Source organism: Heloderma suspectum, chromosome 6 (genome assembly GCF_057233095.1).
Source record: "Heloderma suspectum isolate Gila_16-S chromosome 6, 16-S_ref, whole genome shotgun sequence".
Taxonomy (NCBI): Eukaryota; Metazoa; Chordata; class Lepidosauria; order Squamata; family Helodermatidae; genus Heloderma; species Heloderma suspectum.
Window position 1 is genome coordinate 85,819,126 of NC_139463.1, and position 72,089 is coordinate 85,891,214.

General features: G+C 43.2%; 2 protein-coding genes across 2 annotated transcripts; both read left to right on the forward strand.

Annotated features, from left to right (window-relative positions):
• The first annotated feature begins 9,393 nt into the window (after positions 1-9,393).
• On the forward strand, positions 9,394-15,097 carry LOC146341678 (vomeronasal type-2 receptor 26-like). Its single transcript, XM_084807605.1, has 3 exons — positions 9,394-9,615; positions 11,574-11,700; positions 14,187-15,097. Exons 1-3 carry the CDS (start codon positions 9,538-9,540, stop codon positions 15,095-15,097), a joined length of 1,116 nt encoding a protein of 371 aa, XP_084663731.1. The 5' UTR covers positions 9,394-9,537.
• Positions 15,098-24,101: 9,004 nt separating this feature from the next.
• LOC146341679 (vomeronasal type-2 receptor 26-like) lies at positions 24,102-56,973 on the forward strand. The gene is made up of 7 exons (XM_084807606.1): positions 24,102-24,207; positions 37,937-38,108; positions 44,175-44,466; positions 48,397-49,038; positions 50,878-51,105; positions 52,455-52,581; positions 56,063-56,973. The coding sequence occupies exons 1-7, from the start codon at positions 24,102-24,104 to the stop codon at positions 56,971-56,973; spliced, it is 2,478 nt and encodes an 825-aa protein (XP_084663732.1).
• Positions 56,974-72,089: the final 15,116 nt, after the last annotated feature.

The window sequence follows — 72,089 nt, forward strand, 5'->3', positions numbered from 1 at the left end:
ATCTCTAATTGTTCACATGATCTGAGTCCAAATCAAGGAGCAAAATGCAACTTGAGTCCTACTTAGAGTAGACCCATTGATATGAATGGGTTTACTCTAGGTAGGGCCTATGCTGGATTTTATTCAAGGTTCTAAATTTCTGATGTTCCTCTATTTTAGGAGTCATTCCAAGGCTGCACATACCTGGCTGTCCCAGCAGGAAGCAGCTAAGACTCTTTGGGAAGTGACAAACATGTTTTCTTCAGCAATGGCACAAAGAACTCACAACCAAGAGAGTACATCCTTTCTCATTATCAAAATCACTGTGATTAGTGTTAATGCATGCATTTATGAAGTTCCAGTGGTCACAAGCTTAGCTTGAAATTATTCCATTCTGAGGTCGGTCTCCAGGGACTAAGCAGGACATCCATCAGATTTCTGCAATGTCACATTTTATAACTGAGGACTCAAGGATCAGACCATTGATATCAAGCTTTTGCAATGCAACAACAAGGCCATTTCCACCAAGGGGAAAGAGTTGTCCTCATCATGGTGATACTGGTAGTGGTGGCAGTGATGCTGCTTCCTCATGCAGTATGCACGGCTCACCCTGCTAAATGCATTGCCAGTGATCCCCTCCCTATTCTTTACAAGTATTATCAGCCAGGTGACTTCATCATTGGTGGCATTACTTCTCATATCCTCATGGTTTCCGAGGAGAACAATTTCATCCAACAGCCCATGCAGGAACAAAGTCAAGAGCCCATGTAAGGAAGTTTCTTTGTTTGTTCTTTGATTTTGAATAAGAAAAACAGACGAACTCTAGGCAACATTTGCATAATCCTACAAGTGGGAACTGCAACAAATGTGGCAGCATCGAGAACCCCTATTAGAGTTCCAGTTAGCCAGCGATGTTCTCTTCCAGGATACTGCTTTCCATTCCCTCTCCCCTTATATTCATTTTGATCACCCAATAGAAACTCGGCATTCTGTAGCCTCTGAGCATGCTTCATCCTCATTGCCTTTGGGGATGTGTGTTTTGTTTTTGTGCTTCTGCAAATCTTGGGGTTCTCCCAGGCATGTTGATGTTTCTCAGTTTGGGCCACATAGCTGTCAGCACTCAGCACCTAAGTTCACTATTAGAGGGAATTTACCTCTAATTTGCTTTGAGCTCCAGCTTGGGAGGAATTATTTGCACCTTCAGCTACATCCTAATTTCCCATGTCCATTCCCCTCCCATAAGATGGTGATCCCTGAGAAAAGAGGTAACCATAACTTTTTCTTTCCCTAACCCCAACCTTGCAATATAATGACATTTGTAAGAAACCAGTATGCACACCAAGAGTAAGAGATGTACCTAAATGGAACTGCTGCTGCTCTTCCAACAATTCGCTTAGGAAGCGAGGCCTAGAATTAGGAAAATACCTGGAAAAGTTTCACAACACCCTGTTTTCCCAACAAGAATTAATCCCGTGATGCATTTCAGATTTTATGTCAATGGCCTTCTGTGTGAGCTTATTCTTTATTTTCAGATTTGTATACAGAAGAAGTTAGTAATAAAGGGCAATGTTGCTTAACAAAAATCCATTTGGAGAACGTGGCAAGAAACCATACTGAACATACATTTCTTTGCTTTTAGTTGACTAAGAGCACTGCCACTCTTCCTGACGCATGTGCTTGAACATGTACAGAGGGGATTCCTTTTTATTTTCTGAATAGCAACTCAGCCCCATCAAGGCCACATCTCAAACGTTTTTATTGATGTGTTTAATAGCACGTTTTGATGCAATGTAATCATGTTGGAAGTAGAAAGTGTCATGCAGAAAATGATCTGTCTGCATTCTTCTTTGGTGGTCAAACTGTCCATTTTAATACCATTCTATTTTTTAAATATTTGTAATGGAGAGAGGGTGGAGATATGCCAATAATTTTACCAAGGCTAGATCTATACTACTGCTTTATAGTGGTACTGAAGTGCACTGATAATTTTTGGGGCACATTACACATTCGATATACTACTTGTGTAGTGTTATTTCCTGCTTTTTATTCCACATTATCCAATATACCGCAACAAATGTCATTGTGTGTCCTACGAGGTATAAATGTGCAAGAGGGATATAGCGTTACCATGATGGGATTGTAATGATATGACACAGGGCTTCTTCACATGGAGTTTTTATCCTGCTATTGAGATTGGTAACTCATGGAAGTTTGCATGTCCTTTAGATGACGTCATTAACCTCCGGGGCATCTTCCACACTAAATGACCTTTATTCCATTTCTTAAAAGATCGGATAATGAGCTATCAAATTACAGTGTTTGCATTCTGCTTGAGTTCCCTCATGAAAAAGGAAAACTTGCAAGAAGAGGAGCTAGACCACAGCGCCATCTAGCAGCTGTATAATGAAACATATGGAAGACTTGGAAAAGGGGGGGAAGAAGGGGAAAGGGGCGGGGAGGAAGCGTGTGTAAAGGGAGTCCACGGTGATCCTGCATTTAAAATGGAAGCAGAACCCGTTTTAAATGAGGGATTTTCTGCTGGTGTAGAGGTGCTCACAAGGTGTAGATGTGGCCTACATGTCATATATCCCTGTGAAACAGCCTGTCACTGTGATTGCAGTTTACTGACTAAGTATTACCAGCATGTCTTGGCTTTGGCATTTGCTGTAAAGGAGATCAATGCAAACTCCCAAATCTTACCGAATATCACCCTGGGATTCTGCATCTGTGACAGCTATTTCAATGCAATGTGGACCTATCATGCAACCATGGGACTTCTTTCCACATGGGATGGATTTAACCCCAATTACAAATGTGACACCCAGAGCAACCTGGTAGCTGTTGTCGGGGGACTGAGTTCAGAAACATCTCTCCACATTGCAACCATCTTGGGCAGCTACAAGATTTCACAGGTAGGAAGGTGGGGTTGTGAAGAATAACACTTTAACAAATATTTCAGTTTTCTTGTCTTTGGGGATTTTGGTTTTGTGTTTGCAAAAAGTGAGTGATGTCATGTGACTGAAATAAGCAGGCAAACCTTGTCTACTGCTTGTTGAAGATCAACAATGAAAAGCAATAACTCTCATTCATTCATGGCTGGGAAAACACATTTTGTCTACTGTTGTGACATGGGTAGCTACCAACCCCAGAATGGAGAGCTTCTCTGCAGTTTCTCAAGCTAAACTCACATTAAATTAATCTGTTCTTATAATAAACTTGTTGTGGTGAATGGTTACAGTCTTGGGTGGATAGCATGTGCTCACCTTATGGTTTCATTGGATTTACAATAGGGTACACTCTTACAAGCACAGCAGAACATATATCTGCATTTTATTTTTATTTTCCTGGACAAAACATAGAAAACAAATAACATATAATATGATGTCATAATTGCAAACAGTGACAGTGTTGTTTTGACTAAAATTATAACAGTAACCCAAACTGAGCTGTTTTTTGTAAGTAAAGATAAGCCAATTAGTTGGCTACAATGTTAACAGTTTTTACATTGTCAGAAGCATTTATTTTATATCAACTTATTAAATACACAACTCCATCTTTAATAGTAATTGGGCTGGAACCCCCCTTCATCCATGGTACAGTAAGTCCCAGTCACACTCAGGCTGGAATAATAAGACCTTAAGGAAAGGGGGCAATTTGCTCCACAGTATCGTGTCCTTCCCCATTAATGTCTATGAAATACCTAGCCAGCCAATGCCCACAGTTTGAGGAGGTTGGTGCATCCTCCAGCACGATCCAACTCAATTCTAACTTAGTGCAAAACATTTTGAAATAGTCTTATTAATGCAAATTCCAAACAATGCAAGTCATCGTCCTCAAATTGACAGCTGGAAGGGGCAGTGTCTGGAAGAGAGTGGCTTATGGCAGCCCTGCAGTGTAGTTCACAATTAACACTGCAGGTCAGGTTCTGAGTGGTTTACAGCAACTGTCCAGTGTTGTCCCAAGGTGTTAGAACCTGGATGTAGGTTGGAACTGGGCTCAAAGTGAGAGAGTAGCTTACAACAACCCTGCAGTGTTATCCAGTGCTTTTATCCCCATGTTGCAGGTGGGGCTGAGAGAGCAGAATACAACGACCTTACAGTTTATATCACATTTATATCCCTATTCAAGTTTGGGAGACTTTGCTGAGAGAGAATAGCTCATGGAAGCCTTGCACTGTCATCCACTTTAATATTGCAGATCAGAGGTGGGGCTGCAGCTGGTTGTCATGTCCCTCACATTGCCACCTATATTATTCTACTTAAATTGCCACCTCGGACATCATTCTGGATCAAAACCAGCACTCAGCCGCATACAGACGTTTCCTGCTATTTGCACTTTCAAATGTTGAAAAAAGTAAGAAAATAAATTAAGACACATGAATTAAGACCCAAATTGGCGCAAGAATTCCTGTCTTAGATATCCCAGGAGTCTTTGGGGGTCGTGTTGTTCCTGTTTCCTGTGTGCCAGTATTATCTTTCTTCTTGGCAATTTCTGGGGAACTGTAAAATCCTTGCTCATATCAGATTACTTGGTTTATGGAAGATTCAGTTCAGCACAAGCTTTTCAGGAGGCAACATCTCTCAGAAACAGTCCTGGACTGAGACAAGGTCACAGTTGGGCCCAGCAGATGGTGAACACTTAGCTAAGCTAAAAGGTACAAGGCTTCCAGACAAACTGAAGGATAGTCAAGTACATTGATATAATTTTATGACCTGTAACTCCTTCCAGAAAGTGTTGTAAATAATTCACAAATTCCTTGTGAATTAGAACACTAATACAAATATATTTCCCTGTAGTTTAACAGGTGCCTTTCTGTATTGCTTTTCTAATTAGGACAATGGGTGCCTTCAGATGGAGGGCTCCTAGCATTACCAATCAAAACACATCATGCAGCTATTCCATATTTCCTCCCTTAATGGCAAGTTATTCTGCTAAGAAAAAGGAAGGGTGACGTAGCAGGAAAACACAGGATTCTACAAATTGAAGACAACATTGTCTGGACCCCTTGTAAAATTCCACATTTGAGGCTGAGTAATTGCACAATGAAAGCCTCATCTGGAAGTACCTTATATAATAGTTTTGGTATTACCCCCTCTTAACTAAGGCTTTCATATTTTTCTGAATAAATGCTGGCATTCAGGAACAGTTTTTCAACTACTGATTGTGCTTTAGTATGAATGTTATGCCCTGTCACCATAAGAACAATAACTGGGACGACTAATTGGGGAAGTACTTCCTCTAGCTGAAGGAGCAGTACCAAAAGGATTGTTATTTAAAAACAAACAAACGGGGGCCATTTTGCCCTCGTGGTTCTCCAAAAAAGGCCTAAAACCTTTACCACAATCCAACAAAGACATGAACCAGCTTAAGCCCATTTAAGCATGAATCATCTTACAATGCCCGGCTCACAGCAGCCCTCTTCAGGGGTTTGACAAGTGTGTTGGGTTTACACATGAGGAGTGGGAGCAAGGAGGAGTGTGCTAAAAGTGCTCCCCTCCATCACACTTCTCATTGCCATCCACATGTAGTGGGTGACTATATGCAGAGGAGAACCTCCTCTATCAATTAAAGCTCTCCCTGTAATTTAGAACCCCAATTTCCACAGGTAGGGTGAGGAGGGTGACTACAGAGTAGAAGCTAGTATGCTCATCCTAACTCCCACTACGTGTGTAGACTCTACACGCTTGTCAAATGCTTGAAGAGGGCTTACATGTCACTGATAGCAGACCTAGTATGTTGATGAAAACAGCCTAGGGCTGTTTTCAAGGGTATATCTGAGTATCAAGAATGTTTCTTATTCCTGCCTAATTCTTATATTTTCTTCTGCAACTCCAAAGAAAAGAATAAACCATACTATGCAAAATTTTTCAGTGAGTATGGTAGTTGAAAAAGAAAATAGGGCCTGGCTACCATACCATAAGGACTTTGTAATTTCACCAAGTACCCAGCAATAGACGGATGTTTGAATACATGTGGAAAATTAAATCTAGCTGGGATCTCAGCTAATGAGTTGGGGGGAAAATGTTACTATTATCAAGTTAATCAGTACATCTACACTAGGGAGGTATGAAGCAACAAAACTAATGCTCTTTAAAATTCTTCAAATTCCACCTTGAAGCTTATAGTGGCCCATGTCTGTATCAGATTGTGATCTTGGCTTTTCTTTTCACATGAAAATTTGTGTGTATTTTTGTGCACATTTTTCAAAATATATGCATCAGTTTTGTGCATTTTTGAAATGTATGTATTCTTCTCCCATTTCTTAAAGCACATTTGAACTCATTTTTCAAATGCATTGTTTGGTCTGCAAATTACAACCACAATTGATTTGGGTTTGCATACAATCCGAGGAGATGTGAATTGGGGAAATCCTGGTCAAAAATGGACAGAAACAAATACTCATACATAGCTAATCCATACACAGTATGAAAATCCTTATTTTGCTTTGAAAACTTTTCTGATTTTCACTACCTGTGTATGTCCTGCTTTTTTACTTTTATCTTTAGCTCATGTATGGCTCCACTTCAGAAATGAGTGATAAAACACAAGCCTTTCCCACTTTCAGGATGGTTCCAAAAGAAACACATCAGCATATGGGGATTCTCCAGTTACTTCTGCATTTCAGGTGGATTTGGATTAGCATCCTTGCTGTGGATGATGATGATGGAGAAAGATTAGTGCAGGCTGCACTTCCCATATTTTTCCTGAATGGTATCTGTTTTGACTTCATAGAGAGAATCCCTAGATTCAGTTTTGTCAATGAAGCTTATGAAGTGGCAATACTGGTTCAGAAAATATATGGTCTGATCATGGAGAGTAAGTCCAATGTTTTGGTTTTTTATGGTGAAATACATGCCATGATCACCTGGGGAACATTTCTATATATACCTGAAACAGTTAACCCTAAGGGTAAAGTATGGATTATATCAGCACAAATAGATATTGTAGCACTGGGCTTTCAAAGGAACGTGGATTTCCAAGTCTTTCAGGGTGCCCTATCCTTCACAAGTCATTCAAACAGACTACCAGGATTTAACAAATTCCTTCAGATAAGAAAACCATCTTGGTCTAAAGAAGATGGTTTTATCAAGGACTTCTGGCAGCAGGTATTCAACTGTAAGATCCAACATGTCTTTGTGGATGAAATTGTAGGAGAAATCTGCACTGGAGAGGAAAAGCTGGAGAGCCTTCCTGGGCCTATTTTTGAAATGAGCATGACTGGCCATAGCTACAGCATCTACAATGCTGTCTATGCTGTGGCACATGCTCTACAAGCCATGCATTCCTCCACATCCAAACACAAACGGCTGGTGGATGGAGGGGGCCTGAAGTTTCAGAATCCACAGCCATGGCAGGTAACTTCCTGAGCAGACTGGTATCTATGAAATGCAAATAGCAGACTAGAATCTGCATACAGTATTCACAGTTGGTTTATACACTGCTTCCTTCATCTTCCCAAAAGCTGGGCTTGCCACAATAGATCATGTCTTGATGACTATTGCCTCCTTTCTCCAATTTGGCCACAAGCTTCTAGTCACAATATACACTGATGACATATTGCTGATTCATCTAGTTTATGCTACGGCTAAAGAGCTATCTTTCCTTTAGGATTTTGTCTTAATCCCATCCCCTTGGTCACTGTTGCTTCCGCCACAAGTTAGAATTATGTATCTGAAACCTCTCAGAGTGGCCCTGCCCAGCATGTTCCTCTGTACCTTTCCTTGGGATTGAGGAGCAACTGAGTACAATCTAACTCTACTAGAAGTTACCTCTACTACTTATTTAATTGAATGTATGAGCCAGTCTCCAAACTGCTGGGATTGTTGCTAGGTGCAGGTACTGTTGTATTGTACTTCTGCATGAAGTACTATGATGATGTCATTCACATAATAAGAAAGGAAGGGGTGTGTTACAAGTTACATGCCAACAAACCAGGGGTTTCCATTTAGCATGTGTTTAATATAGAGCTGTAGCCAATCCCAAAGTTTTCATGAAAGTAACCTAGGTAATACATACATATTCAAAATTATGTTTGTCATATTCACACTTTGCATAAACTATGTGACTGTAACTTTATTGAATAGGATTTCTACAACCAAACCCAGTTTGATTTATCGAATAGGAGTTGTTTCAAGCCCAGCAATATTATGCAAGCCAGTTCACTATCTCCCCCACCTTTTCCTTCATCCAAATAGTGGCTTCCAAAGGCCATCTACTCAGTTTACAGCTGTGATGACATTCAAATCAGAGACTTCTTGGATCATGGCCATACTCAAATTACAGATGGGCATCCTTAACTACCATTTTCAAAGTTTCTGGGGCGGAACGACTGAACCCCAAGTTCTGTGCAAGGGCAGAGATGGGTGATCAATTCACTCCACTGAGTTTTTAAAATGGATTTACCCATTTGATAACTCCCAAAACAAAATGCCAACGCAAATACAGTTTGTGGCCAGAAATCTGTACGTTTCTGAATTTACAATAAGTTCTGCAACATACACATCCCAAATTTGTTTGACAAAATACACACATTTAAAAAATGTGCAGAGAAAACTACATGCATTTCTAAAATGTGCACAAACAAGCATTTGTCAATAGGTGCTTGCATACGACATGCGTACATTTGAAAAAGTGTGCACAAAAATATGTATGAATTTATGTGCAGGGGGCCGTGGGGCGGGGGGACTCATACAGAACCAGAGCCGAATCACCTGCCGGTGGAAATACAAGGACCTTGATGAGATCAAACTTGACAGGTTTGCCTATCCCTATTGAAGGGCCCTGCCCATATATGTCTACCACATTTATCTTCTGGCCCTTCTTTATTCAGGCTGACTATTCAAATCCATTAATTTTATGTCCCCCAACCAGATCTTTCTTTAGTTAGCTGTCTGCCTGCTTGCCCCCTCTCCCCGTCTACATGTGGTTATGGAGGGGGTGATACTTTTCAGTTCACATTTTAAAGCAAACTTCCTTAATTTCAAATTTTGGAACCACTATATGATCTGAAATTCAGTTATCCACTGAAATTAACATTTTTTTAATGCAGTTGAATGGAGATCGCTATTTTTTTAAAAAAAGTATACAAAATGCATATATTAGGGGAAATAATTATTTCAAAATGTTTTATATTCAGCAAATTGCTTATAAAACGTGTATATTCAGAGATATGCATATAAAATGCATTTACTAGGAGGAATGTGCTAAAAAATGCTTATGAATTTTCACGTGAACTGTTAAAACAGAATTCTCAATGTCTGGGACAAAGTGAAGTTAAGACTGGAAATTTTTTCAAAGATCAAGGCCTGCTGCAGTAAAGATGAGAAGAATGAGAAATTGTGAGAAATTGAAGTTGACAGATTCATCCATTCCTGTGCTTAATCTGTTCTGTTTCCCTTTTCAATCAAGCTGCACCATTTTCTGAGAAGTGTCTCATTTAATAACAGTGCTGGGGACAAGATTTCCTTTGACCACAATGGAGAATTAGTAGGTGGCTTTGATATCATAAATTGGGTCTTCTTCCCAAACCATTCCTTTCATAAAGTGAAAGTCGGAAGGATGAATGCCATGGTTCCACCAGAGCAAGCAGTCACCATTAAGGAGGGTGCCATCATGTGGCACAGATGGTTTAACCAGGTAGGATCTCAGTAGAGATGGTTTAGGACATGTTCCTAGTTATAACTGAACTCTCAGGGCAAACTGACATAAAATACCTCTTTACATCTAATATGCAGGGTTTTCGAAAAATAAAAATCCATCCCCTTGCCTCCATCTTTTCTCTGCCTCCAGTTATAGCCTCTAGATTGTATCAAATGGTTTGTATCCAACAGGTTAACTTCAATCCCACTCATTTCAAAGGGTGTCCTCTGGGTAGGACTAACTTTGGATACAACCCACTGAAACCCGCTTGAAGATTTAAAAAATTGACTGGATGAAGTTACTTTCATCTCTGTGAGAAGTCTAGTTTATCCCCAGGTTCAATTGTTCCTGAGTCCAATTGTTGATGTCTAAACTGAACTTCATGGAGCAATACTGCCTGAGACCATTTCAAAATACAGATTTCACAATTTAAAATAGTGCAAGGGATCAGCTACTGTAGCAAATGGGGTCTCTTAATGCTTTGTCCTGGATCCCATGGAGCTGAAGATTGGGAAGAGGGAAAAGAAGGTCCTAGATCCATCACTATTGCTGGAAGCCCAAGTGGCCTCTCCCCCTCGGAGTGCCTTTTTCCAGCTTTGGTTGGTTCGCCAGCTTGGTCACAGTGGTTCAGGCATCAGTAACCACAAAACTGAATTACTGTAACACACTTTACGTGGGGCTGCCATTGAGGCTGGTCAAGAAGCTGGAGCTAGTGCAGAATGCAGCAGTCCGGCTGTTGTCAGGAGCTGCCCTTTTCAGCATGTAACTCCTTTGCTGAGGGAACTGCACGGGTTGCCTATTTGCTACTGGGACAAGTTTAAGGTATTAATACCAGTGTACAAAGCCCTAAACAACTTGGGACCAGGATATGTGAGAGAGCACCTTCTTCTTTACTAACCTGCCCTGTCGGTGAGGTCATCAGAAGGCTTGCTCATAGTGATTCCACATGGACCTGTGGCCCGGTTGGAGTCCACCAGGAAAAGAGCTTTCAGCATGGTGGCCCCCTTCCTGTGGAATTCCCTGGCTTTGGAGGTCAGGCAGGATCCAACGCTGTGTTGCTTTCAGCACCTCCTGAAGACATTGTTATTTTGAGAGGCCTCCACTGAGTGACCACCTGCAGTTTATTAAGTTCAGGGTCTGTTCATTTAAAATGTTTTGTTTTAATTATGGGGTTTTATTCTTTTATCTTGTTGTTCATCATTCCAAAATATTTGATGTGGAGTGGTATATAAATATTGTAAACAAACAAACAAATAACAAAAGAAAAAAGAAAAAAGAAAGCCCATCTGTGAAATGTGCAAGCACCTCTAAAGGTGAGGATGTAAGTGAGCACTTTGGGGGTGGAAAGAACTATGAATTCTAATTTATCTACTATCTAGGCAGGGGTGGGAAACCTGAGGCCCTTGCTGTAACTTCACGTGGCTCTCAGAATGATTTCAAAAGCCCTCTGCAAGCAATCAGTTCAGACCTCTGGCAAGAGCAGTCTATCCCATCCCTAGTAGCTGGCTTGATAAGGAAGAGAAATAAGGAGCAAGAGGAAGAGAGAGGGGTGGAGGGAGAGAGGGGCGGAGGGAGGGAGGGAGGGAGGGGGAGAAAATGGGCTACAGAAGGAGAGAGAGAAATTTGTGGCCCCATACACTTTGGCTCGGACCCTACCCACTACTAGCTTCAACCACACCCACCACTAGCATTAGACACAACAGATTATCCCCAAGAGAATGCAGCCCTTGACAGAAAAAATGTTGCTATGCCTGCTGTAGGGAATATTAATAATCATTTCATATGTTTCATTGGAAAAGGCAGTAGGTCAAACCAACAGTCACCTCAGGCATTTATAAAAAGTGGACAAAACACCATATTCATGATGTTGAACAAGATTAGAGCAGAACCAAACTTTCTTGAGTCAAGTTCCCGAGGCACATTTCCTGGTATTGTCCTCTTTCATTCTTGGATAGGTGCTGCCCTTGTCCGTGTGTAATGAGAATTGTCACCCTGGTTACAGCAAGCAAAAGAAGGAAGGGCAGCCATTTTGTTGCTATGATTGTACTCCATGTCCAGAAGGAAAGATTGCCAATCAGCAAGGTAAGAGATTTTATTTATTTATTTATTTATTTATTTATTTATTTATTATTTCATTTCTATACCGCCCAATAGCCGAAGCTCTCTGGGCAGTTCACAAAAATTAAAACCAAAGAGCGCACAATAAAACAATATAAAATATATAGAACATTAAAACCACAATATAACAATACAACCACAATAAAACGTAGCAGCAGTGCAGGAATTTAAAATACAGATTTAAAACAGCAAAGCTAAAAGTCTAGAAAGTGAAAATGCTAAAATGCCTGGGAAAATAAAAACCTGGCACTGAAAGGAATACAGTGTAGGTGCCAGGCGAACCTCACTAGGGAGCTCATTCCAGAGCTGGGGTGCCACAGCAGAAAAAGCCCTCCTCTAGCCACCCGCCTCACTTCCTTTGGCAGGGGCTCACGGAGAAGGGCCGCTGAGGATGATCTTAAGGTCTGGGCAGGCACATATGGAAGGAGGCGATCCTTCAGATAACCTGGCCCCAAGCCATTTAGGGCTTTGAATGTTAATACCAGCACTTTCAATCGGGCCCGGAAATGGACTGGCAGCCAGTGCAGCTGAAAAAGTACTGGCATAAAATGAGCTCGCTGGCCAGTCCCTGTTAACAATCTTGCTGCTCTATTTTGGATCAGCTGAAGTTTCCGGACCATTTTCAAAGGCAGCCCCACGTATAACGCATTGCAGTAATCCAGACGAGAAGTTATCAGAGCATGGATAACTGTAACTAGGCTATCTCTGTCCAGATAAGGGCATAGTTGGTATACCAGCCTAAGCTGATAAAAAGTGCTCCATGCCACTGAGTTCACCTGTGCCTCAAATGACAGTTCTGGATCCAAGAGCACCCCGAAACTACGAACATGATCCTTTAGGGGGAGTGCAACCCCCTCCAGAACAGGTTGAATATCACCTGTTGATATTCCTGTCATGTGCAGATATTTCCTGTGTGGGGGTGGATGTGTTTCGTCTAAGGGCTTCTCTAAACAAGGCTTTTATTGTGCACTGGTGATTGGTCAATCACTTTTTTTGGAGATCCTTTATAGGACATCAACCTCCAGGGCTTCTCTCGTGCTTTCTGGCCTGTATAACAGCTTTATTCTCAGTGCGGACAATGCATTGAAATGGTATTGCGCTTTGAAGCGCTCCAATGCCTGGTAAATCTCTCAAATAAATCCCGCTATTTCGCAGCTATACCACAGCACCATCTCATGGTTGTATAATGAAACTTATAAAACTTGGCCAGAAAGAAAAATCCTAGAAAAAAACACATATAAAGTTGCTGATCTAAATCCCACAGGGAATCTGGAAGCCAAAGACAAAGTAAGGGTGTAGGATTTAGCCTCGTGTAGAGAAGCCCTAAATTAGATCACCTCATATTAATACAATTAGCAAACTGACTTTATGCAGCAGGGGAGCACAAAAAGAGGCATTCTCAGTTATCTGTATAACAGGGATGGGGCAGCTCAGGTCTGGGAGGGCCAAATCCAGGCCTCTTGGGGTCCCAATCTGACCCTCCAGAATTCCCCAGAAGGCCATGCCCCTTTCCTCCTTTCACAGATTGTTTGGTGCTTTCTCAGCTCTTGTGCATTTGCCCCATTCTAAAAGTTTGAAATACCTGTCCTAAGGCTTTGTTAGTGATAGTAAGGATTTTAAGCCATACTGTGATGGCATGTTTTGCATTTCTGTCTCAGCCCTTTTGCCTTTAGCCATGCCCCCTTTGATTTCACAGCCCCCACCCACCACTTGAATGGGGCACTCAAGAGCATCTCCAAAACTGAATTTGTTCCTTGGTCTGAAACAGCTTCTGCAGCCCCGGTAGATACGAAACATGCTTCTCACAGCTTCACAAAAGCCCGGAGAAGAAGGGGAAAAGCAGCTGTCCCATTTGTTGTTTTTTTAAAAAAGAAATCACTGAATTCTATTCCATATAGTTTAATCATACGTTTAGTATAATATTGTTACTTATTGCAAACCAAGGAAACAAGATCACATATTGACCTTTACATTACCTATAAACTCTTTTACTTCATTATCCTATTTGCTAGTTAGAAGAGAAGAGGATTTTCCAGCTGCTCAGGAGGGCTTTCATTTGTTCTTCCTTTATACCAGGGGTGCAAAATCTCAGGTCTGGGGCCCAAATCTGGCCCTCCTGGTGTCCCTATCTAGCCCTCCTGGATTTCCCAGAAGACCCTAATAGCCCCTTTTGAAAAAGGATGTTGCCTATATTCCTCCCTCTACTCTCTTTATCAGGGAATTCATGGATAAAAAATACAGCATGGGCCTTTCACTGCTCCCTGGTAGATGCTCAACCATCGTGTCACTACCCATAACTTGCTTTCTGAATTTCTCTGAGCTCTTTTTTTTTTTTTTTACAGGCTGTGTGGGTATTTCCCAGAACTTGATTACTGTATTATATTAATCTTCTAAAGATAAGGTATTAAATAAAAATTAGAAACATGGAAACCACATATTTTCTTTTTCAGACATGGTTGACTGCATTCAATGCCGAGAAGATCATTATGCAAGCAAAAACCACGATTCGTGCATTCCTAAAGTTATAAGCTTTTTGTCTTATGGAGAACCTTTGGGGATCAATTTAGCCATTTTTGATGTTTGCTTTGCTTTTATCTCAGCTGTTGTGTTAGGAACATTTGTGAAGCACCAGGACACTCCCATAGTCAAAGCCAACAACCAGAACCTCTCCTACACACTCCTCATTTCCCTTCTGCTCTGCTTCCTCTGTGCTTTGCTATTCATTGGTCCGCCTGAGAAGACCATATGCCTTCTTCGACAAACTGCTTTTGGTATCATCTTCTCAATGGCAGTGTCTTGTGTGCTAGCCAAAACCATCACTGTGGTTCTAGCTTTTATGGCCACAAAGCCAGGAAGTGGTATGAGGAAATGGGTGGGGAAGGGACTCTCCAATTCCATTATTCTTTCCTGCTCGCTTATCCAAACATCCATTTGTGCTGTCTGGCTAGCAACCTCCCCACCATTCCCAGATGTTGACATGCACTCAGTGAGTGAAGAAATTGTGCTGGAATGCAACGAGGGTTCAGCTACCCTATTTTATTGTGTTCTGGGCTATCTCGGTTTCCTGGCTATTGTCAGTTTGATTGTAGCTTTCCTAGCCAGGAAGTTACCTGACAGTTTCAATGAAGCCAAGTTCATCACTTTCAGCATGTTGGTGTTTTGCAGTGTTTGGTTGTCCTTTGTTCCATCCTACTTGAGCACCAAAGGAAAACACATGGTGGCTGTGGAGATCTTTTCTATCTTAGCCTCCGGTGCAGGGCTGCTGGGTTGCATCTTCTTCCCCAAATGCTACATTATTGTACTGAGGCCAGAGCTGAATAACAAGGAACAGTTAATGAGGAGAAAGAGTGAAAGGAAATAAGTGTCTGGGTCTTCTACCTTATGCTGCAATATGCAGATGCGTGTGAGCATATATTGATATTTTTCAGTGCCCTGGGCTTTCTAATTTCTGTAACATTCGTTTAGTAGTTCAGTGAACAGCTGTTTAAACAGAAATAGCTATGCACATCGACATACCTTTCATTGTTGACTTTGTCTTTTAGAAACTTTATTTTTGCAGTTTATAAGAAAAACCTTTGTAAACATTATTGGTGTGTTGTGGTCCTATAATGGGACAACCTATGACCTGATCCACATGTGGAAGGGAGACTAGGCCAAATAGAGTGCCCCACCCTGTTTGTCCTTCACTTCCTGGTGCTTTTCCATCCAGGAGGAATTCTTTATTTTTCCCTGCAGCCTCCGCCAAGCAACTTTAAAACCCTCTGGGTCTCCTGTAAATAACTTTTGGTAATGTCGAGTTTGCCTTTTAGCCATGGATAACCTAAGAAGAAAAGAGACCACATGGTTTCAACAACATTTTAGAAGTTTACTGAAAAGGATGACAATGATGATGATGAAGAAGGAGGAGGAGGAGGAGGAGGGTTTTACTATCTGGGTGGTTCAACACACACAAACACACAGACACACTAACAACAACAACAACACCATATGAGCAAAAGGGTAGGAAAATAACCTATGTTAAACACTTCAAGCTAGCTTAACTAGACCGAGTCCCTATTTTCTCTACGTTCTTTCCAGATTCCGGACTTTCCAGAGTCCGTATTTTCTCTACGTTCTTTTCAGGCAGATGTGGATGGAGTCTCACAGCATTAACAAGTTATTAAACATATGTGCAGGTCTGCTGCAGTGGATAACAGGAGATGGAAAAGAAAAGGAACAGTGATCCCAATTCCCCACACCTCTCTCCCCTCCTATGCTGAGTAAGTGCAATTGAAGACAATTTGATTTACTACTGAGTAGACATGTTTATCCGGGCTGTTTTCAGCTAGTTGTTCCTTGAGGCCATTAATCTTATGCAAATATGTGTGCCTGTGCAGAAGGGGATTTTTTTTTAAAAAAAGGAATCCCCAAAGCAATGTGCTGAGTAAGGCTGATATGGGGGAAAAACAAAACACAATCAGCAGAGGGTGAAGCCACCTCCTCTGCTCAGGTCCACCCTTTGCTGACAGAACTTTCCCTTCCTCGTCACAATGCTGCTCTTCCCAGCTGCCGCGGAAGCCATTATCGCAAGTTGAGGTCACACAAACTCCCAAACTGCACTGAAGCCAGAGAGACATGAAAATCGGTCACAAAACGACTTTGCAGAAATGCAGGTTTTGTGGCATGAAACTCTGTGGTCACTGCGGGAGGGGGGCATCATGGGCCACGACCATCTGTGAGCCACAGTAGCAGCAGAGTAAATCCCCCGTGTAGATCTGGCCTAGGTTTCATTGCATTGTTAATAATAGTTTTATTGGGTAGCAGCAAGAGTTTACAATAATGTGGGAGGCCTTCACATCGGACATGTGAAGGGACATGAAAAGGAACAGGGACATCAAAAGGAAGAGAGAGACCTATGCTACTTCTTTGAAAGATCAGTAGCTGCCAAAATGATCTGAAGAGAATCCTACTATTTGTGAAGATCTGGGACATTTTCAACGAATTTCAAGTACATGTGAAGAACAATGATGTATTACCATGAGCTTCTTCAGCCTCATAGTTGAAATGCATTGGCACTTTAAATGGACTTTTAAAAAAGACTGTGCAGTAATTTGGATCCCATATAATCCACTTAATGAATGTATTTATGCTAAAATGACTAACGAAGTATTAAAATAGTATTTTCACTGTCTGATTTGCTGTTTAACACAATTAGCTCGAAAGGACTCTAGCATAGCCATTAAAATGTACCATACACTCCCTATGCTACTATACATGCCACCCCATATGCAACTCTGACTCTCTTAAAACAAAATACCAATTAATCCCCAACCAATCACTAACTTAATCAATATAGAGGGCAGTCTTATGATCTTGCTATTTTGACAGCAGCTAAGGCACATCAGTATAATATAACTGAGCATGTACATATATCCAGCAGCAAGGTAGACCACAATAGCATCAACAAACACTCCCAGTCCCACAGTGTCCATGGCAACTGCACCAACACCAACCAAACATGGTGTTACACACAAGAAACGTTCCCATTATCCATTCATACAAGGAACTAATCAGCTCCTAAGGATAACAGAATAAACCTGTAATATCTCCCTACCCCACTTAGGGATGTACGAAAGTCACTTACCTTCCGCGGATTATGTTGATGGTGGGGGGGAGGCGTTCCGTCCCTCCCCCCACAATCCTCGACGCGGGGGGAGGCGATCTGTTCCTCCCCCCCAGAATCCTCCACGGCCGGCTGTGCTCCGTGGCAGCTCCGCGGAGCAGCTGGCCAGGCCCAGCCAGGCCAGAGCCGTCCGCAGCCAGATTTCCGGCTGCGGAGGGCTCTGTGTGGGAAAAAAAAAAAAACTGCATACGCAAATGGCGGCAGCTACGACCATCACCATTTACGTTCCTTATTTTTGGCCGTCTTAGTCTACATAAATATTTACGTAGACTAAGACGGCCAAAAATAAGGAACATTTGCGTACACGGTTTTTTGTTTGTTTTTCTTAACCCAGCCATGATAGGCTACGTAAATCTTTACGTAGCCTCTCACATCTTTTTTTTTTTTTTACAAGACTGCAAATGGTGGCGGCGGCGGCCGGTCAGAAGACCAGCTGCCGCCGCCGCTGCCTGGAAGATCCGCCCCAGGTAAGTCTCATCCCTGGGGGGATCTGCAGGGGGCGGGGGGGTGGCAGGCCATTCCGTCATGGAGTTCGGGGGGCCGAATGCACTGGAATTCAGCCTCAACAAGATCTGTGGTGGAATTCTCTGACATCCCTACCGCACATACAGTTCAGAATCTGGCAATCTCAGTGACACTGCAGTGCCATCTACAGTCCATGTAATGCCCAAAGGACCCAGGTAAAGTACTTTGGGGTTCCCTGGAGTTTGTGTGTATTTTCCATGCTGATGGATACATATTCTTTGACAACAGACATTGGGCGAACAGCCTCTAGGATCAGCTGCTTTATATAGGTCAGTTAGGTCAGAGGAGCACATGCAGCTGCCTTATACCAAGTCAAAACATTGATCCATCTTGCTCGGCATTGTCAACACTGACTGTCTGCAGGATGTCGAAAGGAGTCTTTCCCAGTCTTATTTGGAGATGGTAGGGATCGAATCTGGGAGCTTTCACGTACAAAAATATACTTCATTTGCCCAAATTTGAGCAAACTAACCTATATAACATGCAAAATGTTTGCTACTTATGCAAACCAAGTGGCGGGTTTGGGAAGAGTAAAGCAATGACCTCCAATGCTTTTCCACCCTGAATCTCCTCCTTCCAATGTTGTTTTGCCATGAGTAGCAGACCTCTTCTTGCTGGCCACCTTACAGTGGCTTCTATTCCCCTCCTCCCCTCAACATAAGAACATAAGAAGAGCCATGCTCGATCAGACCAAGGGTCCATCTAGTCCCGCATTCTGTTCACACAGTGGCCAACGAGCTGTTGACCAGGAACCCACAAGCAGGGCATGAGCACAACAGCACCCTCCCACCCATGTTCCCCAGCAACATAGGCTTACTGCCTCTGGCACTTGAGGTAGCACATAGCTATCAGGACTAGCTGCCATTGATAGCCTTTTCCTCCAGGAATTTTTGTCCCTCCCCGTTTTTTTCAATTTTTTTATTTTTACAATGTTAACAATAGTATATAAAAACATACAACATATAATAATACCAAATATTATCAACAATTTAAACAAAATAGAATATAATCAAATCTATCAACAAAAACAGCAAATATCACAAAGTTCCCAATAATACAAAAGGCTGCACATTCTCTTGATTCTTGTTACACCAATACATTACAAATAAGGACCACTTTTCTGTAAATCTATTATTTTGCTATTCTTTGTTGGTTTTATTAAATTTTTCTTTGCTACTCTTGTTTTTTCCCCATTCCAAACAAACTCTAAAAACACTGTTTGCTAGTCTCCATGTATATTTTGTGGGAACTTTAATGGTATGTTTAAGAACAAAAATAGATTTTTTGGATGTACCACCATTTTTAAGACTGATATCCTACCCATCCATGAAATATGAAGCTGGTTCCAGTGAGCCAAGTCATCTTTTACTTCAAGCATGATCTTATGATGATTATATTCTGTTCTGTTTAATCTTTTGGCAAGAATGCATGTCCATATTTTAAAGAGCAATAATTCTATAAGACTCAACATTTTAAATATCTTTATCTTTGTTTTGGAATCTCTACTATACGGGCTTCCTCCTAGGTTTTTAAAAGAGAGTGAGTATCACAAATCAGTAAATCTAGCTGTTTCCTAACACTTTCCAATCTCCTGTATATAATATTTGAACATGTCTGTTTATGTTCTTGCTCTCATTTCTGAATTTTATTTTTTAAGTCCAGTATGGTTTTTTTTTCCTTTTGCTTCCTTAGGAAGCTTGTTTTTTGTATTATCTATGCTCTCATATAAGCTTTTGAAGCTTCCCAAATAGTTGATTTTGTTAGTTCAGAAGTGTTATTAAATTGAAAGTATTCACATAATTTGATATTTAAGTCCGATACATGTGAAGAGAAAACTCTCTGGAAAAGACCCTGATGCTGGGAAAGACTGAAGGCAAAAGGAGAAGGGGACAGCAGAGGATGAGATGGCTAGATAGCATCACCAATGCAATGAATATGAACTTGAGCACACTCCGGGAGAGAGCGCAGGACAGGAAGGCCTGGCGTGCTATGGTCCATGGGGTCACGAAGAGTCGGACACGACTGAACGACTGAACAACAACATTTTCTTGATTTTGCAAAATAAAATTATCTAGCCGCCATTTCCTGCTTATTAACTGCTTTTCTCCAGACAGCCATTCTACATAATCAGGAGCATGGTCTCCAAACTGGCATTTATTATATTGTTCATTTTTTAATAAAACTCCTTTTGATCGTTATTCAGAGCATACACACATCCTACTAAATAAGTCTTACTTCTCCAGTATATAGTACCAAAAATGAATCTGCCCTCTGGATCAATTATCTCTTCAGAGAACTTAATTTGAGAGAGGGTTTTGACTATAATGGCCACTCCCCTTTTTTATTATTCACTGAAGCAAAATAAACTTGCCCTAAATGTAAAATCTTTAGTAGTTGTTCATCCCCCTTTTAACATGCATTTCTTGGTGAAATACCATATCTACTCTTTCGTTTTTGTAGTAGGTAAGCAAATTTCCTCCTTTTAATGGGGGAATTTAATCCTTTAACATTCAAAGATATAATTTTAAGTTTATTTGACATTTTTTATTACTAAAAAGAAAGGAGGGGAAGAAAAACAAGAAAAAACAAGAAAAACTATCAATATGTTAACAATGTTGAATAGGAAACCAAGCAGACAGAAACAGTCAAACTATGAGGGGATTATGGAAGCTGTTGCTAAATTCCTAATAATCTCTAAAAGTTGTTTTGCCTCTTCCACTGACTGGACCATAACCCACTCCTTTCCCATCCAAGCATTTAATTTAAGTGGGATTCCCCAACAATATTTAATTTTCCTTTCTTGTAAACAGATTGTCAAAAACTTCAGGTCTTTCCTCTTTTTTCATTATCTCAGGGTGTAGATCAGAGAGAACCTGAATGTCTTTGTCATCAATTTTCAAGGGGTTTCCAAACCAGATCTTTTTTTGTATGGCTTCTTTAGTTTTAAGACTGGTAAATTTAACAAAAATGTCCCGAGGTAATTTCTTATGGTTTGCATAAACTGAGTTAATTCTACAGGCTGATTCTACTTTTACTGCATAGCAGGTATCTGGTTCAAGAAATTCTTTTTATGCATTTATCCCCCCAGAGTTCCTGTAACTGCTACTGTATCCACAAAGTCATCTCTGTTGGTTAGGATCATGTCTAGCCAATCCTCTAGTTCCTTCCTCTACTTTCTGTAGGAGGAAGTTATCCACCACACAAGTCAGGAATTTCCTGGAGGGGCCATGTTTTGCAGAATTTGCTTCCCAACAAATATCGGGGAAATTGAAGTCCCCCATTACTACTACATCACACTTCCTTGAAACATTGGCTATTTGCTTTTCAAAAGTTTCATGCTCCTCTTCTCCTTGATTGGGTAGCCAGTAGTAGACTTCGACCACCAGGTTCCTTTTATTCTTTGTTCCATTTATTTTAAATAAATGAAGATCAACTGAGTACAATCCAGCATTGCCCTCTACTACTTATTTAATTGAAAATATAATACAAGTCAGTATCCATGCTGCTGGCATTATTCCTAAGTGCATGTGCTGTTATATTGTACTTCTGTATTAGGTTCTATGAAGATATCATTCAAATAATAAGAAAGGAAAGGACTTGTCACAAGTTACATAGCAACAAACCAGGGTTTTCCATTTAGCATACACTCAATATGGAGCTTTAGACAATCCAAAAGTTTTCATGGAAGTAACCTATATACTATACATGTTCAAAACCATGTTTGTTATAGTTACACTTCACCTAACCTATGTGACTATAAATTTGTTGAATGGGATTTCTACAACCCCCAGTTTGGTTGATGAAATAAGAGCTCTTTCAAACACAGCAACATTACACAACCCAATTCACCATCTCCCCCAGCTTTTCCTTCATCCCAGTAGTTGCTTCCTAAAGCCCATCTACTAAGTTTGCAGCTTTGATGACATTAAAATCAGAGACTTCTTGGATCATGGCCATACTCAAATTATAGATGGGCTTCCTTAATTAGTAATTTTGAAGGCTGACAGTGAGAACGCATACAGAACCAGGGCAGGTTGAGACTGATGGTGAAACAAGAAGCTTGATGAGATACAGCTTGACAGATTTGCCTGTCCCTATCCAAGGGTTCCACATGGCCCCTACTGGGATCTTTCTGCCAGATGTATCTTCTGGCTATTGTTTATTCAGGCTATCTGTTCAGATCCATTCATTTATTGTCCCCCAACCAGACCATTCTTTAGCTAGCTATCTGCCACCTTGTCCCTTCTCCTAATCTATACACATGGTTAGGGATGGGGTGAAACTCATTCAGTTCACATTTTGAGGGAATCTTTCCTAATTTCCAATTTTGGAACCACTGTATAGTTATACACTGAAATTCACACCTTCTAATGCAGTTGAATTGAGATCTTTAAGTTTTAAAGAAGTATACAAAATGTGACTCTTCATAGAAATAATGTATTATTAGGAAAAATGTATTATTAGGAAAATTGCTTACAAAAATGTCTATAGGAGGCAACATGGCATACAAAATGCCTGGTTTAGGTGAAATGCCCTCAAAAATAGTTATAAATTTTCATGTGAATTTTAAAAAACAAAATTCTCAATGTTTGGGATGAACTGAAGTTAAGAATGGAAAAATTCTCAAAGATCAGGGCAAGATGCACTTAAGATGGGAAGAATGAGAAACAATGACTGAAGTTGACAGATCCATCTATTCCTACAGAGAGTTCAGTCAGGTGGTCCCAGAATAAACGTCCATTCTTCTTGCCACATCCCAAGGGTCAACCTGCCAGAATCTATGTATCCTGACTGAGTGAACATTTCAGACATGTGGAATAGTTTTAGTAAAATGTATGTTATACTTGGGGTAATGTCATGATCAAAAGGCCCAAAGATTTAGCCCCAAAACAAGTCCTGTCTTGAACATCAGTAGGGGGATGAAGAGAGGAGACAGTGGGCAAGGGTGACATAGTTCAACTCATGAGGCCATATGGAAGCACAGAAAGGAGAGCTGAATTTTCTTCTCCTTGGGATGGAGGCCATCCTGGGACAGGAGCAGAACACCTATCTTCCCAGGATAAAAGCAAAACTTGGGGGGGGGGGAGGAAAGAATCCCTCCCCCCATTTTTTTTTTTGCTGTGCTTAATCTGTTCTGTTTCCCCTTTCAATCTAACTGCACCATTTTCTGAGACATGTCTCATTCAATAACAGTGCTGGGGACAAGGTTTCCTTTGACCTCAATGGAGAATTAGTCACTGGCTTTGATGTTATAAATTGGGTCTTTTCCCCAAACCATTCTTTTCATAAAGTGAAAGTTGGAAGGATGGACACCCTGGTTCCTCCAGAGCAAGCAGCCATCATTAAGGAGGATGCCATTGTGTGGCACAGCTGGTTTAACCAGGTAGGATCTTGGCTGAAATGGTTTAGGACATGTTCCTAGTTATAACTGAACTCTCAGGGCAAACTGACATAAAATGCCTCTTTACATCTAATATGCAGGGATTTAGAAAAATAAAACTCTATCCCCTTGCCTCCATCTTTTCTCTGCCTCGAACCCCATTCTCTAGATTGTATCCAATGTTAGTCTAACTTATATCCTTTCCATTTCAATGGGTCTACTCTAAGTAGGACAAACATTGGATACAACCCTCTGAAAGCTGCTTGAGTATTTATTTATTTTTTAAGTGACCAGATGATATAACATTCATCTCTGTGGGAGGTCTAGTTTATCCCCAAGTCTAATTGTCCCTGAGTCCAATTGCTGATGGACAGAATTCATAGAATCATAGAATCATATAATAGTAAGGTTGGAAGGGGCCTATAAGACCATCAATTCCTTTAGCAAGTGGAGTCCTCTAAAGTTTTGTCCTGAATCACGTGCAGCGGAAGAATTGGAAGAGGGAAAAGAAAGCTCACCTGTGAAAGCTGCAGACACCTCTAAAAGGTGAGGATATAAGTGAGCACTTTATGGGTGGAAAGGAAAGATGAATTGCAATTTATATACTAATTAGGCAGCAGTGGGAAACCCTGGTCAAATGTCAGATGGCCCTAGGGATGGGTGGATCACTTACCCCATTTCAGAGGGGCAGCAGTGGGGGGAAGCGATCCATCCCTCCTCCTGGAATCTGTCCCTGCCAGCACGACTGGTGATACAGACGGCTGCCATTTGTGTCCAGACTTAGCACAGAGATATGGCATGGCCATGCAGCTGGCCGTATTGCCAGTGCTGCGGAGCCGGCGGCCAGCTCCGCAGGATCACCACGTGGAGGTGCCAGCCTGGACGGATGCTGGAGGGCATGGAGGTGAGTGCTCCGTTCCTCCATGGACCCCAATGGGGCCGGATTCTTGGAATCTGGCCTCATTGGGGTCCGTGGCAGAATTCTCTGACATCCCTATATGGCTCTCATCATAATTTCAAAAGCCCTCTGCAAGCAATCAGATGAGACCTTTGACAAGAGCAGTCTATCCTTTCCCTAGTAGCTAGCTGGGGAGCAAGAGAAGGGGGCAAGTGGTGCAAGAATGAGGAAGACGGGGAGAAAGGAAGATGAAAGAAAGAAAGAAAGAAAGAAAGGGAGGGAGGGAGGGAGGGAGGGAGGAATAAAGAAAGGAGAAAGGGATTACACACAGAGTGAGACAGAGGGAGAGAGAAAAAGGGATTGCAGAGAGAGCAAGAGAAAGAGAGGGAGAGAACCAACAAACAAAGCAGTTGGAGAAAGAGAGAGAAAAGTGGTGGCCTCATCCAATCTGGCTCTGCCTCTGACCCTGCCCATTACTAGCTTCAACCCCACCCACCACTAGCACTAGACCCAACACATCACCCCCAAGAGAATGCAGCCAATGACATAAAAAAATGTTGCCATCCCTGACCTGGGGAATAGTAATTATTTTATGTGTTTCAATGGATACAGCATAGGTCAAAACAACAGTCACCTCTGGCCTTAAAAAGTGGACAAAACCCTGCCATGCTCATGATGTTGGTCAAGATTCGAATAGCAGAGCCAGACAGTGCTCCCAGAACTTCTAGAGACCATTTCCCCTTGCTTAAGGCCATTTGTAAAGCCAGCAAGAATCAAATTCCCAAAGCACTTTTCCTGGTACTCTCCTCTTCCGTTGTTGGATAGGTGCTGCCCTTCTCTGTGTGTAACGACAATTGTCACCCTGGTTACTTACAGCAGACAAAAGAAGGAAGGGGAGCCATTTTGTTGCTACGATTGTGCTCCATGTCCAGAAGGAAAGATTGCCAACCAGCAAGGTAAGAGATGTCATGTGCTGAACTTCCAAAAGATGTGAGGACAGTGAAGCTGTTGAAACGGACCCAGCCTCAGAAACAAATGGCAGTGTAATATTAAAGATAGGTGTCATACCCATGATTGAGTCTCTCTCTCTCTCTCTCTCTCTCTCTCTCTCTCTCTGTGTGTGTGTGTGTGTGTGTGTGTGTGAGAGAGAGAGAGAGAGAGAGAGAGAAGTCTAACTCAAATCAACTCATAATAATACCATCAGCAAACTAACTTTATGCAGCAGGAGAACGCAAAAAGAGGCATTCTGTTACCTGTATGTACCTGGGATGGAGGACCTCAGGCCCAGGAAGGCTAAATCCAGCCCTCTTTCGTTCCCAGTCTGGCCGTCCAGGGTTCCCCAGAAGGTCATGCCCCTTTTTCCCAGCTGTTGCTTCTTTGGTGTCTTCCCAACTTGTGTGCATTTTTCCCAGTTCTAAAAGATGGAAATGTTTCCCCTGAGGCTGAGTTACAGACAGTAAGAGCTTGAAGCTACAATATGCTGGCAGGTTTTGCATTTCTGCCTCAGCCCTTTGGCCTTTCTTGCTTGCGTTCTTTCTTTATTTATTTCTATGCCACCCAATAACCAAGGCTGTCTGGGTGGTTCACAAAAATTAAAACCAAAAAACAGAGGATAAAACAATATAAACTAGGAAAGCATTAAAACCACAATGTACCAATACAGCCAGAATAAAACCTAGCGGAAAAGCAGAGATTTAAAATACAGATTTAAAACACCAAAGCTAAAAGACTAGGAAGCTAAAATGCTAAAATACTGGGAGAATAAATAGGTCTTCACCTGGTGCAGAAAGTACAACGTAGGTGTCAGGCAAACCTCTCTAGGGAGCTCATTCCGCAGCCAGGGTGCCACAGCAGAAAAAGCCCTCCTCCTAGTAGTCACCTGCATAATTTTTTGGCAGGGGCTCCTGGATAAGGACCCCTGAAGATGATCTTAGGGTATGGGCAGGTGCATATGGGAGGAGGCAATCCTTTGGATGACCTGGCCCCAAGCTTTTTAGGGCTTTGAATGTTAGTACCACCAATCTGAATTGGTCCCAGAAATGGACTGGCAGCCAGTGCAGCTGGAAAAGTACTGGTGTAATGAGATCTCATTGGCCAGTCCCTGTTAACAATCTTGCTGCCCTATTTTGGACTAGCTGAACTTTCCACACCATTTTCAAAGGCAGCCCCATGTATAAAGCATTGCAATAATCCAGATGAGAGGTTATCAGAGCATGGATAACTATAGCTAGGCTATCTCTGTCCAGATAAGGGCATAGTTGGTATAGTTTAGCCCCTGCCCACCATGGGAATATGACTGCCAAGACCTTCTTCAAAATTGAATTTGGCCCTTGGGCTGAAAGAGCTTCTGTACCACTGGTAGATATGACGCACTCCTCTCACAGGTTCACAAAAGCCCGAAGTAGAAGGGAAAAGCAGCTGTCCAGTTTGCTTTTTTTTTAAGTCATTAAATTTTATTCCATATATTAATGAATTTTATTCCATGTATTTTATACCTTAATCATATATTTAGTGTTACTCATTGCAAGCCAGGAAAATAAGATAGCATATCAACTATGCCTACATGCTCCATTTATAACAAACTGATAGGGATGGCCTGGGCATCCAGGTGGGGCTCCATAATTTCTCACTGGCTTAGCCCACAGACACCAGTCTGTGGATCCCCATGATTGCCCAGCTCAGTACACACCGATTCAGGCAAGCGTGCAGCCGCCCACTCCCTTGCTGAGCCACCATGTCTCAGGAAAAATGGTGGCTCAGACTTTTTCGTAAATAACCATTTACAGAAATGGCAGCTGTAAATGAGCCTTTTACTCAACATTACAGGTGTAAATAGACCATTTACACCTGTAATGCTGTATAAATGCCCCTTTACGGCCACCATTTGCATAGATGGTTATTTATGAAAAAGGCCGAGCCACCATTTTTACACAAAATGAGGAACTGGTGAGGCAGTGGGCAGCTGCACACCTCTCACTGAGAACTGGCAGACTGCCGAGTGGTTCACTCCGTGTGGTGAAGACAGTCAGCGGTCAGTGGCAATCTGAAAAATAGCACGCACGATGGGATGGGGTGAGTTCACCCATCCCTACATACTGACCTTTACCAGTAAGTTATTTTATTTCATTATCATATTTGCTCAGTTAGAATGGTAATGGCTTTTCCACCTGCTCACTCATCCTTCCTTTCTACCAGACGTAGAGATACTCACGTCCAGGGGCCAAAAACGGCCTTCCAGGATTCCCCAGAAGACCACAGTGTCCACTTTTGACAAGAGATGTTGCCAAGGGAAAGCATAATTCATTTCCATATTTCTCCCTCTACTCTCTTTATCAGGGAAATTGATGGCTCTCATCTGCAGCATGGGCTCTTCCCTGCACCCTGGTAGATGCTCAACCATCCTGTTACCACCCACAAGTTGCTTTTGGAATTCTCTGAGTTGTTTTGTTTGTTTGTTTGTTTGTTTGTTTGTTTTTTGAGGCTGTTCATGGCCACAAAGCCAGGAAGTGGTGTGAGGAAATGGGTGGGGAAAGACTATCCAATTTCATTATTATTTCCTGTTCCCTTACCCGAACATCCATTTGTGCTGTGTGGTTGGCAACCTCCCCACCATTCCCATGTGTTGACATGCACTCTGTGAGTGAAGAAATTGTACTGGAATGTAATGAGGGTTCAGCCACCCTATTTTATTGTGTTCTGGCTGGGCTGTCTTGGTTTCCTGGCTATTGTCAGTTTGATTGTGGCTTTCCTAGCCAGGAAGTTAACTGACAGTTTCAATGAAGCCAAGTTCATCACTTTCAGCATGTTGGTGTTTTTGCACTGTGTGGTTGTCTTTTGTTCCCTCTTACCTGAGCACCAAGGGAAAATACATGGTGGCTGTGGAGATGTTCTCCATATTATTAGGGATGTCGGAAAATTTCTCCACGAATCTCCGGGAGGCCGAATGCCAACGCATTTGGCCCCCCGAAATTGGTGGAGAAACGGTCCGCCACCCCCCCGCCACCCCCCCCCCGGGATGGGACTTACCTTTGTCGAATGTCCCTGGCTGCGGCAGCTCCTGGCGGCTCCCGGCGGCGGTGCGGCGGTGGCGGTGGCCGGTCTTCTGGCCGGCTGCCACCGCCGCCATTTCCAAGTAAAACAACAACAACAACAACAAACGGGACAGGCTACGTAAAGATTTACGTAGCCTATCACGGCTAGATTTTCAAAAAACACCGTGATAGGCTACGTAAATCCTTACGTAGCCAATCACGGCTGACTTTGGGGGGGGGGGAAGCGTGTACAGAAATGGCGGCGCCCATGGGCGCTGCCATTTGCATTCCTTATTTGGGCACGTGTAGTCTACGTAAACATTTACGTAGACTACAGCGAAAATAAGGGCAACGCAAATAGCACTTTTTTTTCCCCCCAAAGTCAGCCATGATAGGCTATGTAAACATTTACGTAGCCTATCACGGCTGACTGCAGGGACGCAAACAGCGGCGGCTATGGCCGCCACCATTTGCGTCCTGGCAGGAGACAAGATTCGCAGCCGGAGGGACAGGGCGTCTCCCCCCCGGCCAGAATTTCGGCGGGGAGGGATGGGGCGCCTCCCACCCCACCCAGAATTTTGGGGGGAGGGACGGAGCGCCTCCCCCCCACCGCGAAACAAGCTGCGGGACTGGGTAAGGGACTTTTGTCCATCCCTACATATTATCCTCCAGTGCTGGGCTACTAGGTTGCATCTTTTTGCCCAAATGTTACATCACTGTGCTGAGACCAGAGCTGAATAATAGGGAACAGTTAATGGGGAGAAAAAGTGAATGGAGGTAAATTTCTGGGTCTTCGACTTCTACTTTATCCTGCAATCTGTAGATGTGAGGATACATTGATATTTTTCAGTCCCCTGAGCTTTCTAATCTCTGTAAAATTCATTTAGTGGATCAATTAAGAACTAGTTAAACAAAATAGGTATGCACATCCACATACATTTGTTGTTGGCTTGCTCTTTTAGCAACTTTATTTTTTGCATTCTACAAGCAAGGCCCATGCAAATATTATTGGTGTGTAGTGGTCCTGTGATGGGACCATGTGTGACCTGATCCACAAGTGGAAGGGAGACCCACCCAGCCAGATAGAGTTCCCTACTCCTATTTGCTCTTCCCTTCCTGGTGTGTTTCCCTTGTAATTCTTCATTTGGAATTCTTTATTTTTCCTGGCAAACTCCACCAACTAACCTGAAAGCCTCTGGGTCTCTTGTAAGTTACTCTTGGTAGAGTGGGATTTGGTTTTTAAGCATCCTATTATCCATGCATAGAAGGAACTAATCAGCTCCTAGGGATATCACCCTGCCCCACCACACATACAGTACAGAATCTGGCAACCTCAGTGACCCTGCAGTGCCATCTGCAATGTGTATAATGCCAAAAGGACCCAGGTAAAGATCAACCAATAGTTGTACTTCAGGCCTCCCTGGAGTTTATCTGTATTTTGCATACTGGTGGATGCACATGTTTTGACAACAGACATTGGACCAACACCACTAGGATCAGCCACCTTATATAGGTCAAAGGAGCACATGCAGCTGCCTTATACAAAGTCAAACGATGGGTCCAGCTTGCTAAGTATTGTCAACACAATACTCTCTGCAGGATGACTGTCCTGGGACACCCCCACCCCCCGGCCCTTGGGTACTGAGTCCAAAAGAAGAGATGGGTAATGTCAGATAGTTTACCCTACACTTCTCCCCCTCGCATCCACCAGTTGTGAACTGGCAATATTGAAGACCCCCTTCATGGATCACTGCCTTGTTGTGGCGAAGGGGCTTGCGTAAGTCAATGAAGCCATAAGCTATGCCGTGCAGGGCCACCCAAGACGGACAGGTCATGGCAGAGAGTTCTGACAAAATGTGGTCCACTGGAGAAGGAAATGGCAACCCACTCCAGTATTCTTGCCAAGAAAACCCCATGGAACGTATCACAAGGCTAAAAGATATGACGCCGGAAGATGAGCCCCTCAGGTCGGAAGGTGTCCAGTATGCTACTGGGGAAGAGCAGAGGGTATTTCCAAGTAGCGCCAGAAAGAGTGAAGCGGCTGGGCCAAACCCGAAAGGACACTCAGCTGTGGATGTGTCTGGTGGTGAAAAGAAAATCCGATGCTGTAAAGAACAATATTGTTTAGGAACCTGGAATGTCAGATCAGTGAATCAAGGTAAGCTGGAGGTGGTCAAACATGAGATGGCAAGATTGAACATCGACATTTTGGGAATCAGCGAACTAAAATGGACAGGCATGGGCGAATTTAATTCAGGTGACCATCATATCTACTATTGTGGGCAAGAATCCCTTAGAAGAAATGGAGTAGCACTCATAGTCAACAAAAGGGTGGGAAAAGCAGTACTGGAGTACAATCTTAAAAATGATAGAATGATCTCAGTACGAATCCAAGGCAAACCATCCAACATCACAGTAATTCAAGTCTATGCCCAACCACTGATGCCGAAGAAGCTGAGGTTGATCGGTTCTATGAAGACCTACAACACCTTCTAGAACTAACACCCAAAAAAGATGTCCTCTTCATCATAGGGGATTGGAATGCTAAAGTAGGAAGTCAAGAAATCACCGGGATAACAGGCAGGCATGGCCTTGGTGTACAAAATGAAGCAGGACAAAAGCTAATAGAGTTTTGCCAAGAGAACACGCTGATCATAGCAAACACTCTTTTCCAACAGCACAAGAGGTGACTCTACACATGGACGTCACCAGATGGTCAATATTGAAATCAGATTGATTATGTCCTTTGCAGCCAAAGATGGAGAAGCTCCATACAGTCAGTAAAAACAAGACCTGGAGCTGACTGTGGCTCAGATCATGAGCTGCTTCTTGCAAAATTTCGGCTTAAATTGAAGAACGTCGGGAAAACCACTAAACCGTTCAGGTATGACCTAAATCATATCCCTGATGAATATACAGTGGAGGTGAGGAATAGATTTCAGGGATTAGACCTGATAGACAGAGTGCCTGAGGAACTATGGACGGAGGTCCGTAACATTGTTCAGGAGGCAGCAACTCAATCCATCCCAAAGAAAAAGAAATGCAAGAAAGCCAAGTGGCTGTCTGATGAAGCTTTACAAGTAGCTCACGAAAGAAGGGAAGCGAAAAGCAAGGGAGAAAGGGGAAGATATACCCAACTGAATGCAGAGTTCCAGAGAATAGCAAGGAGAGACAAGAAGGCCTTCTTAAATGAACAATGCAAAGAAATCGAAAACAACAGAATGGGAAAGACTAGAGATCTCTTCAAGAAAATTGGAGATCTCAAGGGAACGTTTTGTGCAAAGACGGGCATGATAAAGGACAAAGAAGGCAGGGACCTAACAGAAGCAGATGAGATTAAGAAGAGGTGGCAAGAATACACAGAAGAACTATACAGGAAAGATCTGAATGTCCTTGATAGCCATGATAGTGCGGTCACTGAACTTGAGCCGGACATCCTAGAGAGTGAAGTCAAGTGGGCCTTAGGAAGCATTAGTAACAACAAAGCTAGCGGAAATGACAGTATTCCAGCCGAGCTATTTAAAATCCTAAAAGATGATGCTGTTAAAGTGCTGCATTCAATATGCCAACAAATCTGGAACACTCAACAGTGGCCACAAGACTGGAAAAGGTCAGTTTACATTCCAATTCCAAAGAAGGGCAACGCCAAAGAGTGTTCAAACTACCGCACCATTGCGCTCATTTCACATGCCAGCAAGGTGATGCTCAAAATCCTACAAGCTAGGCTTCAGCAGTATGCGAACCGAGAACTACCGGAAGTACAAGCTGGGTTTCGAAGAGGCAGAGGAACTAGAGATCAAATCGCCAACATTCGCTGCATCATGGAGAAAGCAAGAGAATTCCAGAAAAACGTCTATTTCTGCTTCATTGACTACGCTAAAGCCTTTGATTGTGTGGATCACAACAAACTGTGGCAAATTCTTAAAGTGATGGGAGTACCAGACCACCTTACCTGTCTCCTGAGAAACCTGTACGAGGGTCAAGAAGCAACAGTAAGAACCAGACATGGAACAACTGATTGGTTCCAAATTGGGAAAGGAGTACGACAAGGCTGCATATTGTCACCCTGCTTATTTAACTTATATGCAGAGTACATCATGAGAAACGCCGGGTTGGATGAATCACAGGTCAGAATTAAGATTGCTGGGAGAATTATCAACAACCTCAGATATGCAGACGATACCACCCTAATGGCAGAAAGCGAAGAGGATCTAAAGAGCCTCTTGTTGAGGGTGAAAGAGGAGAGTTTAAAAGCTGGTTTGAAACTCAACATTAAAAAAACTAAGATCATGGCATCTGGCCCCATCACTTCCTGGCATCTAGAAGGGGAAGAAATGGAAGCAGTGACACATTTTACTTTCTTGGGCTCCAAGATCACAGCAGACGGTGACTGTAGCCATGAAATTAAAAGACGCTTGCTCCTTGGGAGGAAAGCTATGGCCAACCTAGACAGCATAGTAAGAAGCAGAGACATCACCTTGCCGACAAAGGTCTGTCTAATCAAAGCTATGGTTTTCCCAGTAGTAATGTATGGCTGTGAGAGCTGGACTATAAGGAAGGCTGAGCGCCGAAGAATTGATGCTTTCGAACTGTGGTGCTGGAGAAGACTCTTACGAGTCCCCTGGACTGCAAGGAGGTCAAATCAGTCCATCCTAAAGGAAATCAACCCTGAGTGCTCATTGGAAGGACAGATACTGAAGCTGAAGCTCAAATATTTTGGCCACCTAATGCGAAGAGAAAACTCCCTGGAAAAGACCCTGATGCTGGGAAAGACTGAAGGCAAAAGGAGAAGGGGACGGCAGAGGCTGAGATGGCTAGATAGCATCACGGATGCAATGAATATGAACTTGAGCACGCTCCGGGAGAGAGCGCAGGACAGGAAGGCCTGGCGTGCTATGGTCCATGGGGTCACGAAGAGTCGGACACGACTGAACGACTGAACAACAATATTGAAGACTGGGGATAGACCAAAGAGTGAGCAGACAAGAGGCGCCTAGATCATAATATTTTTAACTGCAAGTCATACAAATACGTTAGATGTATTTATTCATTTATTTTCTTTATTTACAGTGTTCAGACATTTAAAAGTCTAACCCGTTGTATCAAAATCAATGGAACAGAATGCATGCAACTGAGCACTGGATTTTGGTGAGACTGAGAGTAGTGCCAATTTGGAAGTTCTCTCTTGGGAACATTTGGCTCAAAATTTGGAGTAGCCAAGGGTGAAATGGGTTTTGGGGAGTGGATAAAATTCACCCCATGGGTTAGGGTTCCTTACTCCAATCATGACATCGTGCTGATGCGTTTTGTTTTTGTTTGGTGCTAATGCAGTTGTAGGCTCCCACAGACAAACTCCTCTAGGTAGCTGCCAACATTGGATGCTATTCTCTCCCACTATAACCTTCTGACCCTCCAGAAGTCCCCTTGGAATTATGCTAAATCATGATACAATCTCATCTCCTGGGAGATGATGTTGGGGAGGGGCAAATAGCAAACACTGGAAGGTGGCCAGCAAGGGGAGGTCTGCTGTTCACTGCAAAGCCATTGGAAATGGAAGATTCAGAGTGGAAAGACATAGGAAACAACTGCATTACTCTTCCCAAACCCACCATTTGGTTTGCATAATTAGGAAACATTTGGCAGATTATACAGCTTCGGTTGCTCAAATATGGGCAAATGGAGTATAGCTTGGCATGTGGAAGGTCCCAGGTTTGATCCCTGATCCCAGGTAGGACTGGGAAAGGCTCTTTTCTGACATCCTGCAGACAGTATTGCAGTTGCAATGGAGTGGAGGGTAAAAGTGATGCCATGTAGATGGGGCCTCGGTTGCCATGCCAATCCAGCCCAGGAAGGCCAAATCCAACCCTCTTGGGGTCCCAATCTGGCCATCCGGGGTTCCCCAGAAGGCCATGCCCCTTTTTCCCAACCACTGTTTTTTTGGTGGTTTCCCAGCTTTTGTGCGTTTTTCCCCATTCTAAAAGGTGGAAATGCCTCTCCTAAGGGCTCCATCACACGAGCAGACAATTCCAATCAATGTCAGTTCTTTCCCCATCCGGTATCATTGCAGGACTGGGTTGTTCTCTTTAGATGGCTTTTCTAAAAAAATATGTTTTGTTTCTTTCCTTCTCTTTGCCACCTTTCCGCAAAGAAGCATTACACGTGCTCAGTACGTAATGATCATTACTCCCTGGTTCCTGCCCCTTTCCCTCCCCTTCCATATTACTGGTGGATGGGGCTAACATGCAGACAGCCCCCCCCAATCTCCCCAGGCCCCCCACTTTCTCATTCAGTGTTTTTGACAGTTTCTGCCATTTACTGAGCTGTTTACTCACTGGGAATGTACAGCAGGGGGCCATCCTGGCAGGTTGGAAGGCTGGCATGCCGCTCTGCCGACCTGCCACTCTGCCACCTTATTCAGAATGCTGCAGGTCAAAAATGGCGAGGATCCAAAATGGCACAGGCGAGGGAAGGCAACATGCCCCACAGCCCATCATCACAATCTTCGCCATCCTGGCCACACCCTTACCAAACAACTACCCACACCCGCCAACACACAGTAGTTCATTCACACTAGGGGAGAAATACACGGGGAGGGCATGGTGCTCCATTTGCACATAGTTGGTAAAATAATCACTTTTTTTTCGTTTGAGGAAAACACAGAATAGGTGGGTGGAAATGGTGGGACAATGACTGGACAATGACAACATCGTGTAATGGACCCACACAATTCAGTGAATGTGCAATAAACTGAATGATGAATGTACAATAAACTGGAGGTGTAGAGATCCCCTACCGCTGAGTTACTGGGCAGTAAGAGCTTGAAGCTACAATATGCTGGCAATATTTTTCACTTCCACCCCAGCCTTTTTGTTTTTAGCCCCTGCCCACCATGGGAATGTGGCCCCCAAGAGCTTCTCCAAAATTGAATTTGGCCCTTGGGCTGAAAGAGCTTCCACACCCCTGGTAGATATGAAACACTCTTCTCACAGGTTCACAAAAGCTCAAAGTAGAAGGGGAAAGCAGCTGTCCAATTTGCTTTTTTAAAAAGTCATTGAATTTTATTCCATATATTAATGAATGTACATTACCTATAAATTATTTTATTTCATTATCATATTTGCTCAGTTACAAGGGAAGTGGATATTCCTGAGAAACAGGCAATTTTTTTGCTACTTATGCAAATGAAGTGGTGGGTTAGGGAACAGTAAAGCAATGACTTTCAGTGTTTTCCACGCTGAATCTCCCCCTCCTAGTGTTGCTTTGGAGTGAGCAACAGACTGCTACTTGCTGGCCATCTCCCCATGGCTGCTATTCCCCCTGCCCCTCCCCACATCTCTCAGGAAATGACATTGGGCACTGATGCAGCAATATTCCAAGGGCGCTTCTGGACTGAAAAATTGTGATTGCCAATGATCAGATACCAAGAAAAGCTTTGCTTCTACCTCCCCCCCGACCCTCTTGAATTATATTAGCTCACTCCATGCCATGGTGTTGTTTACTAGAGTACTGGAGGGTGGAATGACATCTTCTGTTGGCAGCCACCTAGAGGACTTCATCTGTTGCTGCCTACAACTGAATCATCATCATCAAACAGGATTACCACCATGTCATAATGGGAGTAAGCACTGCAAAACTATGGGATAAATTTTGGCCACTCCACAAAACCCATTTCACCCTAGCTCCCCCCAATTTTGAGCCAAATGGTCCCAGTAGAGAACTTCCAGTTTGGCACTACTCCCAACCCAATCCAGTACTCATTTGCATGCATTCTGCTCCTTTGACTTTGCTACAAACAGGTTATAGTTTTAAATGTGTTGTTGTTGTTGTTCAGTCGTTCAGTCATGTCCGACTCTTCGTGACCCCATGGACCATAGCACGCCAGGCCTTCCTGTCCTGCGCTCTCTCCCGGAGTGTGCTCAAGTTCATATTCATTGCATCGGTGATGCTATCTAGCCATCTCATCCTCTGCCGTCCCCTTCTCCTTTTGCCTTCAGTCTTTCCCAGCATCAGAGTCTTTTCCAGAGAGTTTTCTCTTCGCATTAGGTGGCCAAAATATTGGAGCTTCAGCTTCAGTATCTGTCCTTCCAATGAGCACTCAGGGTTGATTTCCTTTAGGATGGACTGATTTGACCTCCTTGCAGTCCAGGGGACTCGTAAGAGTCTTCTCCAGCACCACAGTTCGAAAGCATCAATTCTTCGGCACTCAGCCTTCCTTATAGTCCAGCTCTCACAGCCATACATTACTACTGGGAAAACCATAGCTTTGATTAGACGGACCTAATGGAGTCCGTCTATTGTTCTTTACAGCATCGGATTTTCTTTTCACCACCAGACACATCCACGGCTGAGTGTCCTTTCGGCTTTGGCCCAGCCGCTTCACTCTTTCTGGCGCTACTTGGAAATACCCTCTGCTCTTCCCCAGTGGTATATTGGACACCTTCCGACCTGAGGGGCTCATCTTCCAGCATCATCTCTTTTAGCCTTGTGATACGTTCCATGGGGTTTTCTTGGCAAGGATACTGGAGTGGGTTGCCATTTCCTTCTCCAGTGGACCACATTTTGTCAGAACTCTCTGCCATGACCTGTCCGTCTTGGGTAGTCCTGCATGGCATAGCTTAAGGCTTCACTGAGTTACGCAAGCCCCTTCGCCACAACAAGGCAGTGATCCATGAAGGGGCTTTAAATGTGTAAACACTATCAATCATTTGATAAATATATAAATAAATCAACACATTTGCATGAGATTGCAGTTGAAAATATTGTAAACTTCTGGATTTGCTGCTACATGCAGATTGGTGGGAAAGGTGGATAGTCACTGCTGGTCAATCAGAGTGAAGCTAAAAGCCAGTGTTTTTCCATGGTTTTTCTTTGTGCGTATCTCACTAAAGAAGAGTTCCCAGTGCCTCTGAATTCAGAGTTATTCAGAGTGATTGAGAATGCCATTTCTCAGGTTCCAGAATAACAACAAAAGCTCTTCATGAATATCCAAACTGGACTATACAGGTCTTTAAGGTGATGCTTTAGTGCCTCTTGCCAACTCTCCACATCAGCCTTGTCCAGTGGCAATCTTTGCGAAGGTTTGGGACAGAGGGAACCATTGGAGATGGCTGAAAGGGAGCACCCCCAAGGTATCCCAAACTTAACAACTCTCATATAACTCAGATGGAGGACTCAAATTTATGAAGCTCCTCTTTTGTAGAGGTCATTCCAAGGTCATGCCTGGGTGTCCCAATGGGAACCAGCTAAGACCATTTGAGATGCAACAAACATGTTTTCTTCAGCAGTGCCACAAAGAACAACCAGGATATTTTGGTTGTTGTTCAGTCATTCAGTCATGTCCGACTCTTCGTGACCCCATGGACCATAGCATGCCAGGCCTTTACATTTCTTCTAATTATCAAAATCACTATGATTAGCATTAATATTCAGTCATGTCCCTGTGAAGTTCCAGTTATCACAAGTTCAACAAATAATTATGACAAGATGGTGCTTTAATTATTTGTTCCATTCTAAAGTGTGTCTCTAGGGACACCGAGGGACATCTACCAGACTGATACAATGTTACATTTGATAACTGAGGATGCAAGGACCAAACCATTGAAGTCAGGCTGTTGCAATGCAAGGACATTCCTGTCAAGGAAGAAAAGTTGCCCTTGTGATGGTGATATTGGTAGTGTTTGCAATGATGCTGCTTCCTCATGCAGAGTGCAGGGCTCACCCTGCTAAATGCATTGCCAGTGATCCCATCCCTATTCTTTACAAATATTATCAGCCAGGAGACTTCCTAATTGGTGGCATTACATCTCAGATTATCCTGAATTATGAAGAGAAAACTTTCACTCAACATCCCGTTGAAGAACAGAGTCAAGAGCCCATGTAAGAATGTTTCCTTGTTAGTTATTTGATCTTGAATAACAAAACAATCACACTTTGGTAACAGTTATGGGAAGTATAATCCTACCAGTGGGATCTGGAACACTATTTGGCAGTGTGGAGAGCTCCTGGTCAGAGTTCCAGCCATCCAGCCATGCCAGGATACTCAATTATATTCCCACCCCTCTGGCTTCCTTTCTTCTTTAATGAACATTTTATTTTATTTTGAAATACCGTTAACACAATAAAGGCAACAAAAAGAAGAGGAAAATACATAATAATAAATCATGAAAGAAACAAAGGAAATCACTAGTTATAAAACTTAGTCTGTAACAGAAACATTTATGGAACATCTACAATAAAATGACACAAGTAGGAGCTCAATATCTAGTGAAAATAAAAATACAAGTTCTACAGCATATAAAAGGAGTATGCATCAGTGTATTTCATTTTGTGTGTTTGTACATATTAATGTCCCTGATAGTCATGATAGTGCGGTCACTGAACTTGAGCCGGACATCCTCGAGAGTGAAGTCAAGTGGGCCTTAGGAAGCATTAGTAACAACAAAGCTAGCGGAGATGACAGTATAGCAGCTGAGCTATTTAAAATCCTAACAGATGATGCTGTTAAAGTGCTGCATTCAATATGCCAACAAATTTGGAACACTCAACAGTGGCCACAAGACTGGAAAAGGTCAGTTTACATTTCAATTCCAAAGAAGGGCAACACCAAAGAGTGTTCAAACTACCGCACAATTGTGCTCATTTCACATGCCAGCAAGGTGATGCTCAAAATCCTACAAGCTAGGCTTCAGCAGTATTGTTGTTGTTGTTCAGTCATTCAGTCGTGTCCGACTCTTCGTGACCCCATGGACCATAGCACGCCAAGCCTTCCTGTCCTGCGCACTCTCCCGGAGTGTGCTCAAGTTCATATTCATTGCATCGGTGATGCTATCTAGCCATCTCATCCTCTGCCGTCCCCTTCTCCTTTTGCCTTCAGTCTTTCCCAGCATCAGGGTCTTTTCCAGAGAGTTTTCTCTTCGCATTAGGTGGCCAAAATATTTGAGCTTCAGCTTCAGTATCTGTCCTTCCAGTGAACAGTCAGGGTTGATTTCCTTTAGGATGGACTGATTTGACCTCCTTGCAGTCCAGGGGACTCGTAAGAGTCTTCTCCAGCACCACAGTTCGAAAGCATCAATTCTTTGGCGCTCAGCCTTCCTTATAGTCCAGCTCTCACAGCCATACATTACTACTGGGAAAACCATAGCTTTGATTAGACGGACCTTTGTCGGCAAGGTGATGTCTCTGCTTCTTACTATGCTGTCTAGGTTTGCCATAGCTTTCCTCCCAAGGAGCAAGGGTCTTTTAATTTCATGGCTACAGTCACCGTCTGCTGTGATCTTGGAGCCCAAGAAAGTAAAATCTGTCACTGCTTCCATTTCTTCCCCTTCTAGATGCCAGGAAGTGATGGGGCCAGATGCCATGATCTTAGTTTTTTTAATGTTGAGTTTCAAACCAGCTTTTTCACTCTCCTCTTTCACCCTCAACAAGAGGCTCTTTAGATCCTCTTCGCTTTCTGCCATTAGGGTGGTATCGTCTGCATATCGGAGGTTGTTGATAATTCTCCCAGTAATCTTAATTCCGACCTCTGATTCATCCAACCCAGCATTTCTCTTGATGTACTCTGCATATAAGATAAATAAGCAGGGTGACAATATGCAGCCTTGTCATACTCCTTTCCCAATTTTGAACCAATCGGTTGTTCCATGTCTGGTTCTTACTGTTGCTTCTTGACCCTCGTACAGGTTTCTCAGGAGACAGGTAAGGTGGTCTGGTACTCCCATTACTTTAAGAATTAGCCAGAGTTTGTTGTGATCCACACAATCAAAGGCTTTAGCGTAGTCAATGAAGCAGAAATAGACGTTTTTCTGGAATTCTCTTGCTTTCTCCATGATCCAGAGAATGTTGGCGATTTGATCTCTATTTCCTCTGCCTCTTCGAAACCCAGCTTCTACTTCCGGTAGTTCTCGGTTCGCATACTGCTGAAGCCTAGCTTGTAGGATTTTGAGCATCACCTTGCTGACATGTGAAATGAGCGCAATTGTGCGGTAGTTTGAACACTCTTTGGCGTTGCCCTTCTTTGGAATCGAAATGTAAACTGACCTTTTCCAGTCTTGTGGCCACTGTTGAGTGTTCCAAATTTGTTGGCATATTGAATGCAGCACTTTAACAGCATCATCTTTTAGGATTTTAAATAGCTCAGCTGGAATACTGTCATCTCCGCTAGCTTTGTTGTTACTAATGCTTCCTAAGGCCCACTTGACTTCACCGTCAAGGATGTCCGGCTCAAGTTCAGTGACCGCACTATCAGCAGTATGTGAACCAAGAACTACTGGAAGTACAAGCTGGGTTTCGAAGAGGCAGAGGAACTAGAGATCAAATCTTCAACGTTCGCTGGATCATGGAGAAAGCAAGAGAATTCCAGAAAAACGTCTGTTTCTGCTTCATTGACTACACTAAAGCCTTTGATTGTGTGGATCACAACAAACTCTGGCTAATTCTTAAAGTGATGGGAGTACCAGACCACCTTACCTGTCTCCTGAGAAACCTGTACGAGGGTCAAGAAGCAACAGTAAGAACCAGACATGGAACAACCGAGTGGTTCCAAATTGGGAAAGGAGTACGACAAGGCTGCATATTGTCACCCTGCTTATTTATCTTATATGCAGAGTACATCATAAGAAATGCTGGGTTGGATGAATCACAGGTCGGAATTAAGATTGCCGGGAGAATTATCAACAACCTCCGATATGTAGACGATACCACCCTAATGGCAGAAAGCGAAGAGGATCTAAAGAGCCTCTTGTTGAGGGTGAAAGAGGAGAGTGCAAAAGCTGGTTTGAAACTCAACATTAAAAAAACTAAGATCATGGCATCTGGCCCCATCACTTCCTGGCATATGGAAGGGGAAGAAATGGAAGCAGTGACAGATTTTACTTTCTTGGGCTCCAAGATCACAGCAGACGGTGACTGTAGCCATGAAATTAAAAGATGCTTGCTCCTTGGGAGGAAAGCTATGGCAAACCTAGACAGCATAGTAAGAAGCAGAGACATCACCTTGCCGACAAAGGTCCATCTAATCAAAGCTATGGTTTTCCCAGTAGTAATGTATGGCTGTGAGAGCTGGACTATAAGGAAGGCTGAGCGCCGAAGAATTGATGCTTTCGAACTGTGGTGCTGGAGAAGACTCTTATGAGTCCCCTGGACTGCAAGGAGGTCAAATCAGTCCATCCTAAAGGAAATCAACCCTGAGTGCTCATTGGAAGGACAGATGCTGAAGCTGAAGCTCCAATATTTTGGCCACCTAATATGAAGAGAAAACTCTTTGGAAAAGACCCTGATGCTGGGAAAGACTGAAGGCAAAAGGAGAAGGGGACGACAGAGGATGAGATGGCTAGATAGCATCACTGATGCAATGAATATGAACTTGAGCACACTCCGGGAGAGTGCGCAGGACAGGAAGGCTTGGCGTGCTATGGTCCATGGGTTCATGAAGAGTCGGACACGACTGAATGACTGAACAACAACAAAATGCATAAGCGTATGTCATTTTGTGTGTTTGTGCATATTTATCAGGGAAAAATACAGGCAACTTTACTTCAGTGGAACTTTATCAAAAGTGCCTCAAATAGGAAATGTATGGAAGCCATACTGCCATGATATCATACTTCACGTTAAGCTTCCTGCTCACTGCACTTGTTGAGTAAGTTTATACATACTCACAGCCTTCCAAATTGCATTAGTCCACTGCTCTTTAGTTGGTTGCTTTGGGGACTTCCAATTACATGCTTTACATAACTTTGTAGTTGTATAGAATTGCTCAAGAAGGTCTTTATTCAGGAATCCAGGATCATTGGATTCAAAAAGATGAAGCAGCATTGCTTTAGGAGATACCAGTGGTCTAACATGAGACCAATTAGTGCTAGCTTAGTGGAGACAGATCAGTGCTAGCTTTTTTTTGCCAGTGTTCCCAAGTAAGTATAGTGTCTCTAATCACTGGATGATCAAATATGCACTTAGGTCTATCACAGTGTTTGACCCATATCAAGGCTTCAAGAGGGTTGTTGCCCACTGCTTGTTGTTATATGAGTGTCCATTGGTGCTCTGAGGAGGGGTGCATCCATCCTACAAGAAAACGTAGCTGAGCAGCCGCATAATGTAATTCCAAATTTGGCACTGCAAGACCTCCCTTTGCCTGGGGTCTGTGAAGAGTTGCTCACTTCAACCTTGGCTTCTGTCCAGACCAATAAAATCTGATAATAGCTTGCTCCATTTGGCCAGAGTTGGAATAGAATAGATGAAGTGGAATGGTCTGACATAAGAAAAGGAGTCTAGGCAAGCTATTCATTCTTACTCTAGCTATTCCGGCTGACCATGATATCCTATCCTTGCCCCACTTCTGAGTATTGGAGTGAATTCATTTTCCTTTGGTTCTGCCAACAGACCCTCAGCATGCAATGGCCTGTGAGCATGCCCAGTCCACATTTGGGCAGTTTGGGGACAGATTCTTGTCCCATTAGATTTGTGTGTGTGTGAAGAGGTTTTAAACACCTGCAAACTTTGAGGTTCTCTTGAGCAGGGTGATTTTTCTCTCTTGCTTCTCAGCTTTGGCTGCATAGCTGGCAGGAGTCAGCACCTGAGTTCGCTATTAGAGGGAGTGCTGATTTGCCTTGAGCTGCAGCTTTGGAGGAATTATTTGCATGCACCTTCAGCTATCACTTAATTTCTCATTCCCACTTCCCTCCCATAAGATGGTGCTCACTGAAACCAGATGTAACTAGTACTCATTCCTAGGGATGGGTGAGAATTTCCTTCCATCCAAAATGTCATGGCTTCCAAAACAATGAGCCAACTGGAACAGTGTTCTGGACCAAAATTTGCACTTGCCAGAATTTACAGCAACTAAAATCCCCACTTTAAAACACAGGGGGGGGGGTGCAAATCTGGGGAAGACTGAAGAAAATCCATACACAATGGGAATGTGCACATAAAATGTGCACAATAGCCATATTAAAAGGCAAATCAATTTCAGAATATCTATCATCTATCTATCTATCTATCAATCTATCAATCTATCAATCATCTATCATCTATCATCTATCATCTATCATCTATCTATATTAGCAAAGCATGCACACGGAAATGGGTATATTAGGTAAAGTGTACACAGAAATGAATATTTTTTAGTGTGGACTTCTAAAAATTAAATGTATACATTGATGCAGAATCAAGACAAATTGAGCTTAAAGTCAGAAAATGAGAAACTAAACGGAACCAAAATTGACAGTTTCACCCACCCCTATGCTTCCCTTCCCTGACCCCAGTCTTGCAATAGAGCTATACTTGTAAAGCACAAATAAGACACTGAACACAAGAACTATTCTGGAATGGCCCGGCAGCTGCTCTATCAGCAGGTAGCTTAGGAGATGAGGCAACAGGAACAATTAGGACAAGATCTGGAACAGGATTACAAGAATCTGTTTCCCAACAAAAATGAACCTCACTCACAATGCATTTGAGATATTTTTTTAAGCGATTCTCTATGTGTATTTTCATTATTCCTCGATTTTTATACAGAAAAAGATAACAGTGAAGAAATATATTGTTGAACAAACAGGACTTCCAAGAATGGGGGAGGAAACCATGTTGAATATGCATTTCTTTGCCTTTAGTTGACCAACGACCCCCCTGCCCATTTTATGCTGTGCACATGCTTGAGCATAAGTAGGGCGGGATCCCCTTTTAATATTCTGAATAGCAAGGCAGCCTCATCAAGGCCACATCTCAGATGTTATTGTTGATGTATTGAACAGCACCTTAAGACGCAATGTGACCAGAGTAGAAGCAGAAAGGGCCATGCAGAAAAATAAAGAGAACTCCTGTTCGTACTGCTCTTCCTTGCATAGTGGTCAAAGTGTCCATTTTAATACAGTGCTATTTTTAAAACATCTATATGGGGGGTATCAAGTTTCAGATATCCCTGTGAAATGGCTGTCACTGTCATTGCAGTTTACTGACTAAGCATTACCAGCATGTCTTGGCTTTGGCGTTTGCTGTAAAAGAGATCAATGAAACCCCCCAGATCTTGCCGAACGTCACCCTGGGATTCCACATCTATGACAGCTATTTCAGTGCAATGTGGACCTATCATGCAACCATGGAACTTCTTTCCACATGGGACAGATTTAACCCCAACTACAAATGTGACACCCAGAGCAAACTGGCTGCTGTTGTCGGGGGACTGAGCTCAGAAACGTCTCTCCACACTGCAACCATCTTGGGCAGCTACAAGATTTCACAGGTAGGTAGGTGGGGTTGTAAAGAATAAGACTTTAACAAGTAATTCCGTTTTCTAGTCTTTGGGGGTTGGGGTTATGGGGTTTGGAAATAGTGAGTGATATGACTGAAATACGCTGACAAATCTCTCCTGAGGATTGTTGAAGGTGACAGGAAAATAGGAAGCTGCCTTATACTGAGTCAGAACCTTGGTTCCCCTTGCCCAGGTTTGTCGACCCCGACTGGCAGGCACTCTCCAGTTTTTCAGGCAGGAATTTTCCAGGCCCCACCTGGAGCTGCCAGGGCTTGAACCTTCTGCATGAAAAATATGTAATCTACACCTGGGAAAAATTAGCCTGTGTAATACATTCATATCTGGGATAACCCATGGTGACAATGTTTATTGTCTTTTAATCTGAAAATGAGGAACTTAATTTCTGTAGTTAACCTAAGAGCCATGCTGGATCAAACCAAGGTCCATTTAGTCCATCATTCTGTTCATGCAGTGGGCCAGCAGCTGCCCATGGGAGACCCGGCCAAAACAGGACATGAGTGCAACATTAAGTCCTGTCTCACTGACCTTTTAGAGTTCTCTGAGGGTGTCAATAAACATGTAGACAAGGCTGCACCACTAGGCATTGCTTCCAAAAGGCTTTTGACAAAGTCCCTCACCAAAGACTCCTGAGGAAACTTAACAGTCATGGAATAAGAGGAGAGGTGCTTTTATGGATCAGTAACTGGTTAAAGAACAGAAAGCAGAGAGTAGGAATAAATGGTAAATTCTCCCAGTGGAGGGCAGTAAATAGTGGGGTCCCACAGGGATCTTGATTGAGAATGGGCACCTAAATGGCAAATGCGGTTCTATGTAAGCAAGTTTAAAGTGATGCATGTCAGGGGGAAAAATCTCAGCTTCAATTATGACCTGATGGGATCTGAGCTAGTGGTGATTCACCAAGAAAGATCTTGGGGGGTGTGGTGGACAGCTCAATGAAAATGTCAACCCACTGTAACAAAAGGCATGCTCTATGTTAGGCATAATTAGGAAAGGAATTGAGAATAAAACTGCCAATATTATACTGCCGTTATACAAATTATGGTGCTACCACACTTAGAATACCGTGTATAGTTCTGGTCACCGCATGTAAGAAAAAGATATTTTAGAGCTGGAAAAAGGGCAGAAAAGGGCAACAAAAATGATCCATGGGCTAAAGCGACTCCCCTATGAGGGAAGGTTACAAGAGCTGGGACTTTTTAACTTCTGGGTACCCATCGACAGCTGGTTGTGCACTGTGTGAACAGATTACTGGACTAGATGGATTGTTGGTTTGATCCAGCATGGCTCTTTTTATGATCTTATGTTATGCCCCCACCCCCACCCACATACCCCAGCAACTGGTGTACATAGGCACACCACCTCTTTAACTGGAGTTACCATATTGGCATCAGGCCTTTTAGCCATTGACAGCCTTATCTTCCATGAACGTTTCCAACCCCCTTTTAAAACCATCCAAATTAGTGGCCATCATGACATCTTATGGAAGTGAATTCCATAGTTTAGCCATGGCTATGTGAAGAAGTACTTCCTTTTACCCATCCTGAATCTCCCACCAATCAGCCTGATGCCATGACCCTGGGTCATCCCATGTGAGAGAGAAAACTGACTCCATATCCACTTTTTCCACACCTTGCATAATTTTGTATACCTCTATCATGTCTTGTTTTACTCACCTTTTTTTTTTTAAAGCTAAACAGTCCCAGTCCCTTTCCTTGTAGGACAGTTGCTCAAGCCCCTTAATAATTTTAATTGCTTTTTATTTCTTTTCCCTACTCTACAATATCCCCTTTTATGCGGTGACTAGAACTTTATCCATGGGAGACTCTACCTCTGTATTAAGCAGAGGTCTGTAGTAAGGTTCTCAGCTACAGCAGTAGTTATTATGGTATCTCATGCCTGCTCCAACAAGAATATTTTCAGGTAACAGATCCCGGTACCTCTGGTGAATGTGAAGCAGGGTTCTTCCATACCTCTGTTCCTCCCCCTCCAGAACACCTGCAGTGTAGAGGTGTTTCAGATGGACGTCAGAAGCCACTGCTAGGAGCCTGTGCCACTGCTGAAACAAACTGTATACTTTGCCACAGAGCTCTGTTTGCAGAGCAGTTTGGATGGCAGCTTTGTTGGCCATGCCTGCCAAGATTTTCTTGGCAAGGTTTTCTACATTTTCTTGAAGTGACAGAGTTTTCATCATAGTGAGGATATCCTTTGCTGCCAATGCCCATTTATACTCTCCAGAAAATTACTGGTATTCATGGTGACTGACTTGTAAGTAAGCATCCCCCCGCTTCCTACAGAGAAATGCCATTGCTACCCTTGCAATATAGTTGCATGTGGAGAGGGTAGAATTGTCCTTGAAAGGAAACTGGCACAAACTTTTGCTGTGTTACTTCTGGTTTTCTGGAGGGAAAGTGAAGATTGAAGACAGCAAAGAATATCAGAAACAGGATCATGCATTACATGGGTGGAGGGAAGCAAAGCTACTCTGTAGCTGCACCTCTGCTTGGGTGGCTTTCTCTTCCATCCCAGGCTGTCCTGGCAGGGCAGATGCTGCTTGGCAATGTCTCCTCTGCAGCTGTCTTCAAACAAGTGGATCAGAAATGTCCAGACCTGGTGTGGTGCTTCTAAAGGATCAGTAAGCCACATGACAGGCTGAGGAGCCACATGGTGAGGCACAGGAATGACTAGTGGTTGGTGCAGCAGAGGCACTCTACCCAGGTTGAACAACAGCAGAACGGTACGAACTGCTGGGAGGAGGTTAGGGATATGGTTGGTAAGAGGGTTGCACCTGAGGCCCTGCAACTGCTTCTTGCAAGGCCGCTGAAAACATATGCAGAACTTTGTTTTGCCAGTCCATGACAGCATTTCTTTCCTGCATGACCTGTTCAAGTGTACGTTCCAAGGCTTCCATGCCTTCACACATTGACTCCCCAGAACTGCAGATGCTCTCAACTATGGTCCATCAGTAGATGCTCATTGGCTCTCCTTCGATGCTCCTCTGCATTCAGGTCCTTGAAAAGATTATACATGTGCTCACCCGATGTTTCAGTGGCATCTACCAAGTCCCTAGAAAGCTGCACGTACTTGGCTTTCTACTTGCTCCATAGAAAACTGCCCTGTGCACAGTAGTGCCAGATTTGGATGACATGACAAGCCACTCTGACACAAACAAGCCTCACAACCCACAGTGTTGTGAACCAGGACTACGGGTGCTTCCAGAGGGACAGTTCCTAGCACTACCAATCAAAAGGTGCTGTACAACTATTCTGTCTTTCCTTAAGTGGCAGTGTTTTGTTTTTTCCTGGAAAGAAAGCGCAAATGTCCACAAGCCCAAGACCTCAGCACAACACACAAGGTGCAGTTCCTCTTGGCTTTCACAGGTTTGATTCACAGAAAACTGAAGTCATTTGAATCCATTCCCTATTTCTCTAATATCCTTCCTTTCATGTAGACCCTACACACTCTTCCAACGCCTGAAAAGGGTTTATAGCAGGCCCAATATGTGGATGCAAAAAAATGTTAAGGAGGTATTTCTGCAGGTATAGAAAGAATGAAGTATGTTTGTTATTCTGACATAATTAACTACCAAGAAAGAGATCTATCGATATTTAAGCCATGCTACTCTAAACTCTCCAGTAAACATGGAATTCGAAAAAGAATATAGGACCTGGCTAACACAGCATCGGATCTGCAATTCCATCATCTTCCCAGTTAGAGAAAGATGTTTCAATAGTCATTACACATAGACAATGAAATCCAAAGTGGATCTGACCTGATGATTTGGGGGGAAATGTTGCAATTATCTATGATACCAGTACATCCACACACTGTATGAACATTCTTATTTCATTTTTCTGAATATCGCCACCTTTGTATGTCCTGCCTTTTTACTTTTCTCTTTAGCTCATATATGGCTCCACTTCAGCAATGAGTGATAAAACCCACGTCTTCCCCACTTTCAGGATGGCTCCAAAAGAAATACATCAGCATATGGGGATTCTCCAGTTACTTCTGCATTTCAGGTGGATTTGGATTAGCGTCCTTGCAACGGATGATGATGATGGAGAAAGATTTGTGCAGACTGCACTTCCCACATTTTTCCAGAATGGCATCTGTTTTGACTTCATAGAGAGAATCCCTAGATTCACTTTTGCCACTGAAGTTTATGAAATAGAAGCATTGATTCAGAAATGTTATGATCTTATTATGGAGAGAAAAGCCAATGCATTGGTGTTTTATGGAGAAATCCAGGCCATGATTATCTTGGGAATGTGGATATGTACACCCAGAACAGTTACTCATGAAGGAAAAGTCTGGATTATGTCAGCCCAAATAGATATTGTAGCATTGGTCTTTCAAAGGAATTGGGATTTCCACGTCTTTCAGGGTGCTCTATCCTTCACAAGTCATTCAAATATACTACCAGGATTTCACAAATTTCTTCAGATAATCAATCCATCTTGGACCAAAGGAGATGGTTTTATTGGGGACTTCTGGCAACAGGCATTCAGCTGTACATTCCCAAATGTCCTTGTGGATGAAATTGTAGGGAAAATCTGCACTGGAGAAGAAAAGCTGGAGAGCCTTCCTGGGCCTATTTTTGAAATGAGCATGACTGGCCATAGCTACAACATCTACAATGCTGTCTATGCTGTGGCCCATGCTCTACAGGTCATGCATTCCTCCACATCCAAACATGAACCAGTGGTGGTAGATGGAGGGAGCCCAGAGCTTTGGAATCAACAGCCATGGCAGGTAACTTCCTGGGCAGACAGATATCTAACAACTGCAAGAACAAACTGAGTAGAATATAATCTCTTCAAAATCCAAGCATTCCCTCACTCTTTCCTTGCTCCACTCAAAAGCTAAGAATGCCACAATACTTCATGTCATTTCCTTTCTCCCTTTCTTCTATAATTATATCATTCAAATAATAAGAAAGGAAAGGACTTGTCACAAGTTAAATAGCAACAAGCCAGGGCTTTCCATTTAGCATATACTCAATATGGAGCTTTAGCCAATCCGAAAGTTTTCGTGGAAGTAATCTATATAATATACATTTTCAAAACCATGTTTGTCATATTCACATTTCACCTAACCTATGTGACTGTAACTTTGTTGAACAGGATTTCTACAACCAAAGCTAGTTTGGTTGATCAAATAAGAGCTCTTTCAATCCAAGCCATATTATGCAAGCCAGTTCTCTATCTCCCCCACCTATTCCTTCATCTGAATAGTTGCTTCCTAAAGGCCATCTACTATGTTTACAGCTGTGATGACATTCAAATCAGAGACTTCTTGGATCATGGCCCTTGGACTGAACCCCCAGTTTTATGCAAGGGTTGTTTTTTAATGGATTTATCCAGTTGGGAACTCCCAGAACCAAACACAGACATGAACACAATATTTTGCCAGAAATCTGCATGTTTCCAAACTTACAATAAGTTCTGCAACACACACACACACCAAATTTGTTTGATAAAATAAACACATTTTAAAAACTACATACATTTCTAAAATATGCACAAACACGCATTAGTCAATGGGTGCTTGCATACAAAATTAGAAAAATGTGCAAAAAAATATGTAGACAGGGCGGGGCGTGAGAGCACATACAGAACCAGGGCAGGATGAGCTTGGTGGTGAAAAAACAAGAACCTTGAGGAGATAGAGCTTGAGAGATTTGCCTGTCCCTATTCAAAGGTTCAACGTGGCCCCTACCAGGATCTTTCTACAGGATGTATCTTCTGGCCCTTATTATTCAGGCTTGGTTATGGTTATGAATTTGCACATGAACTTTTAAAACAAAGTTCTCAATGTTTGGGACAAACTGAAGTTAAGAATGGAAAAATTCTCAAAGATCAAGTTTAGATGCACTTAAGATGGGAAGAATGAGAAACAATGACTGAAGTTGACAGATCCATCCATTCCTACAGAGAGTTCAGTCAGATGGTCCCAGAATAAACGTCCATTCTTCTTGCCACATCCCAAGGGTCAAACTGCCAGAATCTATGTATCCTGACTGAGTGAACATTTCAGACACGTGGAACAGTTTTAGTAAAATGTGTGTTATATTTGGGGCAATGTCATGATCAAAAGGCCCAAAGTTTTGGCCCCAAAACAAGTCCTGTCTTGAACATCAGTAGGGGGATGAAGAGAGGAGACAGTGGGCAAGGGTGACATAGTTCAACTCATGAAGCCATTAGGAAGCACAGAAAGGAGAGCTGAATTTTCTTCTCCTTGGGGTGGAGACCATCCTGGGACAGAAGCAGAACACCTGTCTTCCCAGGATAAAAGCAAAACTGGGGGAGGGAGGAGAAGGAAAGAAGCCCTCCCCCACTTTTTTGCTGTGTTTAATCTGTTCTGTTTCCCCTTTCAATCTAGCTGCACCATTTTCTGAGACATATCTCATTTAATAACAGTGCTGGGGACAAGGTTTCCTTTGACTACAATGGAGAATTAGTCACTGGCTTTGATGTTATAAATTGGGTCTTTTTCCCAAACCATTCCTTTCATAAAGTGAAAGTTGGGAGGATGGACACCCTGGTTCCTCCAGAGCAAGCAGTCATCATTAAGGAAGATGCCATTGTGTGGCACAGCTGGTTTAACCAGGTAGGATCTCAGTAGGGATGGTATAGGACATGTTTCAAGTTATAACTGAACTCTCAGGGCAAACTGACATAAAATGCCTCTTTACATTTAATATGCAGGGTTTTAGAAAAATAAAACTCCATCCCCTTGCCTCCATCTTTTCTCTGCCTCCAACTCCATTCTCTGGGTTGTATCCAATGTTAGTCTAACTTATGTCCTTTCCATTTCAATGGGTCTACTCTAAGTAGGACAAACATTGGATACAACCCTCTGAAAGCTGCTTGAGTATTTATTTTTTTAAGTGACCGGATGATGTAACATTCATCTCTGTGAGAGGTCTAGTTTATCTCCAAGTCCAATTGTCCCTGAGTCCAATTGTTGATGGACAGTATTCATGGAGCTGTACTCTCTCAGACCATTTCAAAATAAAGACTTCTCAATTTAAACAGTGTAATGGATCAACTACTGTAGGAAGTGGGGTCCTTAAAGTTTTGTCCTGGGTCTCATGCAGCTGATGAGTTGGAAGAAGGAAAAGAAAGCTCACCTGTAAAATTTACAAACACCTCTAAAAGGTGAGGATATAAATGACCACTTCGTGCGCGGAAAGGAAAGATGAATTGTAATTTATATACTAACTGGGCAGGGGTGGGAAACGTTGGTCTAATTTCATATGGCCCTCATCATAATTTCAAAAGCCCTCTGCCAGCAATCAGTTCAGACCTTTGACAAGAGCAGTCTATCCCTTCCCTAGTAGCTGGCTACATCAGGTGCAAGAGGAGGTCAGAGGGGGAGAGAGGGAAAAAGGGTGCAAGAACAAGTGCAAGGGGGAGAAAGAAAGAAAGAAGGAAAGAAAGAAAGAAAGAAAGAAAGAAAGAAGAATGGGGTTACAGAGAGATAACGGGTTGTGGAGAGAGAGAGAGAGAGAGAGAGAGAGAGAGAGAGAGAAGCAAACAAAGGAGTCGGAGAAAGAGAGAAAAAGTGGTGGCCCCATCTAATTTGGCTCTGACCCTGCCAATTATTAGCTTCAACCCCTTCCACTACTAGCACTGGACCCAACAGATCACCCCCAAGAGAATGCAGCCAATGACAGAAAAAAATATTGCCATCCCTGAACTAGGGAATATTAATAACTATTTCATGTGTTCCAATGGATACAGCGTAGGTCAAAACTACAGTCATCTCAGGCATTAAAAAGTGGACAAAACACTGCCATACTCATGATGTTGGTCAAGATTCAAATAGCAGAGCCAGACAGTGCTCCCAGAACTTCTAGCGACCATTTTCTCTTGCTTAAGGCTGTTTGTAAAGCCGGCAAGAATCAAATTCCCAAACCACTTTTCCTGGTACTCTCCCCTTCTGTTCCTGGATAGGTGCTGCCCTTCTCCGTGTGCAATGACAATTGTCTCCCTGGTTACATCAGACAAAAGAAAGAAGGAGAACCATTTTGTTGCTATGATTGTGTTCCATGTCCAGAAGGAAAAATTGCCAACCAGCAAGGTTAGAGATGTCATGTGCAGAGCTTTCAAAAAGTGTGAGGAGAGTTTTAACATTACTCTGTTGAAATGGACCCAGCCTGAGAAACAAGTGCAGGGTAATATTAGAGATAGGTGTCATATCCATGATTGAGTTTTTCTGTGTGTGTGTGTGTGTGTGTGTGTGTGTGTGCGCGTGTGTGAGAGAGAGAGAGAGAGAGAGACAGACAGACAGACACACACACACACACACACACACAGGTCTAAGTGAGATCACCTCATAATAATAATACCATGAGCAAGGAGAATGCAAAAAAGATACATTCTCAGTTACCTGTACATATCTGGGATGCGGGGCCTCAGGCCCAGGAAGGCTAAATCCATCCCTCTTTGGGTTCCAGTCTGGCCATCTGGGATTCCCCAGGAGGCCATGCCCATTTTCCCCAACGACTGATTGTTTGGTGGTTCCCCAGCATTTGTGCTATTTATTCCTAGGGGTGTACGAAAGTCACTTACCTGTTCGCGGATTATGTTGATGGTGGAGGTGGCGTTCTGTTCCTCCCCCCCGGAATCCTCCGAGGCCGGCTGTGCTCTGTGGCAGTTCTGCAGAGCAGCCGGCCAGGCCCGGCCAGGCCAGAGCCGTCCGCGGCTGGATTTCCGGCCGCGGAGGGCTCTGGGTAAAAAAAAACAAACCGCGTACGCAAATGGCAGCAGCTATGGCCGCCACCATTTGCGTTCCTTCTTTTTGGCCATCTTAGTCTACTTAAATATTTACGTAGATTATGATGGCGAAAATAAAGGGGAACGCAAATAGCATAGCAGGCGCTATTTGCATCCCTTTTTGATTCACCATTTTAGCCTTGATGAAGCTTTAGCCTTTGATTCACTGTTTTAGCCTTGATTCACCATTTTAGCCATTTTTGCGTCCCTTTTTGATTCACCGTTTTAGCCGGTTTTTTTAGCCGTTTTACTGGCAGTAAGAGCTTGAAGCTACAATATGCTGGCATGTTTTGCATTTCTGCCTCAGCCCTTTTGCCTTTAGCCCCTGCCCACCATGGGAATGTGGCCCCTAAGAGCCTCTCCAAAATTGAATTTCACCCTTGGGCCAAAAGAGCTTCCGCACCCCTGGTGGATATGAAACACTTATCTCACAGGTTCACAGAAGTCCAAAGTACAGGGGAAAGCAGCTTTTCAGTTTGCTTTTTTAAAAAGTCATTGCATTTTATTCCATATATTAATGAATTTTATTCCATGTATTTTATACCTTAATCATCTATTTAGTGTTGCTCATTGCAAGCCAGGAAAACAAGAGAGCATATCAAGTATGCCTACGTGCTCCATTTGTTAACATACTGATAGGGATGGCGTCAGTGTCTGGTTGGGGCTCGAAGCTCTGCAATTTCTTGCTGGCTTAACCTCTGGACACCAGTCTGCAGATCCCAACACTTGCCCGACTCAGCGCACATTTTATTTATTTATTTAAAATATTTCTTGGCCACCTTTCGGGGCAGAAGCCCTCCCAAGATGGCTTACAACCATAAAATACATAAAAACAGTTAAAATATTAAAAATCTGAAAAACATAAGAATGATAAAACAATAAAAATCAACAATAAAACCAACATTTAAATCCAACGATAAAACCAACAATGATGTTAACAGCAGCAACAGTAGCAGTCATATCCATAGAAGGCCAAGGTAAAAGAAAATGTTTCCAAGGCCTTCTTAAAAGTCTGCAGTGCACAGCAAGTTGGGCAAGTGCACCGCCACCTGCTCCCTAGCCAAGCCATTGTGTTGCAGTAAATAGTGCCTCGGATGTTTTCGTAAACAATCACTTATACAAATGGCAGCTATAAACGGGCCTTTTACGCAACATTACATGTGTAAATGGACACATTTACGGCCACCATTTATATAAATGATTATTTATCGAAAATGCTGAGCCACCATTTTTATACAAATGAGAGATTAGTAAGGGGGCTGGCAGCTCACTGAGAACCAGCAGACCGCCCAGCCACTCGCCACATGGGGCGACAATGGTCGGGAGGTCAGCAGCACTCCAGCAAGTGGCATGTAGCATGGGATGAGGTGAGTTCGCCCATCCCTACATACTGATCTTTATCAGTAAATTATTTTACTTCATTATCATATCTGCTCAGTTAGAATGGTAATGTATTTTCCACCTGCTCATTCATCCTTCCTTTCTACCAGAGGTAGAGATACTCGGGTCCAGGGGCCAAAAATGGCCTTCAGGATTCCTCAGAAGACCATAGTGTCCACTTTTGACAAGAGATGTTGCCAAGGGAAAGCATCATTCATGTCTATATTTCCCCCTCTACTGTCTTTATCAGGGAATTGATGAATCTCATCTGCAGCATGTAGGGATGGCAGAGAATTCCGCCATGGATTCCAGTGAAGCTGTTCCGCCACTGATTCCGGGGGGCCAAATTCTTTAGAATCCAGCCCCCCGGAATCCATGGCGGAACGGCCTCCTGCCCCCCCCCCACAGAATGCCCCCAGGACGGAACTTACCTGGGGCGGATGCGGCGGATTCGGTAGCGGTTCCAGCAGCGGCGGCTCCGGCAGTGGCGGCGGCTCCAGCGTTTGGTCATCCTGGCTGGCCGCGGCCGGGCTGCTGCGGCCGCCATTGCCGTCGTTGTAGCTGTGATAGGCTACATAAGTATTTACGTAGCCTATCACAGCTAACCCCCCCCCAAAAAAAATCAGCTTACGTAAATGGCAGTGGCTATGGCGGCCACCATTTACATTCCCTATTTTTCGCCGTTCTAGCCTACGTAAATATTTACATAGGCTATTACGCCCAAAAAAAGGGAATGCAAACAGCGTAGTGGGCTTTATTTTTCGCCGTTCTATCCAACGTAAATATTTACGTAAGTATTTACGTAGGCTAGAACGGCAAAAAATAGGGAACACAAATGTCGGCCGCCGTAGCCACCACCTTTTGCATACACTGGGTTTTGGGGGGGAGTTACCCGTGATAGGCTACGTAAGTACTTACGTAGCCTATCACGGCAGCCTGGCCAGACACAAATGCCGGCCGCTACGGCGGCTGCCATTTGCGTCCACACCAGCCTGTCCGCGGCTGGAAATCCAGCTGCGGCCAGCCCTGGCCAGCTGCTCTGCAGAGCCACCGCAGAGTGGAGCCGGCCAGGCAGGATTCCGAGGAGGAGGACCGGATTGCCTCCTCCCCTGTCAAGGATTCCAGGGGGAGGGACGGAGTGCCTCACCCACCACGAATCAATCCGCGGAAAGGTAAGTGAGTTTCATACATCCCTAGCAGCATGGGCTCTTCCCTGCACCCTGGTAGATGCTCAACCTTCTTGTCACCACCCACAAGTTGCTTTTGGAATTCTCTGAGCTTTTGTTTTCTTTTTTAAGACTGTTTGGGTATTTGCCAGGAGTCAATTACTGTATTATATTAATTTTCTAAAGATAAGGTATTATGTGAAAATGCAAAAAACAGAAACCACATCTTCTCTTTTTCAGACATGGTTGATTGCATTCAATGCCGAGAAGATCATTATGCAAGCAAAAACCATGATTCATGCATTCCCAAGGTTGTAAGCTTCTTGTCTTATAAAGAACCTTTGGGGATCAATTTAGCCTTTTTTGCTCTTTCCCTTTCTTCAATCACAGCTGCTGTGTTAGGAACATTTGTGAAGCACCAAGACACTCCCATAGTCAAAGCCAACAACCGGAACCTCTCCTACATTCTTCTCATCTCCCTCCTGCTCTGCTTCCTCTGTGCTTTGCTATTCATTGGTCCACCTGAGAAGGTGATGTGCCTCCTGCGACAAACTGCTTTTGGTATCATCTTCTCAATGGCAGTGTCTTGTGTGCTGGCCAAAACCATCACTGTGGTTCTAGCTTTTGTGGCCACAAAGCCAGGTGGTGTTATGAGGAAATGGGTGGGGAAAAGACTATCCCCTTTCATTATTCTTTCCTGCTGCCTTACCCAAACAGCCATTTGTGCTGTGTGGCTGGCAACCTCCCCACCATTCCCAGATACTGACATGCACTCCTTGAGGGAAGAAATTGTACTGGAATGTAATGAGGGTTCTGCTACCCTATTTTATTGTGTTCTGGGCTATCTTGGTTTCCTGGCTATTGTCAGTTTGATTGTGGCTTTCCTAGCCAGGAAGTTACCTGACAGTTTCAATGAAGCCAAGTTCATCTCTTTCAGCATGTTGGTGTTCTGCAGTGTTTGGTTGTCCTTTGTTCCCTCTTACCTGAGCACCAAGGGAAAATACATGGTGGCTGTGGAGATCTTTTCTATCTTAGCCTCCAGTGCTGGGCTACTAGGTTGCATCTTTTCCTCCAAATGCTATATCATTGTGCTGAGACCAGAGCTGAATAATAGGGAACAGTTAATGAGGAGAAAAAGTGAAAGGAAATAAGTGTCTGGGTCTTCTACTTTATGCTGCAATCTGTAGATATGTGGATACATTGTCATTTTTCGATGGCCTGAGCTTTCTAATCTCTATAAAATTCATTTAGTGGTTCAATGAAGAGCTAGTTAAACAAAACAGCTATGCACATCCACATACCTTCCATGGTTGACTTTGTCTTTTAGCAACTTTATTTTTTGCTTTTTACAAGCATACTCTATGTAAGTATTATTGATGTTTAGTAGTCCTGTCATGACCTGATTCATGGTTGGAAGGCAGACCAGGCCAGATAGAGTTCCCCATGCTTATTTGCCCTTTCCTTCCTGGTGCTTTTCCACTGCCACCAGGTGAAATTCTTTATTTTTCCAGGCAGCCTGCACCAACTAACCTTAAAACCCTCTGGGTCTTCTATAAATAACTCTTGGTAGTGTGGGGTTTGGCTTATGGGCATAGATAATCAAATAAAAAACAAAACAAAACACATTTTAAATGTTTACTGAAAAATGATGATGATGATTTCCCAAGCAACTCTCTGATTTTCTTTCCCTTTTTCAATCTTCTTTCCTTCCTTCCTTCCTCTCTCTGTTTCAGTCTTGCTCTACCCAAACCAACTTTTTTGCCTCAAAGTTTTATATTAAAAGAGCCCCTTTCATTACCTCCAAGCACAAGACCAGAACCTCAGATCCAAGAGAAAATAATTCATAATGTTATAAAGATGTATGTTGAAGGTACTGCAGGTTTCATTGCATTCTTTATAATCGTTTTACTGGATAGCAGCAAGAGCTTGCAATAGTGTGGGAGGCCTTCATATGGACTTAAGCAAAGACATGAAAAGGAAGAGCGAGACCTATGCTAGCTCTCTGAAAGATCAGTAGCTGCCAGAGTGATCTGAAGGGAGTCCTACCATTTCTGAAGTACTGGGACATTTTCAAAGAATATCAAGTACACGTGAAGAGCTATGGTGTATTGCTATGAACTCCTTCAATCTCATGACTGATAAGTTTGGGGCATTTTATATGGACTTTTAAAAATGCATTAATTTGGATCCCATATAATCCAATTACTGAATGTATTTATGCTGAAATTACAGATGTTGTCTTAAAATATTATTTTTCCCCGAATGATTTGCCTTTTAACTCTCCTAACCTGAATGGACCCAACCACAGCCATTAGGATGTACTATGCACCTCATATGCTACCCTGACTCTCCTATAACAAAATATGAATTCATCCTCAGCTCATCACCACCTTCATCACTGAGGAAAGAACCTTGCTATGATCTTGCTAATCTGACAGCAATTGAGGCACACCAGTATAATATAATTGAGCGTGTGTGTATATCCGGTGGCAAACTAGAACACAATAGCATCAACAGACATTCCTACAGTGTTCGTGGCAACTCAACCAACGCCAACCAAACATGGCGTTACACTCAGGAAAGGCTCCCATTGTCCATGCATAGAAGGAACTAATCAGCTCCTAGGGATAGCAGAATAAACCTGTGATATCACCCTGCCCCACCACACATGCAATACAGAACCCGGCAATCTCAACAACACTGTGGTGCCATCTGCAGTGTGTGTAATGCCAAAAGGACCCAGGTAAGGTACATTCAATTGTTGTACATCAGGGTTCCCTGTAGTTTTCGCAGTCCTACCTGGAGATGACAGGGATTGAACCTGGGACCTTTCATGTGTAAAACTATACTTCAGTGCCCCAAATTTGAGCAATCTAACCTGCACAACATGCAAAATGTTTGCTACTTATGCAAACCAAGTGGTGGGTTAGGGAAGAGTAAAGCAATGACTTCTAATGCTTTTCCACTCTGAATCTCCCCCTCCCAGTGTTGCTTTGCAGTGAGCAGAAGACCGTCTCTTGCTGGCCATCTTCCAGTGGCTGCTATTCCCCCCCCCCTTTCCCCACACCTGTCTTAGGAAATGACATTACATCATGAGGTAGCATAATTCCAAGGGGCTTCTGGAGGGAAAAATGGTGATTGCCAATAACTGGACACAAAGAAGAGCTCCTCTGCAGTCTCCCCACCCCCGAAACCCCCTTTGAATTACATTATCTCATACCATGCCATGGTGTTGTACCCCAGGGTATTTAGAGGGCTGGGGAGGAATGGAATCCACTGTTGGCAGCCACTTAGAGGAGTTTGCCTGTTGCCGCCTACAACCACATCAGTACCGCACACACACACACACACACACACACACAAATCAAAGAGGATCACCATCATGTCATAATGAGAGTAAGCACCCAAAACTACAGGATGAATTTTGCCACTCCCCAAAAGCCATTTCACCCTGGCTCCCCCAAATTTTGAACCAAATGTTCCCAGTAGAGAACTTCCAGCTTGGCACTACTCCAAACAGGAGTACACTATGAAATGCATGTTAGAGTATACAAACAGGTTACACTTTGAAAAGTCTAAACATAAATGAATAACTAAAATAATCGGACATATTTGCACAAAATGGTAGTTAAAAATATTATGAACATCTGGTGGGGGAGAGACACGGCTAACCAAGCAGAGTGAAGCTAAAAACTAGTGTTTTCCATTGTTTTTCTTTCAGCACCTCTCACTAGGAAGTCTACAAAAGAGTTCCCATTGTGTCTCCATTGGGAAGCATTGGGAGCCACTGATAATTCAATTTCTCAAGTTCCAGAATAGCAGCAAAAGCTCTCCATGAATGTGCAAACTGGAGTGTACGGGTCTTAAAGATGATGCTTTGGCCACTGTTGCCAGCTCTCCCCATCAGCCTTGACCAGTGGCACTCTTTGCATAGGTTTGAGACAGAGGAAACCATTGGAGAGGGCTGAGAGGGAGCAGCTCCAAGGTATCCCAAACTTAACATCTCTCGTATAACTCAAGTGGTTTGACTCCAGACCAAGGACTCAAATTTCTGGTGCTCCACTTTTGTAGGGTTCATTACGAGGTCATGCCTGGCTGTCCCAATGGGAAGCAGCTAAGACCATTTGAGAGACAACCCTTCTAATTATCAAAATCACTTCAGTCATGTCCCTATGAAATCCCAGTGCTCACAAGCTCAACAAATAATTATGACTAGTTGGTGCTTTAAATTATTTGTTCCATTCTGAGGCGTGTCTCTAGGGGCAATGAGGGACAGCTACCAGACTGCTACGGTGTGACATTTTATAACTCAGGACTCAAGGACTAGATCATTGAAGTCAGGCTGTTATAATGAAACAACAGGGACTTTTCCACCAAGGGAGAAGAGTTGTCCTCAGGATGGTGATATTGGTACTGTTTGCAATGATGCTATTTCCTCCTGCAGTGTGGAGGCTCACCCAAAATGCATTGCCAGTGATCCCATCCCTATTCTTTACAAGTATTATCAGCCAGGTGATTTCATCATTGGTGGCATTACGTCTCAGATCATTATGACTTGTGAAGAGAAAACTTTCACCCAACATCCCATTCAAAAACGGAATCAAGAGCCCATGTAAGGAAGTTTGTTTAAGAAAAACAAACTCAGGTAACATTTGCGGGGAATGTAGGCCTACCAGTGGGACCTGCAATAGTATTTTGCAGTGTGGAGAGCTCCTGTTCAGTGTTCCAGCTAGCCAGCCATGCCCTATTCCAGAATTCTCAATTACATTCCCACTCCTCTGGTTTTCGTTTTGTTCTCCCAACAGACTCTCAGCTTTCAATGACCTCTGAGCATGTTCAATCCTCATTGGGCGGTTTGGAGAGGGATTTTAGTCCCGTCAGAGTTTTACATTCCTGCAAACTCTGAGATTCTCTTGAGCAGGGTGATTCTTCCCTCTTCTTTCTCAGCTTGGCTGCAATCATAGCTGTCAGCATTCAGCTCCTGAGTTTACTATTAGAGGGAGTGCTGATTTGCCTTGAGCTGTAACACTGGAAGAATTATTGCACCTTCAGCTATCACCTATTTTCTCATTCCCACTTCCCTCCCATAAGTTGGTGCTCACTGAAACCAGAGGTAACTATTACTCTTTGCTAGGGATGGGTGAGGAATTCCTTCCATCCAAAATGTCATGGCTTCCAAAACAATGAGCTACCTGGAACGGAGTTCTGGACCAAAATTTGCACTTTCCTGAATTTAGAGTGACATTTCCCCACTTAAAAAAAAGAAAAAGCACAGAAAAATAAAAAATCTGGGGAAGTATGAAAACAAAATGCATACCCAATGGGAAAGTGTGTACAACAATGTGGGCAAAAGAGATAGTATAAGGGAAATAGCTTGCAGATAGATAGATGATAGATGATAGATGATGATGATGATGATGATGATGATGATGATGATGATGATAGATAGATAGATAGATTAGCAAAGCATGACACCGAAATGGGTATATTAAGTAGAGTGAGAACAACATGCATATTTTTAGTGTGGACTTTTAAAAATAGAATTCGTGCATTGATGCAGGATCATGCCAAATCGAACTTAAACTGAGAAAAACGAGGAACTAAATGGAACCAAAATTGACAGATTCACCCATTCCCACTTTCTCCTTCCCTAACCCCAACCTTGCAATATAGTTACACATGTAAAACACAAATAAGAACTAAACGCAAGAAATATTGCTGAATGGTCCTGCAGCTGCTCTATCAGCAATTAGCTTAGGAGATGGAACAATTCAGGAACAATTCAGACAAGATCTGGAACAGTATTACAAGCATCTCTGTTCCCCAACAAAAATGCATTTGAGGTTTTTTTAATGTCTTTCTATGCTTTTCTTCTTTATTCCTAGATTTGATACAGAACAAGTTAATAAGGAAGAAATATATTGTTGAACAAAAGGCACTTCTGAGAATGGGGGAGGAAACCATGTTGAATATGCATTTCTTTGCTTTTAGTTGACTCACAGCACCCCTGCCTTTGTATGTTGTGCATGTGCTTGAGCATAGATAGAGCAGGATTCCCTTTTAATATTCTGAATAGCAACCCAGCCCCATCAAGACCAAATGATATTGTTGATGTATTGAACAGCATCTTCAACCAGATGTAACCAGAGTAGAAGCAGAAAGTGTCATGCAGAAAAAAATAAAGCGATCCCCTGTTTATATTCATATTTTTGCACTCCTCCTTGCATAGTGGTTAAATTGTCCATTTTAATATAGTACTATTTTTAAAACACCTATGGGGGGTATCAAGTTTCAAATATCCCTGTGAAATGGCTGTCACTGTCATTGCAGTTTACTGACTAAGCATTACCAGCATGTCTTGGCCTTAGCATTTGCTGTAAAAGAGATCAGTGTAACGCCACAGATCTTGCCGAACGTCACCCTGGGATTCCACATCTATGACAGCTATTTCAGTGCAATGTGGACCTATCATGCAACCATGGAACTTCTTTCCACATGGGACAGATTTAACCCCAACTACAAATGTGACACCCAGAGCAACCTGGTAGCTGTTGTCGGGGGACTGAGCTCAGAAACATCTCTCCACATTGCAACCACTTTGGGCAGCTACAAGATTTCACAGGTTGGAAGGTGAGGTTGTGGAGGATAGGAAAGGGAAAGGAAAGGTTCCTCCTGTGCAAGCACCAAGTCATTGCTGACTCCTAGAGGGATGCAGCTTGCGCTGGTGTTTTCTTGGCAGACTGTAGCGGGGTGGTTTGCCATTGCTTTCCCCAGTTGTGACTACCTTTCCCCCAGCAAGCTGGGTGCTCATTTTACTGACCTCGGAAGGATGGAGGGCTGAGTCGACCTGAGCCGGCTACCTGAAAACCAGCTTCTGCCAGGATCGAACTCAGGTCGTGGGGAGAGTTTCGGTTGCAATATTGCCGCCTACCACTCTGCGCCACGAGGCTCTTGCGGAGGATAAGACTTTAACAAATAATTTAGTTTTCTTGTCATTTTGAAAATGTTGCTTATGGGGTTTAGAAATAGAAAATGATGTGACTGAAATGAGCTGGCAAATCTGGCCGGCTGCTTGTTGAAGGTCACAGGAAAATAGGAAGCTGCCTTGTCTCAGACCCCTGGTTCCCCTTGCCCAGGTTTGTCGACACCAACTGGCAGCAGCTCTCCAGTTTGTCAGGCAGGAATTTTCCAGGCCCTACCTGGAGCTGCCAGGGCTTGAACCTTCTGCATAAAAATATGTAATCTACCACTGGGAAAAGTAGTCTGGGTAGAACATGCATACCTAGAATACCTCACTGTGACAGCTTTTGTTACAAGCTTACAGCTTTTGTTACAAGGATATTGGCAGTTTTATTTTCAATACCTCTTCTAATTATGCCTAGCTAAATTCATAAGTTATCCTTACTTATAATGTCGGGTGAATAAGTACAAGCTTTCATAAAGAGCGCGCACTCATCCTGTGGTGAGTATGACATATATTTTCATTTTAGTTCTATGTTCCTGGACAAAACCTACAAACAAATAATATATAAATTCCAAAATCAATGTAATTTACAATAAAATTACAACACTAACCCAAACTGAGCAGTTGGTTTGGAACTAAAGATAAACTGACTAGCTGGCTACATCTCAGGAGTTTTTACATTATTGGAGGCATTTATTTTATAGCAGCTTATTAAATACATAACCCTATCTTCAATAATAATTAGGCTGAAATCCTATCTTATCCATGCCACAGAATGCCCCAGGCACACTCAGGCTGGAATAAAAAGTCCTTTGGGAAAAAGGGAGATTTGCTCCATAGGACTGTGCTTTTCCCATTATTATATGCTAACCTGTTAATGTCTTTGAGATACTCGGCTGCCAAATGACCAGAATAGCCAAGTGTTTTGAGGAGGCAGATGCATGCTCCAGAACTTTTCTGTATTAATTTAGTGTGAAACATTATTTTAAAATCATAGCTCTCGTAATGAAAATTCCAATGCCATTATCCCCATATTGAAGCTTGGAAGGGGTTGTGGCTGGGAGAGAGTGACTTACGATAGGTTTACAACCATCAGGAAGTTTTGTCCCATGGTATTAGAAATAGGGATGTTGCGGAAGTCTGGGAAGGGGATGGAGTCTGATGGACATCCTCCTGCTTGGCCCCCCAGATGTCAGTCCACAGGCCCCTGTGCTTGCCTATGAGCCACCATTATGTGGAAAACCACAGGTAAGCCTTTTAGGTAAATGGTCATTTTGCACAACATGGTGGCCATAAATAGCGCCATCTACGCAAAAATTGCAGGCGTATATGGTCTGAATCGATTATTTACATTGCAATTTTGCATAAATGGCGCTACTTATGGCCACCATTTTGCTCAAAATGACCAATCACATAAAAAGGTTACCCGTGGTTTTCCACAAAGTGGCAGCGCACTGGTAAGCAGGATGCCATGCACCAGTCTCTGGGCGCCCACAGACTGTCCGGTGGCTCATGCCATGTGTCATGAAGGGTCAGGCGGCTGGCAGTAGTCCGTCGAGTGGCACACAAGGCAATGGTGGGCAAGTCCAGCCATCCCTAATGAAAAACCTATTGCAGGTTGGAGTTTGAAGCTCAGAGAAGTTTCAACAATCCCACAGTGTTATCTGTTCCTTTTAACACCACATGGCAGGTTATCTGTTCCTTTTAACATCTCTGTGCTAAGACAGTAGAATGCAACAACCCTTACAGTGTAGATTTGATCCCTGTTTGATCCCTATAGCAATCTGGGAAACTGTGGTGAGAGAGAGAGGAGCTTATGGAAGCCCTGCAATGTAGTCCACTTTACTACTGCAGGTCAGAGTTGGAGCTACAGCTGGATGAATACCCCACCCCAAATCCCCCATATTGCTCATGTTGCAGCAGAAATTATTCTACTTCAGTGGCTGCCACAGACCTCCTTCCAGATCAAATGCGGCACTCAGTTCCATGCAGAACCTTCATGCTGTTTGCACTTCTATATGTTCAAAAAAATAACTGAAGTACACTAAACTGCACATGAAATAATACCCAAATTAGAACAGGTTCTCTCCCAGGAGTCTTCTGGGCTGTCTTGTTCCTCTTTCCTATGTGCCGGTATTAGATTTGTTTTTGGCTATTTCTTGGGAAATGCAAAATTCTCACTCATATCATGTTACTTGTTTTCTAGAAGGTTCAGTTCAGCAGAAGCTCTGGAGGCAGCATCTCTCAGAGAAACTTCCAGACAGAGATAAGGCCACAGTCAGGCCCAACAGAAGGCAAAGCCTTACTGTCTAACCTAAGCCAAGAGATATAAGGCCTCCAGACAAACTGAAGGATAGTCTGTATCTTCTTCCAGAAAGTGGTATAAATAATACTGACATTCCTTGTGTATTAGAGCATTAATACAGATTTAACACAGAGACACCCCTTGGTGGTCTAACAAGTATCTCTTTCTGTATTATTCTTCTAAATGAGACTATGGGCTGGTTTGCATGTCACAATAAGCCACTCTGAAAACAAACTATGGTGGGTTGGTTAATTATTTGCAAAAACATGCTGCTCCCCCCACCCCTATTCTGTTACAGAAGAAGCAACTGACACAGGTTTCCAATTTTAAAAATATACTACCTTGCATAGATAGTTCAAATAAGTACTTTTTGGAGGAGCTTGGAAAACACTGTTTTAGGGACAAGCAAGTTTACACTAAGTCATAATATAGGTCTCAGCTGTATCTAGGGCAGACAAGCAAGTCATATTGGTGTAATAATAATGAATCAAGTTATTGGGTGTGGTGGAGGGAATAGCTTATACAGACTATGATAGCATATGATGTAATTAGGTGGGGAGGTTTATATGGACTATAATAGTAAGTAACATACTTACTGCCCCTTCATGGATCACTGCCTTGTTGTGGCGAAGGGGCTTGCATAACTCAGTGAAGCCATAAGCTATGCCGTGCAGGGCCACCCAAGATGGACAGGTCATGGCAGAGAGTTCTGACAAAATGTGGTCCACTGGAGAAGGAAATGGCAACCCACTCCAGTATTCTTGCCAAGAAAACCCCATGGAACGTATCACAAGGCTAAAAGATATGACGCCGGAAGATGAGCCCCTCAGGTCGGAAGATGTCCAATATACTACTGGGGAAGGGCAGAGGGTATTTCCAAGTAGCGCCAGAAAGAGTGAAGCGGCTGGGCCAAAGCCGAAAGGACACTCAGCTATGGATGTGTCTGGTGGTGAAAAGAAAATCTGATGCTGTAAAGAACAATATTGTTTAGGAACCTGGAATGTCAGATCAATGAATCAAGGTAAGCTGGAGGTGGTCAAACTTGAGATGGCAAGATTGAACATCGACATTTTGGGAATCAGTGAACTAAAATGGACAGGCATGGGCGAATTTAATTCAGGTGACCATCATATCTACTACTGTGGGCAAGAATCCCTTAGAAGAAATGGAGTAGCACTCATAGTCAACAAAAGGGTGGGAAAAGCAGTACTGGGGTACAATCTTAAAAATGATAGAATGATCTCAGTACAAATCCAAGGCAAACCATTCAACATCACAGTAATTCAAGTCTGTGCCCCAACCACTGAGGCCGAAGAAGCTGAGGTGGATCGGTTCTATAAAGACCTACAACACCTTCTAGAACTAACACCAAAAAAAGATGTCCTCTTCATCATAGGGGATTGGAATGCTAAAGTAGGAAGTCAAGAAATAGAATCATAGAATCATAGAATAGTAGGGTTGGAAGGGGCCTACAAGGCCATCGAGTCCAACCCCCCGCTCAATGCAGGAATCCAAGTCAGAGCATCCCTGACAGATGGCTGTCCAGCCTCGTCTTAAAGGCCTCCAGTGTGGGAGAGCCCACCACCTCCCCAGGTAATTGGTTCCATTGCCGTATTGCTCTGACACTCAGGAAGTTTTTCCTGATGTTCAGCCGGAATCTGGCTTCCTGTAACTTGAGCCCATTATTCCGTGTCCTGCACTCTGGGATGATCAAGAAGAGATCCTGGCCTTCTTCTCTGTGACAACCTTTCAAGTACTTGAAGAGTGCTATCATATCTCCCCTCAGTCTTCTCTTCTCAAGGCTAAACATGCCCAGTTCTTTCAGTCTCTCTTCATAGGGCTTTGTTTCCAGTCCCCTGATCATCTTTGTTGCCCTCCTTTGAACCCTCTCCAGCTTGTCTGCATCCTTCTTAAAGTGTGGTGCCCAGAACTGGACACAGTACTCCAGATGAGGCCTAACCAGTGCTGAGTAGAGGGGAACTAGTACTTCCCGGGATTTGGAAGCGATGCTTCTATTAATGCAGCCCAAAATAGCATTTGCCTTTTTTGCAGCCACATCACATTGTTGGCTCATATTCAGCTTGTGATCGACGACAATTCCAAGATCCTTCTCGCTCGTAGTGTGGTTGAGCCACGTATCCCCCATCTTGTAACTGTGCATTTGGTTTCTTTTTCCTAGGTGCAGAACTTGGCATTTGTCCCTATTAAATGCCATTCTGTTGTTTTCTGCCCAGCACTCCAGTCTATCCAGATCACTTTGAATTTTGTTTCTGTCTTCCAAAGTATTAGCTATCCCTCCCAATTTTGTGTCATCTGCAAATTTGATCAGCATTCCCTGCACCTCCTCCTCCAAGTCATTAATAAAAATGTTGAAGAGCACTGGGCCCAGGACTGAGCCCTGCGGTACCCCGCTCGTTACCTCTCCCCAGCTTGAGAAGGTCCCATTGATAAGCACTCTTTGAGTCCGATTCTGTAGCCAACTGTGGATCCACATGATCGTTGTTTCATCTAGCCCACTTCGAGCAAGTTTGCTCATCAGGATATCATGGGGCACTTTGTCGAAAGCTTTGCTGAAGTCGAGGTATATGATGTCTACAGCATTCCCACGGTCTACAAGGGAGGTGACTTGATCAAAAAATGAGATCAGATTTGTCTGGCAGGACTTGTTTTTGACAAATCCATGTTGGCTTCGAGTAATCACGGCATTGTTGTCAAGGTGCTTCCAGATGGATTGCTTTATGATCTGCTCCAGAATTTTCCCAGGGATTGATGTCAGACTGACTGGTCTGTAGTTCCCAGGTTCCTCCTTTTTACCCTTTTTGAAGATAGGGACAACGTTAGCCCTCCTCCAGTCATCTGGCACTTCCCCGGTCCTCCATGATTTCTCAAAGAGAATAGACAGCGGTTCTGAGAGTTCTTCTGCCAGTTCCTTTATGACTCTAGGATGCAGTTCATCTGGCCCTGGAGATTTGAACTCATTCAAAGTAATGAGGTGTTCCTTGACCATATGCCTGTCGATCTCCAGGATAACAGGCAAGCATGGCCTTGGTGTACAAAATGAAGCAGGACAAAGGCTAATAGAGTTTTGCCAAGAGAACACGCTGATCATAGCAAACACTCTTTTCCAACAGCACAAGAGGCGACTCTACACATGGACATCACCAGATGGTCAATATCGAAATCAGATTGATTATGTCCTTTGCAGTCAAAGATGGAGAAGCTCTATACAGTCAGTAAAAACAAGACCTGGAGCTGACTGTGGCTCAGATCATGAGCTTCTTGTTGCAAAATTTCAGCTTAAATTGAAGAATGTGGGGAAAACCACTAAACCATTCAGGTATGACCTAAATCATATCCCTTATGAATATACAGTGGAGGTAAGGAATAGATTTCAGGGATTAGACCTGATAGACAGAGTGCCTGAGGAACTATGGACGGAGGTCCGTAACATTGTTCAGGAGGCAGCAACTCAATCCATCCCAAAGAAAAAGAAATGCAAGAAAGCCAAATGGCTGTCTGATGAGGCTTTACAAGTAGCTGAAGAAAGAAGGGAAGCGAAAAGCACGGGAGAAAGGGGAAGATATATCCAACTGAATGCAGAGTTCCAGAGAATAGCAAGGAGAGACAAGAAGGCCTTCTTAAATGAACAATGCAAAGAAATCGAGGAAAACAACAGAATGGGAAAGACTAGAGATCTCTTCAAGAAAATCGGAGATCTCAAGGGAACGTTTTGTGCAAAGACGGGCATGATAAAGGACAAAGAAGGCAGGGACCTAACAGAAGCAGATGAGATTAAGAAGAGGTGGCAAGAATACACAGAAGAACTATACAGGAAAGATCTGAATGTCCCTGATAGCCATGATAGTGCAGTCACTGAACTTGAGCCAGACATCTTCGAGAGTGAAGTCAAGTGGGCCTTAGGAAGCATTAGTAACAACAAAGCTAGCGGAGATGACAGTATTCCAGCCGAGCTATTTAAAATCCTAAAAGATGATGCTGTTAAAGTGCTGCATTCAATATGCCAACAAATTTGGAACACTCAACAGTGGCCACAAGACTGGAAAAGGTCAGTTTACATTCCAATTCCAAAGAAGGGCAACGCCAAAGAGTGTTCAAACTACCGCACAATTGCGCTCATTTCACATGCCAGCAAGGTGATGCTCAAAATCCTACAAGCTAGGCTTCAGCAGTATGTGAACCGAGAACTACTGGAAGTACAAGCTGGGTTTAGAAGAGGCAGAGGAACTAGAGATCAAATCGCCAACGTTCGCTGGATCATGGAGAAAGCAAGAGAATTCTAGAAAAACGTCTATTTCTGCTTCATTGACTACGCTAAAGCCTTTGATTGTGTGGATCACAACAAAATGTGGCAAATTCTTAAAGTGATGGGAGTACCAGACCATCTCACCTGTCTCCTGAGAAACCTGTACGAGGGTCAAGAAGCAACAGTAAGAACCAGACATGGAACAACCGAGTGGTTCAAAATTGGGAAAGGAGTACGACAAGGCTGCATATTGTCACCCTGCTTATTTAACTTATATGCAGAGTACATCATGAGAAACGCCGGGTTGGATGAATCACAGGTCAGAATTAAGATTGCTGGGAGAATTATCAACAACCTCAGATATGCAGACGATACCACCCTAATGGCAGAAAGTGAAGAGGATCTAAAGAGCCTCTTGTTGAGGGTGAAAGAGGAGAGTGTAAAAGCTGGTTTGAAACTCAACATTAAGAAAACTAAGATCATGGCATCTGGCCCCATCACTTCCTGGCATATAGAAGGGGAAGAAATGGAAGCAGTGACAGGTTTTACTTTCTTGGGCTCCAAGATCACCGCAGATGGTGACTGTAGCCATGAAATTAAAAGACGCTGCTCCTTGGGAGGAAAGCTATGGCAAACCTAGACAGCATAGTAAGAAGCAGAGATATCACCTTGCTGACAAACGTCCGTCTAATCAAAGCTATGGTTTTCCCGGTAGTAATGTATGGCTGTGAAAGCTGGACTATAAGGAAGGCTGAGTCCCGAAGAATTGATGCTTTCGAACTGTGGTGCTGGAGAAGTCTCTTACGAGTCCCCTGGACTGCAAGGAAGTCAAATCAGTCAATCCTAAAGGAAATCAACCCTGAGTGCTCATTGGAAGGACAGATACTGAAGCTGAAGCTCAAATATTTTGGCCACCTAATGCGAAGAGAAAACTCTCTGGAAAAGACCCTGATGTTGGGAAAGACTGAAGGCAAAAGGAGAAGGGGATGACAGAGGATGAGATGGCTAGATAGCATCACCAATGCAATGAATATGAACTTGAGCACACTCCGGGAGAGAGCACAGGACAGGAAGGCCTGGTGTGCTATGGTCCATGGGGTCACGAAGAGTCGGACACGACTGAACAACAACAACAAAAGTAAATGGTTATTTCATATATCCTGCATGGGAAGATATTGACATATCTCAGAGCTAAAGATGTTACTCATTTTGCCGTGTGTGTGTGTGTGTGTGTGTGTGACATGAGAGAGAGAGAGAGAGAGAGAGAGAGAGAGAGAGAGTATGTGTGTAATGTGTTCTGTTTCCCTTTTCAATCTAGTTGCACCATTTTCTGAGAAGTGTCTCATTTAATAACAGTGCTGGGGACAAGGTTTCCTTTCACCACAACAGCGAATTAGTAGCTGGTTTTGATATCATAAATTGGTTCTTTTCTGCAAACCATTCCTTTAGTAAAGTGAAAGTTGGAAGGATGGACGCCCTGGTTCCTCCAGAGCAAGTGGTCACCATTAAGGAGGGTATCATCATGTGGCACAGCTGGTTTAACCAGGTAGGATCTCAGTAGAGGTGGTTCGGGACATGTTCCAATTTTAAATGAACAATGGGGCCAAAGCAACATTAAGGGTGCAGTCCTGTGGGGCTAGCTGTTAGCCTCCAAACTCAGAGGATTATGGCCATCCAATGCAGAGCAGCAGGTGCAGCAGAGGTGATCTTTGCCTCCATGCTCCCCCTGCTCTGCATTTCAGCTAGATGGGCTTTTTCACCCATCTAGCTGAGGTGTCGGGGAGGGGGAGGGAAGGAGGCTGGGGAAGCCAGAGGATTCCTCATAAGCTGACCTCCCCAGTCCACCCTCCCTACCCACAGGAACACACCCATTGCCTTCCCCCAGGTCAATTTTGCAACCTCAGAAGGGCAGCCAGCATGATTCTTTCCATGCCAGCTACTAGAGCAATTGGGTGTGGGTGGGGAGCTCAGACTCCTGAGTGGACTCCAACCTCGGATCAAGGAATCTGAACTATCCTATGGGCCCCCAGATGCTGTCTAGGGGCCATAACATTGCTCTCCCCAGGAATAATCTTATGCATGTTTGGACATTTAAAAAAGTCCTACAGCTCTGGCATGCTGGGAGCTGTAGGACTTCTTTCTGTCTAAACATGAATAGGATTGCACCGTAAATGAGGCTTTCTATCTAACATGTAAGGATGCTTAAAATTCAAATTCCTTCCACTTGCCCTCCACACCACCACCACCACTTATCTGCTTCCAAATGCAGCTTCTGGAAGCTGGCTGAGGGGTTTAAAAAAAAAAAACAGACAGGAAGATGTTCTGATGTGAGAGGTCTAGTTTATCCCTGAGTCCAATTGTCCCTGAGTCCAATTGCTGATGTTTAAACTGAATTTCAAGGTGCAGTACAGTCTGAGACCATTTCAGAATAAAGAATTTAAAATAGTGCAATAGTTCAATTACTGTGGGAAGGAGCCTGTGGGAAGGAGGACAAGCCAGCTGTACCAGGTGGATCCTGAGCCTGCTTCTGCCCCTGCCAAACAGGTACGTAAGGCGGGGCTGCCAGAGGCTGGTTGGGAAGGAGCCTGTGGGAAGGAGGACCAGCCAGCTGTACCAGGTGGATCTTGAGCCTGCTTCTGCCCCTGCCAAATAGGTACTTAAGGTGGTGCTGCCAGAGGCAGTGCCTCAGCATCACGCCAAGTGCGAGGCTAAGTGCACACTTAGCCTTGCACTT

Bases quoted from the DNA above. Each gene is read 5' to 3' on its own strand.
- LOC146341678 (XM_084807605.1), top strand. From the start codon at position 9,538: ATGAATGCCATGGTTCCACCAGAGCAAGCAGTCACCATTAAGGAGGGT. The intron at 9,616-11,573 runs GTAGGATCTCAG...ATTCTTGGATAG, and splicing joins GGCACAGATGGTTTAACCAG to GTGCTGCCCTTGTCCGTGTG. The intron at 11,701-14,186 runs GTAAGAGATTTT...TTTCTTTTTCAG, and splicing joins AAAGATTGCCAATCAGCAAG to ACATGGTTGACTGCATTCAA.
- LOC146341679 (XM_084807606.1), top strand. From the start codon at position 24,102: ATGGCCATGCAGCTGGCCGTATTGCCAGTGCTGCGGAGCCGGCGGCCA. The intron at 24,208-37,936 runs GTGAGTGCTCCG...TTCCTCATGCAG, and splicing joins GGATGCTGGAGGGCATGGAG to AGTGCAGGGCTCACCCTGCT. The intron at 49,039-50,877 runs GTAGGGAAAATC...CTTTCAATCTAG, and splicing joins ATGTCCTTGTGGATGAAATT to CTGCACCATTTTCTGAGACA.